We start from the raw sequence: 72,089 nt of genomic DNA, 5'->3' as shown, positions 1-72,089 counted from the left end.
GATCCTAAAAAAGCACCAAGGACCTTCTGAGAGGTAGGCAAATAAAGACTATATCAGTTTTCACTGTGACAGTAATATGGGTAATGAAACAAAAAATCTAAAGCAATTTTACTGTATGAATCTGATCCAAGTCAACTAAGTTAACAGAAGTAAGGGTTTCACTGCTGATTTCAATATGTTTTGGAACACACCTGGTGCATATTTCAAAGGGTCAAATTATGATGATATTATTTAAGAAGCAGCTCCATCAGTCCACAGAAATACTTACACTGTTTTCATTTAACTCAAATATAATTTGCCCAGCCCTGTGCAGAAGTAAAAATTTTCTATTCAAAAGCTGCTTAAGAAGACTAACTACTGAGAATACAAGGGTCATGTTCTAAGCAATATACAGCTTCTTCAAAGCGCAGTAGACAATAGAACTGTTTAATAAGAATAAATTTAGTTGTTCATATCTTTTTATTATTTTGGAAAAACCAAGTGATGTGATTGCATGTAGTCTTAAACAAAGGACATTGCTTTCTATGGCTTAAAACATGGAAAAACAGTGGGTGTAAGAGAAAGAGTTAAAGTAGTTGATATTCAGAAAAAAGAACCTTGTCAGTGTTAATGGGTTGCTATGACATTTATTTAGTGCAGAAATAAGACAAAGAAGTATTTGCTTTTCTCAGTAGCCCAGCTATCAAGTAGGACACGAGGTGAGAACAGCTGTGATGCTGATAGTGAGACGCAGTCCTGATTTTTTCTACTTTCTTCACACTGAATAGTTGGCTTTAGCTTAATAGAACTACTTGCATAGAAGTCACTGTCAGCAAGGGCAAGAGAATCACACCTTACACTGAACTGAATATTAGTATGCTATTAATGACTTCTCCAGTAAAATGGTCATCCTTCTCACACCATCACATGTTCACTTCCACATCCACAGTAACACAGAATTTCACAAGTGATGACCTCAGCAAAATGCTTAATTTTACTGATTTAGAGGTTTTGGAGAATTTTCCTGCACTGCACCATGTTCTTAGTAGTTGAGTGCTCCACTGGAAATGTCGCAGACTCTAAATTCACTTGTTTTTCACCCAGTAGCACAGGGTTGGCAGGAATAGGAGTACCCAGGGTAATTCCCTGGGGTTTGGCAAGAATTGATATGAAAATGGAAGTAATCAAGAAACCATTAAGTATTAGGAAGAACGGGAAATATGTTTATGAATCAAAAGAATGAGAGAGTACCATAAGGAGAGAGAAGAGCTTGTGTGCATTGGGACCCAAACCATCTCTCAGTGGTTGAGTTACAGATACGGTCCTGCTGATAACTGCCCTATCAGCTTTTGCTGTCACAAGGATGTTCAGCTTCATTAGCTAAAGTGTGTACCAGTGTGGAGGACAAAAGAGCAAATCTGACACTGTGGCATTTGATCTTGCTCCTTTTAATAAAGAAAAATGCAGTGAGGAAATCACACTATTGGTCTGAAAACAAGCAGAGTTTTGTTCAACCTTCCCAAAGCCAGACAAGGTAGTAGTAGTTTCTTTCCCATTCCATGGACCTAGGCTCCAGAATAAGAAACTGGAATTGAAAATGGTCTTAATAATACAAAAGTCCTCCTTAATCAACTTCTGATCCAGGTATGTTTGTAGACATCTGGAGAAAATGTATGATGTATATGTTCCATCAAGAAACCAAACAGAAAAAAAATTATACAAAAAATCATTTAAAATATCTGTGAAAAATAACCTTGTGTTACACATAGAAGCTGGAGTAAATAAGTAAATAAATTTTCAGGATATCCAGCAAAAATAAAATTTATATGAATGAGAAATCTCTTTACATAATGGTGAATTTATTAAAAATTACATTTATAGATGGAACAAGGAAATCTTTAATGGGAATAAGAATGGATTTTTTAAGTTCTTCTAGGAAATTGTCAGAGTCCAATACTCTCTGACCAGGTTCTTTTAGATGTTCCACATGTGGAATGTATCATATTTAATATCAAATTTACTTATTTGAAGATAGTTGATGTTACACGGGATTTCTGATTTAGCAGAGTGATACAAAATACACTGCATAACACAATAGAAATGTAAGTTAAACTTAGCAAAGTAAAACAATTTCAATAATAATTTTCAATATTCAAACAATTTTCAAAGTTGAATCACAATAGCAATGTGATCCCCATTATCGGTCTCTATAATATGCTCACTGTCAGAATGCTGGGCATCCCCAATTGATGGGAAGGAGAATGTGGGTTGAAGCCAGATCAAACTTGTTGCTGTCTTTTAAATTCTTTTGACAGTTGTCTAGTTTTATACTCTACGTTGAGCTGAGCCACATATTCATCACCCCCATGCTGGTCTGGCTAACTCACGGAAACATCCAAACTCTTTTAGTGAACTGGGGAGAAACATTTATACCACCAGTTGATCCACTCAGCTGTTGATAGTTGCTCATCTAAAACAAAGGCTACCCTCTGGTCCCCTTTGTGATGAGATAAAATCAGATTCTTTGCAACAGCTGGTGGTCAGTCACACCCTGCATAATTTTCTGACCTTCATGGGCATATCGCCCTTGCTCATCTCCTCCGAGCTTTCTTACATTTTAAGGGTTTATTGGTCAGTCAGAAATATAATGCAAAAAACTTCACAAAGAGAATGAATACACTGTCTCACACAATAACAGATGTAGTCAATGGAATCTAGAATCTGACAAATCGTTAAGACCCAACACAATATTCAGCATGAAAATAATAAAGAATAAATTGCAAAATATTTCTTTCAGATTTTCTAAGCTAAATTGCGAATATTATTAATCTTTAACATGGTTTTAGGAAATTAATCAGCCTACAATTTTCAGCTGCAAGTGGCTTAACCTTCTTCAAGTGAGCAGAATAGAAATATCTTAAAGGGAGCAGTCTGCTTTCTGCTATGTCAAAAAGGGACAGGAAATTTTCTCTTCTGAAGTTTCACATTGGAGGTAGGTGATGGCTATGTAGCAGTTCTCATAGCTTAGTTACCCTACTCATTAGAATTTTTTTTTCCTCTTTTCACTGTATGGCATCAAGCAAACATGCCAGGAGACCATTTTAAACATGAGGCTGTAGCTTCAGATATAGTGAACGAGATGCTTACCTGCCTCTGTGCAGAAAGGAATGTAATATTCATAGAGGGTGCTGAAAAATCCAGTAGTTAGTATGGCTCTCATGTCAGCTGGTTAAGGCATTCACTTGGGTCTGGAAAGGTCTAGGTTGCTCCATGAGCTACTTATACATGTTATCCAATGTCTGTCTCATGTAAAATGCATAGTCTTTGGAACACAGAACAGAATCCAGGTCTCTTTTCTCAAGTGAGATTTTGAACCTGTAGGTTACTGAGTCATCGTTATGCTTGCTCTCTTTCTGATCCTATAAATTTTTAATTCTTTTCTGCGCAGTGAAACAGCTTCAAAAAGAAGAGGGAAGAGTATTCTTAACCTCTACACCCTACAGCCCAGGTATCAAGTTGAGAGGCTTGGGTGTGAGGCTGAACCTTCTTCTTCCTGATTATTATATCACAGTCAGTATGTGTAAGTGAGAACATATTTTAGGGAAGTATATGTGACTTTTTTTTTCTTCCAGGTGTGTTCCAGAAAGGGAACAGCTGATGCATTTTGTGAGCAGTCTGTTCCCATAGATGTATGGACATTCACAGTATATCTAACAACTATGGAAACTTAACTGGAGAAATGACTAATTTTTCCATTCTCATTATACTTAGCTATTATGAGTTCCAAGAGTTTTTAAACTTTATCAAGATCAGGGTATGTGTGTATGCACAAAAACAGAATATGAAATTACAAGGGAATGTCACTGTCAAAAAGTGAGGTGTATATTGAGTTTAACATTATGACTGGGTAGCATTTTGCCTGACTAACAAACTGAATTATATCTACAGTTTACTTGAGTCCCTTATGCTTTGTACATCTCAGGTGAAAGTCTTAACATCCTGAGTGATTAGCTTAGAGTTTATCTTTCTCTGCTTTTTTAAGAGAAAAATTGGCTTAGCTATTTTTTCAGCCAATAGATTTTTTGGTTTTTGAATAGCCATACTCCTAATCAATAGCGGCTAAAATTTTACATGACACCACTTTCAGAACTAAGTGCAAAGCACAAAATTTTATTAATGTCATTTTACCAAATTACATACATATATGCGTCTGTATAAATTAGATACTGTATGAGCATATCCACTGTCATACAGAAATGTACAATTAAAAATATAAAAATATCCCTTTAAACTAATCAGAGTATTTTACATTCATATTAGGAAATAAAATATGTTTTAGTTAAATAGTTGAAAACAAATACTCAAATTTTAAAGTCATGAAGTTCCATAGAATTACCTGGGCACATGGATCTCCTAACATTATAATTACAATTGTATTCTCCATATTCTGAAATCTAATTAAGTTAAAACTACGTTTAATAATTTTCCTTCCTCATGAACTATTCCTATGTTTGTCTTATGACAATGTTTTTTATTTTGGCTTCTTAACAAGGCATTTGTTTAATTGCATGGGCAAAGAAGAAAATAAAGACAGAACCCACTGAAGAGAAAGATGTGTCTGCTTTAGGACTCCTTCATTGCTTACTACCCAGCTTACATGATGCCTCTTCTTCTTGTCATTCATTACGTCACAGAGCAGAGGAAATTGAATGTCTCAGACTGAAGACTCTCACTCCTGCATTACTGATTACAACAGTGCAGTGGATCCAGTAGAATATTTGGTAAGTAAGTGGAACAGCTTTTACGTAATACTGGTGTGCTACAAAAGTTCGCATTCAGAGTAGAGTAGTTGAAAAAATAAGGCCATTTTTTACAGGTCAATCTGAAACCCAAGAATTGATCAGTGGACCTCTTATACACTACCTATAAAATCATTGAATAATTCAGGTTGGAAGGGACCTCAGGATGTCAGTAGTCCAACCTCCTGCTCAAAGCAAGGTCCACTACATGTTCAGATCAGCTTCCTCAGAGATTTGTCCAGATGGGTTTTAAAAATCTTCAAGGATGGGAGTGGCACAACCTCTCTGGGAAACCTGCTCTGCTGCTAGAAAAAATGTTTTTTACTTATATACAGCCTGACACCAGATCAAAATGTACAATTGCTGGACTTTTCAGCAACAGCCAAACAAACAAATGCACAAAAGATTATCTTACCTGTAAGACTATAGGATAGGATCATAGAATAATTCAGGTAGGGAGGGACCTCAGGAGGTCTCTAGTCCAACCTCCTGCTCAAAACAGAGTCAGCTACAGGATCAGACCAGGTTGCTCAGGGCTTTGTCTAGTTGGGCCATTTTCTGAATTAGTAGGCATTTGTTTTCTGTAAATATCAGAAAATCCTAAAGAAAACCCACAACACTCTCTGAACTACCCCTTGTGAATATTATCTTGAGAATTTATCCCTATGATACTGTACCTTTTATGCTAAGCAGCTCAGGTCATGACTAAGTTGAAAAGGCCGAATGTGTTATTCAGTTAACCATCATCTTTCACCTGCTCATTTGAATATCTGCTTGCAGCTTATGTCCCTAATGTCCCTAATGTCATTTATTTATTTGTTTTCATTTATTCTTCTATCCGATTTGTTAAAAGGCAGTCCTAAGTATTAAATATAAAAGTAATGGTGATATAGTAGACAATGACCTTATGGAGGTGTACAGATTTGCAGAAGCAGCAGCAGTGTTCTTGGCACTTCTTGATGCTTATTGCTTCATGTGATTACTGAAGAGATCAGACTGTAGTAGATGAGATGATGTTCTGATGGAGAATTTGAAAAATTCTTTGATGCCTGTTTTAACATATCTTGGGTATGGGTATATCTCTAATTCATCTTCTCTTCCACAGAAAGGAATAAGCAATGACTCTGTAACCCACTCTGTCCTTGGGATTTTAAAGACTGGATGTTCTGAGGTCTTTTCAAATATTTATGTCCCATATGGAAGCACAGAATACCGCTGCCATGCCAACCAGCCAGCTAACATTTATTTTCAACAGACAGAATGCGTATCTTCCCTGCTGATTTTGCCCAAAGCCTTTTTCATTCTTTTGACTTTCTACCTGTATAAGTTGATAATTAGAAAACAAGATAGCAATTATTAACTTTTTTAACAATAAAAACCTCTTATTAAAATAAAATGTCATCTTTTTCTCTTCTGTCTTAATATTTAAAATTTCAGATATTCTACCATTTTGTAATTATTCCTGTAAGGTGCAGTGTACAAGCTGTTTACATGAGATGAATGGAAGCATGAAAAGTACACGCTCCATTACACTCAGTGTATTGCTTCTTAATTTACATCTTGCTTTGGGCAATGCAGGGGATTATTCTGGCAATTTCTGTATGTCTGTTTCAAATTCTGTAGATTTATCTCCCAAGTCTGCTTTTACTTCTGATTTGAAAAGCATTTAGTAGGCAGAAATTGCACCATACATTTGTCAGATAAATTTCCTACTTATCTTATTTTGCTTATGGCAACATAGTGGTTTAAGGGAGGAGAGAAGCATAATGACCATGACTTACTCTAATGGGACAGGAAAATGTAGGGCTTGAAGACAATTAATATAATTACATTTTTATGAGCAATCATATAGATATATTGTTAAAATACTTCTCTTAAGCAGCATACTCAAAATGAGAATAAGAGTTAGTAACATCAGCCTGAATAGATCTTCTGTATACTTCCCAGAGTATTCCTTCTGCCTAATCTAAACCCAGTACCCTTGGAAATCATTAGTTAAATGAGCCTTAATTGTATTAGGCAAATACTTTCTTATACAAAGTATGTTTTCTCAGCATGACCCACTGATACGTGTGAAAAGCAGTTTTGACAAGAAATAGCAGTCTTACACAGAAAATTGGGGCATTCTTAAGATTCATTTTTTCCATTTTAACCAAAGTATGTAGTATACTTCTAGCATTCATATAAGCAGTTTCTGACATGAGGAATTCTGCTAAGATGCTGGATACTCTTTCCTTAACGCATGGAAAGATCTGGTTGGAACGGAAAGGCCCACCACTCCATGCCAGGCATAACAATTCAATAGCTCCTTGTGCCGGTTTTGGGTGGGATTGAGTTAAATTTCTTCATAGTAGTTTCTGTTGTGGGTATGTTTTGGATTCGTGATGAAAACAGTGTCCATAACATACTGATGTTTTAATTATTGCTGAGCAATGCTTAAATACCATCAAGGCCTTTTCTGCTTCTCACACTGCCTCACCAGTGAGTAGGCTGGGGGTGCACAAGAAGTTGGGAAGGGACACTGCTGGGACAGCTGACCCTAACTGACCAAAGGGATATCCCATACCATATGACTTCATGTTCAGTGATAAAAGCTGAAGGGAAGAGGGAGGAAGGGGGGACATTTGGAGTTACAGCATTTGTCTTCCCAAGTCGCCGCTGTGCACAATGAAGCCCTTCTCTCCTGGAGATGGCTAAATGTCTGCCTGCCAATGGGAAGCAGTGAATTAATTCCTTATTTTGCTTTTGTTTTGCTTTACCTATTAAAATGTTTTTATATCAACCTGTGAGTATTCTCACTTTTACCCTTCCAATTCTCTTCCCCATCCTGCCAGAGAGGAGTGAGCGAGCAGCTGTGTGGGGCTCATTAGCTGCTGGCTGGGGTTAAATCATGACAGTCTTCTGTGACTATGAAAACACAAAGATGAAAGTAAATATTAGAAAGCCACAACTACATTTTGAAGACCAGTCTGTCAATCTGACTATGATTCAAGCAGATTTCGCTTTCAGAATAGTTTACGTAAACAAACACAACAGCCACATTTATCTTCAAGTTAAAAAGTGGTATTTTGGTACTGATCTATTTGAGCTGACTTAAGATTTCCAAATAAGATGACTAAGTTAGGAGCTCAACTAAACCTGAATTAGTTTCTGGAAAAGCCTGTCATGGCCCGTCAACCACAGAGTAAGACAATGAAAAGTGTCTAAATTGCACAGTTAATTGTATAATGTCAGATGGGATGAAACTGGCCTTTTTTAAAAACCCACAGCATTAATGAAGCTGAAATAGATGTAGCCAATAAAATATGATCAAATATTTTAAAAATACAATATTTTTAAAATTTAAAAAAGGTTTGTTAGCATTGATTTACAGTATTTCTACATATGCAGCTCAGAATGTTTAACCTATTTTACATTTTGAAAACTCAAATATAATATTTATCTGTTTTGTCTTCGAGTTTCCCAAGTGTCTATCCCCATGAGGAGCAAATAAGAATTGTTTATGATAGTACAAAGAAAAAGCTTAGAAGAACAATAACACTGTACTCAGAGTAGAGACATTTAGGCTTAAAATTCAAGGAACTGTCTGTGCTGGAACTTTAAAACTAATTTGGACAAACCTTAAAATATTTAGTATTGAATAATAATTCAAAGTTGGATGCACAGGTCATTTGAACCATATATTTTTGCTATTCTCTCACTCTGTGTCTTCTGTGACATCTTAGCTGCTACATGAAGATATGTGCATGTTCTCTCCCCAGCTGAGGAAGCAATCTGCTCAGCCTATTGCATTGTGCTGTAGGGTGAAACTGCCCAATATGTGGCTCTTCAGCTACATGTGTATACTCCCGCACTGGCAAAAATCCTGTGATCAGAGCTGGGACTATAGTTGACCTCTTGACTGTACTTGACAGGGGTCAGGAGGCAAGTATGAGAGACTGGCAATGCCAGCATCCACAGGAGTTTCTGAATTGAGGTGCCTGCCTGATCTGCTTCTTAAACAAAACAGGGGTTAGAGAGAAACTTTCATACTTCTTTGAAAGTAAAACTATTTTGAGAGTTTGTTTACACTTCAACTGTACAAAGCATGGGGAATGTATTTAGTGGCCTTCAAGGTTTCAGGATCTGGTTTGGAGTCTCAGGAAAGCTGGTCACCATTGCCCTAGATAAAATAGCTACTGACAGTTTTTAATACCTCATATTTCTAACACCACGATTATTACACAGTTTATATAATTTACATTCTCATAGCAAATATTAACAGCTGGAAAGTAACGACCTTATTTGACCTCAGGCTCCATCCTATTGTCAAATTGTTGACCTTAATTCAGAAATGAATGATCTGGCATAGGTATAAATGAAAGGAAAATTACCAAAATGGTGATATGCCAAAAAAAGAGAGATTTAAACAATTAAGAGTATTTAGCTTAAATAAAAGATAAAAAGGAAATAAAAAAAAAATTACTTGCATTATAAACCATTGTCAAATGTGAATGCTATCCCAAATTTAAGTAAAAAATATTATTTTTATGTACATATCTAGATAGAATGTGTAACATAATATGTACATATCTGGATTCTTTACCATTGTCGTGGTTTAACCCCAGCCACCAACTAAGCACCACGCAGCCGTTCTCTCACTCCCCACCAGTGGGATGGGGGAGAGAATCAGAAGGGTAAAAGGGAGAAAACTCGTAGGTTGAGATAAGAACAGTTTAATAACTGAAGTAAAATAAATTAGAACAATTAAATAGGCAAAGCAAAAACCGCGCACGCAAACAAAGCAAAACAAGGAATTCATTCACTACTTCCCTTCGGCAGGCAGGTGTTCAGCCATCCCCGGGAAAGCAGGGCTCCATCACGTGTAACGCTTACTTAGGAAGACAAACGCCATCATACCCAATGTCGCCCCCTTCCTTCTTCTTCCCCTTCCCTTCTTCCCCCAGCTCATATACTGAGCATGACGTCATATAGTATGGAATAACCCTTTAGCCAGTCTGGGTCAGCACCCCCCCGGCTGTGCCCCCTCCCAGCTTCTTGTGCACCCGGCAGAGCAGGGGAAGCTGAAAAGTCCTTGACCAGTGTGAGGCCACTTATCACCTATTTAGCAACAGCTTAGCACTACTTAGCAAGAACCAAAGCATCAGTGTATCATCGACATTGTTCTCATCCTAAACCCAAAACACAGCCCCATACCGGCTACCACGAAGAAAATTAACTCTATCCCAGCTGAAACCAGGACAACCATATAGAGGCAGACATGAACAGAGTTTACCAGGATTCTAGGAAGGTTTAAGTTTATGTAAATATGAAGATATTTTGCAGCTAGAGCTGTAAAAATAAATATAAGTAAGCACATTTTAAATAACTATTTGCCAGTAACAATTTTTAATGCAATGTTTTACGAATTTGTTTCAAATGTGTTAACTACTTCCACCATAACTCACAACACTATCAGAGGAAACATAACGGGTGGTCTTTTATGCAGTAGATTACTGATCAGAGTTCTTGTAGTCATTTAGAGAGGTTTTGAAAACCCTTTACAACTAATTTAATATCAAATCATAGTCAAATTGACTTAGGCATTCTGTCCTCATAACATCTTTCAGTTATTCAGACTGTCTTACTCTCTCATACCTATCAGAATACCTATATAAACTAGAACTGTTATAACGAGAACCTAAAAAAATAGTTTCTGAAGTGCATCAGCCGTTACAACGTTACAGGTAAGGACTGATTCAAATGCATATGCCAAATCAGAATAAAAGGGGCAATATGAGGCCGAGTTTCTAACCTTATAGATGAATGCTTCGGCTACCATGCATTCTGATGTAAATCTTTCCAGCACTGGCTTTAAGGCTACATATAAAAGACAGTGAGTCCATTTTTAAATGCAAAAACCAGAGAACCAAATGCTGCAATCTTTCAAAATGAAAGTTGTCTGCATCAGTGTGCCTTCATGTTATACTACTGTGAAATAACTGAGATAGCTTGGACATGACATCAGTAAAGCCACATAAGTTATGTATACTTGCATGTGTAGAGATAACCTGATTATTCAAATTAATAATGAGGTCAAATTTTATGACAAAACAACAGAAATATGAGAACATTAGGAATTGTCTTGTGTTATATATAGCTGGACATTCAAACCTGTACAGCATAATTGGAATCCCACTCTACTGTGCACTGGTGTGGCCTCATGTTGAGTACCGTTTGCAGTTTTGGGCACTACAGTACAAAAAGGATACAAAGCTACTAGAGAGTGTCCAGAGGAGAGCTACAAGAATGGCAAAGAGTTTAGAGGGGAAGCTGCACGAGGAGAAGCTGAAGTCACTTGGTCTGTTCAGCCTGGAGAAGAGGAGATGGAAGGGAGACCTCATCGCAGTCTACAGGACCAATGACAGGACCCAGCGGAACGGCAGGAAGATATGCCAGGGGAGGTTTAGGCTGGACATTGGGAAACGTTTCTTCACCCAAAGGGTAGTGGAGCACTGGAACAGGCTCCCCCAGGAGGTAGTCATGGTGTCAAGCCTGACAACATTCAAGAAACAATTGGACAACACCCTCAGATATATGGTATGATTTTTGGGGTTGTCCTATGCAGGGACAGGAGTTGGACTCAATGGTCCTTGTGGGTCCCTTCCAACTCAGGATATTCTATGATTCTATGATTCTATGATTCTATGAAAGACACATATATCCATGTATATGTATATAAATATCAAAAATACATTGCTTAAAACAACTTTTTTATTACATTGTTTTGGTACATCTTTGATAATGTTATGCATTTGAATTGATTAGCTTAAAAGACTTTGATTTAAATTTTCTAAAATTATTTGATTTCTTGGTATAAGAAAATAAAACTATGAGGTGCCATTTTAAACAGTGTTCTGCTTTTTCCTAGAACATTTAAAGTTTTAAGTTACAATATGTTCAAACCACTCATAAAAAAACATTGTTACTGAAATTGAAAATGACTGGGTCTATTTCTAAGCAACTAAGGCTTCTCATTCCTTTTTCTTCCAATAGTATTTCTCAAGGCAATTGTTATTTTGAGGAAGATGTAAACTCAGTTCTCAAGAAAATGTAAGTTGGAGATGGGATTATTCTTTGATTTAACTATTTTTGGATTACTCATCAACTTAAAGAGTATTTTTAATTTAAACTTTAATATATCAGCTATTAATTTTCTTTCAATATTAATTTTTATTTGAAGGCAGAGAAATTGAACATTAGTCTTGTATTTTGGCTTAGAAGCTAACTGTCCGATTTGCTAAGTGTTAACTCTGTGGCATAAAAATAACACTCAAAATTGCTCCTCAATTATAATTTAATTCTGAAAGGGCTATTTTGTGTTTGAATGTATTTCTAATGCTAATGTAATGCTTACAGCAGAATATAAAAATTCTGCAAAAAATTCATAATTTAAGCAGTAGTTTTTGAAATTTTACAGTAAGATAACAAGCAAAGAAGTTTATGAAATACAGTCTTGAAATTGTGCTTTTAGTGACTGGCACACCTAACCTGATCTCATGCCAGTGTTAACTGGAATCGTACCAATAGCACACGTGGGTGATTCAATTTCGAAAGAGGAGGACAGGCATCCATTTCATTTCCAGAACTTCATTGTGGGTATACAGCAGTACTGAACATTGAAAATGTGTCTTATTGAGGGAGCATAATATACCTAGCCCTTCTGGAGGACCACACAACAGAAGTAGAAAGAAAAAGAACCCAGTAGTAAAATTTGTAGAATCATAGAATCATAGAATGGTTTGGGTTGGAAGAGACCTTTAAAGATCATGGAGTCCAATCCCCCTGCCATGGGCAGGGGCATGTTTCACTAGATCAGGTTGCTCAAAGGCCTGTCCGACCTGACCTTGAACACTTCCAATGATGGGGCACCCACAACTTCTTTGGGAAACCTATTCCAGTGTCTCACCAACCTCACTGTAAAAAAAATTTCTTCCTTATATCTAATCTAAATCTACCCTCTTTCAGTTTTAAACTGTTGTCCCTTGTCCTGTCATTACAGGCCTTGGTAAAAAGTCTCTCTCCATCTTTCTTATAAGCCCCCTTTAAGTACTGAAAGGCCACAATAAGGTCTCCCTTCTCCAGTATTCTCTTCTGCAGGCTGAACAACCTCAACTCTCTCAACTTTTCTTCATAGGAGAGTTGTTCCAGCACTCAGATAATGTTTGTGGCCCTCCTCTGGACCCACTTTAGCAGATCCATGTCTTTCTTGTATTGGAGACCTCAGAACTGGATGTGGTGCTCCAGGTGGGGACTCACGAGAGTAGAGTAGAAGGGGAGAATCACCTCCCTTGACCTGCTGGCCACACTTTATGCAGCACAGGATACCATTGACTTTCTGGACTGCAAGCACTCGTTGCTGGTTCATGTCAAATTTTTCATCCACCAGTATCCCCAAGTTGATCTCCACACGCAAAAAGTTTGAAGAATTTGCAGCCCAACTGTAGTTTCCAGTGCTCAAAGAGTAACATAAAATTTCTGATCAAAGTTTAGGAGTACTCCTAACTTCTTTACTGACAATAAGTTTGTGCAGTAGCATCAGTAAAAAGGTATTTCCTAGCATTTCCAGCTTGCTAGAAGATTCCAACATATGATGAGATGGCCTTGATTATTCACATATTCATCAATTTCTTGGCTAGGTTACAGAAATGGGATATACATGGGCAAGAAGCCTGGAGTGTTTAGGAAACTCCAATACAGAAGTACAGACCACCAAAAACATCTCAAAGCTGTTTTGTACTTTCTATACCAGTTACCATAAAGTTATGTTCATGACACATTGTGGCGTGGTTCCAAGATATCTAAAAGACCTCCAGAAGTTCCAAGTTAAAGATTGACAGCTTGGCTCTTCTAACACAATGGACATCTTTACAACAAGCACGCAACCAACATCTTTTAAGAGCCAGATTTTTCTTAGGAACTACTCCTAGTCTATGGAATAAATTCTAGAGCCTGGAGGCTATCACTGACTATTAGTTGAACACCACAGCTATCACATTTTGAAATGTTTTATGGACTATGAATAGTATTCTCCCCAGGGCAATGCTTAACTATTTGTACTGGTAGGCAGATTTTCTATAAATCTGTTGAAATTCCCTTATCTGTTATTTTAGCCCATTAATTCTTCTCACATCACTGTCTGCATCTTTATAGATATGTCTTCATATTAGAAGTCTCTTGTGCTACCTCTTTTTTCTCTTCTCTAGTCTCTTTCCTCCCACCCCCTTCCCTCACTTTCAACCTTTTCTTGTTGATCATATACTTCTGATCATTCTTGTCCTTTGCTTGTCTTTTTACAATTTGTTCACATCCTTCTTAAGCTGTAATGTCTAAAGCCAAACACTGTAACCCTCTCTCTGTGGCCCTTGCTGTAATTTCTCCCCCAAAGGGTTTAGCTGCACTTGTACCGGGATCCAGCTTGGTAAATCCCAGTTATGTAACCTTGATTCAGACTGCTGAGACAGAGCTGTGAGAGCATCTGTACAGAGATAAGTAAGGTCAAAATTAGAGAGGGTGATAGGAGTGCTGATCTGTGATTGTTATTAGATCAACGATTCAAGAGAGAAAACATTGACATGAAAAGAAAAAATCTTTAAAAAAATAACGCAGAGAGGGTAGCTGGAGACTGGTCTGGTCAGGGACAGTCAGGAATAGCCAGACTGAGGTCAAGCCATCAGGGCTGTCACCGTTGATGGAGCTGAAGGAAAGTGACAGATCCACATCTCTGATGATGGCTCCTGGGAGCCGTGACCACCAACACTTTCCTCCTCATCGACACCTGCCCTGCTGGTGAAGGCTCTCCAGGTGCTGTACGAGAGTGTGGGCACACCAGGACTTAATCTCATAGTTTGCTAAAATCTATCTCTTTTTTATGTGCATTGGCCACTAAATAACTGGTTTAGACATGAGTTACCCATATTCTTCTTGCAGTCTCTTTGTGCCCAGCCAATGATGCCTGAACAAACTGATCTAAAATGGCTGTAACAACAGTGTCAACAAATAGAGATCTTACAGGTCTTGACTAGAGATGGCTAATTACAAAACACTCTGTCTTTCACACAGCTGCCTCTGTCTTTGTCTACATAACACTAAATGTTTTAAAACAAAGATAAACTAAACTACAGAAAAATATTCCCAATATAATGCACCCACTTTGTTTTTGAGACATGGACCTTAGATAAAGGTAAAATGACAGCATGATACATGTTAATCCTACTGTTCAATGGTCTCTGTGTAATATAATGAATGTATAATACATGAATAAAATACAATAGAATAGGATTATTTCAAAACAAGAGATAGATTTGGTTTTATGAGAAAGTGAATACTAAGAATGGACACAAACCATACCTCATGGGTTTTGAAACTAATAGCTAACTTCAGATCCTTACCTTCAATTAGTATTAACACAGGCTGCTTTTTAAGTCTCAGAATTAAATTCTACTCATTTTTCATTTTTCTTTCTATAATGATATGTCAAGGAAGCTCCTAATCACTAAGGAAGCACCTCTTTTCTGTAATGGCAGTTTCTTTTGCTCCTATTAGCAGTGATGGAAGATTTTGGCCATTTTGATAAAGGGCATTTATAACAGCTACTGTCAGCTTTTGTAACCTCACTGTCTTGAGAACAATAGACATTTTGAGAAGAGTATTCTTGGGGGAATTAGTTGTATTTTAGTCACTTGCTGCTAAAGAAAAAAGAATGCTTGTAAAGATACTTGTAAAGGTCAAGGAAGAAATACTGACTCAAAAATCTTTGTTGTTATATACAGATTAATTTAGTATTTTTTACTATATAGGAATTTTAGGTGTCTATAGATGTTAATTGCATTTGAGAGAAAAATAATAACATGTTTCAAATAAGTTATTTTTTCTAGGAATGTATTTTTATAATTTTATTTAAAAATAACTGGTTTGCTTATGAAACTTCTAGCAATTCTTCCAAAGAGTTCTTCTAAAGACCAAAGGCAGGATTCACAATATTTTGTGGTTTTTTACTCATTATGTCAACATTTAGGGACCTCTTATCAGTCTTTAAGGCATCAACATTCCTTGAATGCCTTGTTACAGCTGTTAAAATCATGCTGAGATATATGTGTCTGCTTAACATAAACAGTAGATTTGTATAAGTTTCTTTTGGGATGATCCATGAGCTGCTGTAGCATAACTCCAGACCCATTTTGAACCCCTTTGTTGTTTAAGACTTCTTTGGGGAAAACACCAACTAGCAGATTACTATTCTGATGCTTTGGTGGTGTTTGGGCAAGTTTGTCTTTACTCTTAAACAGAGATCTGACAAATGCATGTTTTTCCTTTATTATTTTTATGGTATCGTAATAAATAACCCATATTCTACATTGTTGAGTTTATTATTCAAATCCAACAGCAACACCTTGCTTTGAAAAAATTAAAAACCTATCATTTATTTTGTTTTCTCTCTTCTCCTGTACCTAGTGACAGCTTAGACAATTGCTATATTAGTCTTGTATGTTTTCATTCCCTTTTTGAATAAAATTGCAAAAATAATCATGAAAGGATCCTTTTACTGTCAACTTTTACTAGGGCAAAATTACCATCTTAAAAAACTACAGAGAAGATTAAATGACACTGTCATGGAAAGCATTTATGGGCACAAAAACTATTTGCAAGTAACCCACAAAACATGTCACTTTAGTGAGTTGGCTCTGAATAGTATTACAGTGAACATAATGATTCAAATAGAGATAGTTTCTGGTACTGGCTATTAAATTGATGCCAGATATTTGGCATCAATGTATGAAATATGAATTTGCTCTAAATCTCATACTTTCAGGTATATCCTGAAATAAGCAAAATAGTATGCTCTCAATTGTTTTATTCATCAGAGGGTGAGTTCACTTCAGGTACTCAAGACATCTTAGAACTGTATGGACTTCTTTTTGACCTGAACATTTGGTATAGAACTCTTCCTAGATCTAGTTTCCAGCTTGCTCACATGTTCAGAACTCTATGAATCTGGTATCTTGCACTACAGCAGCAACTCCTCAAACCCCTGATTTCTTGAGTCCCATCCAAAGTCTTCCTCTTAGGAAAGACTAACCTTTTTAAGTATCTATTAGTCTATTAGCAACATGATTCCTTCTTCCATGGGGCATATAGATACTTCAGTGTAAGGAATGAAATAGCACAGAATTTTCACCTTTCTTTTAAGCAAGAGCGACTCTTATTTAAGCCAAAAGTTCCCTGATAGAACTGAAGTCTCCCAGAGACTAAAGTTACTGTAACAATAACTGCTGCCATAATTTTTTTTCTGTCAGACAACTACAGCTACATTTTTCACACTTACCTGCAAAAATGCTTACAGTTTATTTATCCCCAGGCTCTTATCTTTGAAAATGGTCCATTCAAAATAGTCAGTGGATGCAACACTAGCTTTGATTAAGTCCTTTATTTGAACAGAAATGTTCATCCCAACAGTAGGGAATTCAGGGCTATATTGGTGGTGGTGGTCTGTAATTCTGGACACTTCCCCATATGTTTTCTGATATTTTCCTTCACTTCAATAATACACTGTGTTATTTTTCCTTTGACACTAGATAACTATTAGAACTCTTGTAAATTCAGCTCCGTATACTATAATTTCCACATGGGGAAAAAATATTAAAAAAAAAAAAAAGTAGGATTTTTCCAAATGTCTGTGATCATTCTTTTTACAGATAGTTTAACAGTTGAAGCAAACTGTGCTGATTTTGTAGTATCTGTCTACATACAACTTCTGAATTCTTGTTGATGTTGGTGATGATAGGAGCCCTCACCTAGGATCCCTCATCTAGATGATGACTGGAACTCTGATGATATTCTGGAAAATGTCAAAGTGTATAGAACCTATCATTTGCTAAAGAACTTTGTTGAGACCTAATATTTGTTCCTTAATTCTAAATGTACATAAAGTTAGAAAACAAAGATAGAATCACTCAGTCCTAGAAGAAGGATTTTGTTTGTCAGCTCTTCATGAATACACCTTAAATTTGGAAGGCTATGAAACCAAGCATTGATAGGAAATATATTGATTTAAAATGAAGAGTGAAAGTAAAATGGCATATGTTTATGGAAAGCAGGACCAGTTTATCCATAAGATTTATTGTAGAAAGTGAAACCAGGCTGGCTGTAAGTCAACCTCGAGCAGAGATAGAAAGCTTTAGGAAGCAAGCTCAGAGAGCTGGATGTCCCAAAGGAATACGACTTCAGGAGAGAGCATGTTTCACACTGATGATAAAAATGAAGACAAAATAACTCAGGGTTTATTACTTTATGATTGTGAGTTTTTTCTGTTTTCTAAGTAAAAACTAGCTTATTTTAGACTCATGCTAAGCCTGTATGTATTATGTATCACAACTGTTATGTACCTTTGAGGAGCTAAATTATAAACACAGAGTACCCTTACAGACATGTTTCAAGACAAGACTGTGCACAGTGTTTGAGAAGTCTTTATTGTAGAAGTATGGGCACACAGGTTTCAAGGTCTCAGTTCTTCACTGTGTGTCCAGGGGCTATAGTAAAGTAACCAAGGAAGGAAATACAATCTAAAAGACATTTAAAAGCATACAAGTCCAATGACTTGTACCCTGCACTGAGAATAAAAAGTGGGTGTAATAGCTGTTTTCTTAAACCAATGTGATCTTGACTTTCAGATTAAAACCCATTGATTCAAAAGTTGCAATCAGTACACTGTGAATGTAATTTGTGAAGGAAAGGCAACTGGATAATATATCAATCCAGTGAGATCAAAAATATATACAATTTATACCATAGACTACCATGTCTTCTCTTTGACCAATGAAATTCGCATTCTACAGCTTTGACATGTGGATATGTATTATTTTTTACTGTTTGGTACCATTTTTCTTTTATTCTTCCATATAGATTTATCTCTCTGGAGTTCTCAAAAGCAAGAAGCGATGAAGATACATAGTTGTGTATTACACTGTGTAAGAGTCTTCAGAAGTGTTAGGCTGTGAATTATATGATTTATTACACATGGCTGGAAATCAATTATTTCTAAGAGTTACATGGGAGGGAAAATCATGTATGCACACACGCACATACACATGTATATGTATGTACATACGTATATAACATTGAGTGTAATGTGTTCAGCAGACTTTTCAAATAGTTGAAAGGCCTGAAGAAAATAATTCATTTGCATATCTTCTTACAATAGTAATAAAAATAATAGGAAAACTAGGATACTGTCAGTTGCTTCTAGTTTGAAGCTACTTACTTTGTGCTGGCTGCATCTGATCCCCATTGGTTTGTTTTGGCAGCAGGCTATCCAGCAGATGTAGGTGCCTCTTGGTTAGTTTTCTTTGGCTTAATCTTGAGGGTATGACAAGGCACACAGTTCTGTACAGGCTACTACTCTAGCCTTGCACTACTCAGAGACTCCCTTACATGACCTGATCTCAGAGCTGACCTTGCTTTGAGCTGAAGGTTTGACTATCAGACTTCTTGAGGTCCCTTGCAACTCAAATTGTATGATTCTATGATGATACACGATTGTCATCTTAAAATTTGCTTTTTGCTATTACAGTTATGTCAAGAAGACTTGATGGGTTACTGAATCTGCCACATCGTGAGTACATACCAAGGATGCAGATACCCTTGAACAAACATGGCCATTTCATATTATCATGTTTTATGTAAAGTTTCTTGGTTTTTTCCTCATTTTTCCAATGGGGAATTTTGTTTAAAATGGATGTTATGATTTAGCCCATTTAGTTATGATTTAGGACAGATTTAACATTTCAGCATACATTCCTTTGCGTTATGCTAAGTGTTGTGCTTTTTACCATGACTGTCAGAATTTATCATCACCTGAGGAGTGTAATAGAAAAATTCAGGAATCTATGTTGAGATTAACCTCTTAACCAAAGTCTATAGGGAAAGTTATGAAAAATGCAGTATGAAAATATCTCTTTTCCTTTGCAAGGTCATTTCTTTTTCCAGACTGTCCCTAGGATAAAATTTAGAATTACAGAAGTGTTATTTTTAAACATTGTTTTTCAGTATGGTAAGATTTTGTCCTTAAGGTACAAAAGTAGATTTTGGTGCCATATGGCAGTAAGGGTTGCTATGGGAATTATTCATTGTTACTGAACTGTAGGGTGATTACTCAAAGCAAATTCCAGTGAACAGCTTTAATTCATGTGCTGCTTTTTCTTTGAGATTTAATCAGACTTCTTTTAATATGTGTGCTATAACCACAAAAACAGAAAAGTACTTTGGAGATAAAAAAATATATCTATTCACTGAGTAGTTCTGATTGCTTTCTGTTCACTTACCTTTTATTTGTGCAATCTGAGTTCAGAATTAAAATAACAAAGGCAGGGAATGTATCCAAATTTATCTACAGTATGGAGTTGATAAATGACAACACTACAGCTTCCATGAGCTTTGACAACTAGGAGAAATGTGATCCAGACTAGCACCCAAAAGACATGAAGATACTGTAGGCTCAGAATTGCCCTAGAGGAAAGTTCTCTTTTTAGGACAGTGTATAATTCTACTCAGTACTTATGGAGGCAGTGTTGTTTGAAGCAGTTCACTGTAAATACAGATTTGACTTATTTTTCTTTCCAAATAGGTAAATCATTTACTCTTTTTGAAAAATTATCTCCTCTCAGGTGTGAAATGTCTTTTGTGTATGACAGTCAGCTTGGGGGGGGAAGTTTTAAAAAAGTTGTTTCTTTTTCAGTCAAAATTTGCCCATTATTTTCAGTGAAAAATTATGTATAGCATTGATATGCATCATGCACCTAACACAGATATTGGCGAGAAAGTGATGCATGCAAACAAAATGAGAATAAACACTCTTGGGTGCATCTATACTGTCAAGTTGACTCACTTAACTCCAGGACCATAGGTCTCTAATCATCACCTCTGCACACTTGTTCTTTTGGTCCAGTTCTGAGTGGCCAACTTGTTGCCTTGTTGAGGTTACCCAGACACATAGCAACCTCAGCAGCTTGCATGCTCAAGTACTAGAGGTGTACCTGTCCTGGTTTCAACTGGGATGGAGTTAATTTTCTTCTTGGTAGCCAGTATGGGGCTGTGTTTTGGGTTTAGGATGAGGACAACGTCGATGATACACTGATGTTTTGGTTCTTGCTAAGTAGTGCTAAGTAGTTGCTAAGCGGCGCTCACACTGGTCAAGGACTTTTCAGCTTCCCCTGCTCTGCCGGGTGCACAAGAAGCTGGGAGGGGACACAGCCGGGGGGGTCCTGACCCAGACTGGCCAAGAAGTTATTCCATACCACATGACGTCATGCTCAGTATATAAGCAGGGGGACTTGGCCAGGGGCGGGGGAGGGGTGATGGTGGGGGCAATGATTGCTGCTTGGGTGACGTGCTGGGCATCGGTTGGCAGGTGGTGAGCAATTGTACAGGTTATCGCTTGCTTTGTGTTACTATTGTACTATTACTACTTGTTTTTATTATTATTGTTATTATTACTATTACTACTATTCTATTTTTATTTTAGTTTAGTTATTAAACTGTTCTTATCTCAGCCCACGAGTTTTCCCCTTTTGCCCTTCCGATTCTCTCCCCCATCCCACTGGTGGGGGAGTGAGCAAGCGGCTGCACGGTGCTTAGTTGCTAGCTGGGGTTAAACCACAACAGTACCTCTTGGCTGGAGGAGTAGGATTCACTCTCTAGCATATATATCGAAGACATATTTCTCTCTTGCAACACTGAAAAATAAAATAGACCTGCACTGGACATAAGAACTAGACTATATAGTCTTTCTTTGACTATATGACATGAAATACCTATTCACAATCATACCTTCAGCTGTTAATTTACAGATATACTGACTCTCTAAAATTCCAAAATCGAACAGAGTCTGCATATACTCCATGCATTGCACACCCATATAGTTGACATGTACTGACATGTATTTGTGGGGAAGAACGAATTTTCAAATCAGTGTCAGAAAGAATCCTAAGTTTCACAATGGGTTTCATGGTTATGAATGCCTAGCAGAAGGAAGAGACTTTGTCATTCAGATTAAACAATCTTTCATTATGTGCACTTTTTCTAAGTCTGGAAATGTACATGAAAAAAATATCTGCACACACACACACGAATATATGTAATATAATGAGAATACCAGCAATAGTCAGGTAGTTGAGTAAACATTTCTGAGCCATGAGAAAATGTATGATCTTGTGGCTTCAGTGCAGGTTTGAACTTCCTTCTCTGACAGTGAGACCTTAAGGGTTTTAAACATAGTTGTCTCAGGCAAGACCCAGAAACCTACTAAATAATAACTAAAAGAAGACTTCAGTACAGATTAGACATTTATATCAAAAGGTTATCAAAATATTCTAATTCACTAAGCTCTAATTTAAGTAACATCAAAATTTGGATGTGAGTGCTTATATTTCCCTGGTACAGAAATATAAACACCTACTCATCTGTGAAACTACCCCTTTGTGGAGACCAGGGTGGATAGTTTTCACCTTAGCACCACTGCAGTCCGGATGTGAAGACAAAAAGTATCTAAACTTCACTCAAATCTGAATGGACTAAGGCAGAACTGAGATAAATGGGTAAATGCAAAACACAGCAGTAACAGTCACTTTCTGTACAAGATACAGTCAGTAATGGTATTGCCAGCTTTTGTCCATTAAACTTATGGTTAGAAAATTCAAACAGAAAATTAAAAAGTACGTTCAATTTTTTTTTCATTGTGAATAAATTCTACCCTCTTCAAATTCATATGAGCATTCCACTTTTACCACTCTTTTTCTGGTCGAAATACACATGTTCCTTCATTTATAATTCTGTTCATTGGAAGAAGAAAACTTGAGCTTGTTCTTATCCTTCAGACAACTTTTGGGTAAGTAAGTTTCTGATATAAAAAACTCTGACTCAAACCTTTTTTGTGTGTGATTTGCATCTACCCATGGTATTCGATACTGCTATAGCTGTCTCTGGCTGCCATGCATCCTTGTTCCAAGATGTTTGTGTAAATTATTATGTTTCTTGGTGCTGCAGACATTATTATCCCTCATCTCCCTTCTGAGGAAATAGGGAGGAAATAGTGAGCTATTTCCTCAGTTATTTCATCTGCAGACACGTCAGTAGTGGATGGCTTTTATTTCATTGGGCAACAGCATAAAAGTCACAGTCCTTGCAAGTCCTAAATGAGAAGTATTTGGTTATACATGAAACCCGAGCTGGAGGAAGACAGAATGACAGATTTGTCTCTGTTACAGTGTATACTTTTTTGTTTTGTCTGTTGGGTATTGCCCCAGTATATTCTTTCTGAAACTCTGCCATAATACTTTTTTTTTCTTTTTTTTTCTACCCACAAAACTCCTGTGTTTTCTACCTTCAGAAAAAAAAGGTTATATGAATCGCATTGGTTTAGTTATCATCATGGAAACTGTGGACACCTTCTCTTGGGTTATTATTCCATTATCCTTCTAAATGTAGTGTGCTAAAATGGTGTAAATGAGTTAGGGATACAAACCTTGTATTCCCACACGTATTTAAAGGGCTCTGCTGAATGCCATTTCTCCTCCGTGCATAAGCGATTTTAAAATTTGATCAAGCAGATTGTTCTAGCTTTAGAACTGACACTGATAGCATAAAGAGGAAGGAAGAGAAATGATTATGGAAGTTTATAATCAATAAATAATGAATAGTAATTATTTATTGGACAGTAAATCAATGAAAGAAGCTTGTGCCCATTTTTATGTTGTCACAAACACAACAGATAACTAGGCATAATCAATACAAAGCTAATTTCTAGACACACTAAGAAATGATTGATTTTATGAATATTTATATGCTCAATGCATCAAAATGGCATCAACTCTTTCTGAGCAAGTTAAAACTTTGTAAATTGCTCATGCCTATTCTTATTTCAGTCATAGTCCCTGCATGATAAAAACAGATACAAACATTTTTATTACAAATTCTACAGTCTTCTATTTTTTTATCAATTACTAGGCAATTAAAAGAAAATATAATATATTATTAATAAAGGCTCAGTTTCCATTTAAACCTAGGGCCTAGGGTTTTCCTTTTGTCCCCATATCTTTTGTGAAGAGAAGTTCCTATCAATACAAAAGTTTGACTCATTCCTTTAATCAGGTATTCAGCAATACTTTTGGTAGACTTTTATTAATCAGTAGGTAACTGTGTGGATGTCAGTAAAAGGAAGTCACAAGATGTTCATGTAAAGAGCAATGAGGAAGTGCGCTAAATGATCTTTTAAAGTAGTCAGCAATGATACTGTAAATTAGTTTGCCTTTTTTTCCCTATCACATTAAGTGGGACATGAAAGTCAAACAGAACTTTTTATTTTTAAAAAATGCAGAGAGAAGACATATTTTCTCCCATTTCCTTTTTTTTTTTTTTTTTTAATTTAGAGATTTATAGAGAGTGTTACACAGCAAGAAATGCAATTTACATAGCAATGTATGATTGAGAATTACTATACTGTTCTGATCCTGCTGTTTTATATTGATATTACTGTGTATATTTCTCTAGACTGCTAACAGTGTGTATTTTAGATATTTTCTGGATTCGATCAAGTCAATACACTTTCCAGCTCTGATATGGACAGGGTGATGTGGTATGGTGTTCCTGTATTATTACATATCATCTGATGACTGGACACAGAATTCACTCTCATCTCTGGAAGTACAAAGTATGAGAACAATGCAATGGTACTAATTGATGACTTTTGTCTAAGAAAGTTCAATGTGTAATTTCACTTTTTTTTTACTGGTCGATATTCACTGCTGAATAGAAGAAGTGTGTGTGTGTTGATTATACACTTAATTCTGCAAGCTAAAAGAATTCATATACCTGATCCATAAAAGAAGAGAAAGGTCAGGGAGATGGATTGCCAGACTATGCTTTGCCTTAATATGACTGAGAAAATAGAGTGCACTATTTCAAACTGGTTAGAGACATAATATGATTTGTATATCATGCCTATATCACTCTTTCAAATTATTTGAATGTGTTAGGCAGTAGGTCATACCTAAATTGTAATGACTCACTTTGCATTAACATCTATCTAGCTTGCTAGCTAGGAGTCATCACCATTACATTTCAAGGGCTCTCAAATAGAGTGATTAAGAGGAGAACATTATTATGTGTAAGCAGTGATGTAGCTTTGCAATAAAAAAGTAGAATGAGAATTATCCATAACACATTTTCCACTTGCCACAAGTAAAAGCTCCAATCCGTCACCGACTCTGCAGATGTACGCTCGTGACAAGGCAGAATCTTACTAACAGCAGCAAGAATTTGCCTGACAGCAGTTTCTTCAGAAATTGGTGTCAAAGGGAATACTCCTCTTCATAAAAGTGATATATCTAAATTCTATTCATATTTTGTTTTCAGATGTTAATTTACCTCAATATAATTCTATAGTGAAGTCTGAAGCTCGAACTGCTTCACCCTCTAATGCATACTAAAAATACACCTTCCTTTTACATGTGCCAGATGGGCAGCACACTACTGGGGTGTGATCTCATTAGGATAGTATGAAACAAATAGAATATTTTGTATCTTCAAAGTGGATGTGATTTGCTGCTCCTATCCCACCTTATTGAGTCAGACCTGCAAAGAGAGAATGTAGTTTCCATCTAATAACAAAGCCATTCTAGGAATTTCTTACCCTTTCACTCTGTATCACAAGTTTAAATTGTAACCTGGATCTTCATAACTATTTGTATTAAAACAATAATGACAATGAATTAAAAATACAACCTTTTTTTTTTTTTTTTTTTTTCCCAGAGAGAAGTGTATGGTCCTTCATTTTAGTATTTTAGTTGCAATGTTGTCCCCCAGGGAGCTGCACCCCACAATGGAGGTAGTAGTGAACAGAAACATCAGGAAAGCAAGCAGGGAGCAAGGACAGAGGGAATTTCTTATAACCTGTTTTTTCATTAGAGAAGGTATTAATGTTGTTACGCTGTAAATCTCCAAGGCATTTTAAACCCAGCTTGGTCTTATTCACTGGTGGTCACAACAAAACAAGGTGCAAGGCAGTGGACTCAGACCTAGGATTTACAGGGTTTTTCTGTTAGCTCATACACCAGTATGAACACTCTTGCCTGCCCTTCACCCCCCAAAACAACCAACACAGAGTGATATTTTTAAAGAATGAAGAAAAACAAGCAGGTTTAGGTTAATGAGAATTCATTTTAAACTTGCAAAAAAGAATTAATATTTCCCTTTTCTCTGTATAAGGTACAAAAAATGTCAAATAATAGCCTAAGGAAATTTTATGGATTGCCTTTGAGTTTCCACCTGACTGATACCTAATTACTCATATGAGAAAGTAAAGCAGCACATTCCAACTGCACAACGGCCTTCTAAAAGAACAAGTCATTTACACACAGGATATTACTATTCTGTATAATGACAATGCTACTGAATTTTACTGCTCAACTCCACAGCTCCTCATGACATCACAGAAAACCTTAAAAAGGGAGATTGAATTTAATAAGATTGCTATTGTCTTGACAGTTTCTGAAGGCTTAAGAGATATTCCTTATAAATTTCAGGAAATATATTTCTTAAGGCGTGTAAGAGACTGAAGTGTTAAGAACAATTGTCTCAAAGCTTGCTTGTGTGTGTTTATCTGATAAGACCAGACAGTAGACCACTCTTTTGTCTGACCAGACCCGAGGGCAGACCACTCTGGCTTATCAAGTAAACTTTTGCAAACTTGCTGAAGCAGCAGGCCATTCTTTGGCTTATCAGGTAGCACCATCTGGCAAGGAAACCTGTGCAAACTTGCTGAAGCAGCAGGCCATTCTTTGGCTTATCAGGTACCACCAAGAATAGGACACCAACTGGTATCCGGGTCAGGCCACTTGCCCCACCAGCAATATATTAGATGTGCATGTGTTGGGTATGTGATGTTGCCCTGGGTAACCAAACGGAAATGAGAGGGCAAACTCCCTCTCCAACACCAGATAAAAGACGGCACAACGAAACCTGAGTGTGGCCATCCACCACCGAAAAACTGAAGACAGGACCAACGGGACGTTGCTGGATCCATGGTGGTGACTATCCTTTGCTTATCTCTCTGAATGCTTGCTTCATTTCCTCCTAATATTTCCTGCCTTTCCTATCGCTTTACTCTTTTATATTTACCCAATAAAACGTCTGATTGGCGGCATATGACCTCGTTTGTGTCTTAATTTCGCCCTTGGGATCATTACAAACCTTTCCCGAGCCTGACAATCAGACCGGGACTTAACAAGGCACCATACAGTGAAAGTTTTAAGACATTTCCAGACCCTGCCAAAAGTGGAAAAATTGTTAGCGTCTTTCTTTTTTTAAGCTTATTGAGGGAATTTCTTTGATAAGCTAACTATGCCTGTACACTTAAAAGAGAATTTTTGTAATATACAATAGTGGAGCAGTACAGGGCGCTTTCTGTCAATGCCTACTTGATATAACTTCGGTGTATCATATTTTTCTTTGCATAAAATGGGAAAATGAACACTTGCTGCTTTTTTCATAAGAGTAATGACTATAAGTATAAATACAAGATACTTGGAAAGTATTTTATGCAGTTAATATTTTCAGGGTTCAGATATTCAGATGACCAAAAAAGAACATATTATACTTGTGAGGCCAAGAATGTTACTGTTAATCTGATTAGTTTTCACAGTCAGGTAGTCCTAATCATCTATATAATATTAAAAAACTTTCAGTAATATAATGATTGAAATTTTTGTCTGATAAAATTCATTCATACTTATTTCCCTTTTTTCTGGTGTCATGCTCCCTGTTCCAACGTCCTTTCTGGTCCCCAGCTTGACAACTGCATCCTTCCTCAAGCACAATGAAGTTAAGGGAGCTTATGGCAAGTTTTAAGCTGTTTTCTTCATCAGGAGGAGTAAAATATTGATTTTTTCAAGAAGACAGACACTGGTAGAAAGACATATGGGGTAGGGGGAATAGATACAGAGAAATATTGAACAGTGTCAGAGTTAATCCTTTCCAGTAGTCAGTCATAACAAGATATACAATCACAGAAATAGAATAGTTTGGGTTGGAAGGGACCATTAAAGGTCATCTAGTTCAACACCCCTACAATTGGCAGGGACATCTTCAACGAGATCAGGTTACTCAGAGCGCTGTCCAACCTGACCTTGAATGTTGCCAGGGATAGGATATCTACCACCTCTCTGGGCAACCCATTCCAGTGTTTCACCACCCACATTGTAAAAAATTTCTTCCTTATATCTAGTCTGAAAATACCCTCTTTTAGTTTAAAACCATTACCCCTTGTCCTATTGCTACAGGCCCTACTAAAAAGTATGTCCCCATCTTTCTTAGAAGCCCCCTTTAAGTATTGAAAGGCCACAATAAGGTCTCCCCGCAGCCTTCTCTTCTCCAGGCTGAACAACCCCAACTCTCTCAGCCTTTCCTCATAGGAGACATGTTCCATCCCTCTGATCATTTTTGTGGCCCTCCTCTGGACCTACTCCAACAGGTCCATGTCCTTCCTGTGCTGAGGACTCGAGAGCTGGATGCAGTCCTCCAGGTAGGGTCTCATCAGAGCAGAGTAGAGGGGCAGAATCACCTCCCTCGACCTGCTGGCCATGCTTCTTTTGGTGCAGCCCAGGATACGGTTGGCTTTCTGGGCTGCGAGAGCACATTGCCAGCTCATGTCCAGCTTTTCATCCACCAGTACCCCCAAGTCTTTCTCCTCAGGACTGCTCTCAATCCCTTCATTCCCCAGCCTGTATTGATACTGGGGATTGCCCTGACCCAGGTGCAGGACCTTGCACGTGGCCTTGTTGAACCTCATGAGGTTTGCATGGGCCCACTTCTCAAGCTTGTCCAGGTCCCTCTGGATGGCATCCCATCCCTCAGGCGTGTCAACTGCACTGCTCAGCTTGATGTCACCTGCAAATTTGCTGAGGGTGCACTCAATCCCGCTGTTAATGTCATTGATGAAGATATCAAACTGTACCGGTCCCAATACGGACCCCTGAGGGATACCACTTGTCACTGATCTCCATCTGGACATTGAGCTGTTGACCGCTACCCTCTGCATGCAACCATCCAGCCAATTAGCTATCCACTGAACAGTCAGCTCATCAAATCCATATCCTTCCAATTTAGAGAGAAGGATATTGTGAGGGACTGTGTCAAAGGCCTTACAGAAGTCCAGACAGATGACATCCGTAGCTCTTCCCTTGTCCACTGATGTAGTCACTCCATCATAGAAGGCCACTAAGGTTCGTTAGGCAAGACTTGCCCTTGGTGAAGCCATGCTGGCTGTGTCAAATCACCTTCTTGTCCTCCATGTGCCTTAGCATAGCTTCTAGGAGGATCTGTTCCATGATCTTCCGAAGCACAGAGGTGAGGCTGACAGGTCAGTAGTTTCCAGGGTCCTCCTTTCTACGTTTTTTAATAACGGGTGCAATACTTCCCTTTTCCAGTCACCGGGGACTTCACTTGACTGCCATGACTTTTCAAGTATCATGGAGAGTGCCTTGGCAACTGTATCAGCCAATTTCCTCAGGACTCTGAGATGCATCTCATCAAGTCCCATAGACTTATGTATGTCCAGGTTCTTCAGGTGGCCACGAACCTGATCTTCTCTTACAATGGGAGGGACTTTACTCCCCCAGTCCCTGTCTTGTGGTCCATCCACTCAAGAGGTGTGGGAAAAGAGGTTGCCAGTGAAGACTGAGGCAAAGAAGTTGTTGAATACCGCAGCTTTCTCCTTGTCCATTGTTAGCAGTTTGCCAGTTGTATTCATCAGGCGGTTACACTTTCTTTGACCTTCCTTTTCTGGCTGACATACCTATAGAAGCCCTTCTCATTATTCTTTGTGTCCCTTGCCAAGTTCAGCTCCAGCTGTGCCTTGGCCTTCCTGACCTCATCCCTACACAATCAGGCAGTGTTCCTATATTCTTCCCAGGATAACTGTCCTGGCTTCCACTGCCTGTGCATTTCCTTCTTGCCCTTTAGTTTGACCAGCAGGTCTCGACTCAGCCATGCTGGTCTCTTGCTTGCTTTCCTGATTTCTTACACTTGGGGACTGAGAGCTCCTGTGCTCTATGGAAAGCATCCTGAAAGGTCTGCCAGCTCTGTTCTGCTCCTTTGTCCCTGAGGGCAGTTTCCCAGGGGGTCCTATTAGCTAACTCCTTGAAGAGCAAAGCTGGAAGCTTGCTTTCCTACAATACAGCATCCTGAGTTTACTGTTCACCTGACCCATATACCTCAGGACTGCAAACTCTACCAGTGTGCGATCACAGCAGCACAGGCTGCCTCCAGTCTTGACCCCACTGATTAGCTCACTTGCATTGGTGACCAGTAGGTCTAGTATCTCATCCCGTCTGTTAGGGCTGTCTATTACCTGGCTTAAGAAGTTACCTTCAATGCACTCCAGGAGGCTCCCGGATTGCCTACAGCTCACCATGCTACGTTTCCAGCAGATGTTGAGGTGGCTGAACCATAGTTGTCCCTGTCTCTTACTTGTTGATTAGCACTTTCACAATTTCCACTCCTCCTTGAATGCAGCAGCAGCAGCACTTAGTTTATGTGTACCTGACTCTTATTTCTAAAACAGTAACGAAAGAAACCAGTCATAGAATCATAGAATCATAGAATCATTAGGATTGGTTGGAAAAGACCCTTAAGATCATCGAGTCCAACCATTAACCTAGCACTGCCAAGTCCACGACTAAACCATGTCCTCAAGCAACACGTCTACCTTTCTTTCAAATACCTCCAGGGATGGAGACTCAACCACTTCCCTGGGCAGCCTCTTCCAGCGCCTGACTACCCTTTTGGTGAAGAAGTTTTTCCTAATATCCAAACTAAACTTCCCCTGGTGCAGCTTGAGGCCATTTCTTCTCGCCCTATCACTTATTACTAGGGAGAAGAGACTGACTCCCACCTCGCTACAACCTACCTTCAGGTAGTTGTACAGAGCAATAAGGTCTCCCCTCAGCCTCCTCTTCTCCAGACTAAACAAACCCAGCTCCCTCAGCCGCTCCTCAGAAGACTTGTGCTCTATCTTCACCAACTTTGTTGCCCTTCTTTGGACATGCTCCAGCACCTCAATGTCCTTCTTGTAGTGAGGAGTCCAAAACTGAACATAGTACTCGAGGTGCGGCCTCACCAGTGCCGAGTACAGGGACACTGTCACCTCCCTGGTCCTGCTGGCCACACTATTCCTGATATAAGCCAGGATGCTATTGGCCCTCTTGGCCACCTGAGCACACTGCTGGCTCATAATCAGCTGGCTGCTGACCAGCACTCCCAGGTCCTTCTTTCACCAGGCATCTCTCCAGCCACTCCTCCCCAAGCCTGTAGTGTGGCATGGGGTTGTTGTGACTCAAGTGCAGGACCCGGCACTTAGCCTTGTTGAATCTCATACAGTTGGCCCCGGCACATCGATCCAGCCTGTCCAGGTCCCTCTGTAGGGCCTTCCTACCCTCCACCAGATTGACACTTCCACCCAACTTGGTGTCATCTGCAAACTTTCTGAGGGTGCACTCAATCCCCTCCTCCAGATCATCAATGAAGATGTTGAACAGGACCGGCCCCAACACTGAGCCCTGGGGAACACCACTCGTGACCGGCCGCCAACTGGATTTGACTCCCTTCACCACCACTCTCTGGGCTCAGCCGTCCAGCCAGTTTTTAACCCAGCGCAGAGTGCACTTATCCAAGTCGTGAGCAGCCAGCTTCTCCACGAGAATGCTGTGGGAGATAGTGTCAAAGTCCTTACTAAAGTCCAAGCAGACAACATGCACAGCCTTCCCCTCATCCAGTAAGCGGGTCACCTTGTCATAGAAGGAGACCAGGTTAGTCAAGCGGGACCTGCCTTTCATAAACTCACTCAAGATGATTTGCTCCATGACCTTCCCTGGCACTGAGGTCAGGTTGACAGGCCTGTAGTTCCCCGGATCCTCCTTCCAACCCCTCTTGTAGAGGGGCGTCACATTTGCTAGCTTCCAGTCATCTGGGATCTTCCCGTTTGACCAGGACTGCTGATAAATAATGGAGAGTGACTTGGCAAGCTCCTCTGCCAGCTTCCTCAGTATCCTTGGGTGGATCCCATCTGGCCCCATGGACTTCTGAGCACTCAGGTGGAGGAGCAGGGTGGTGACTGCCACGTCTTTGACAACTGGGGCTTCATTCTGTTTCCTATCTCCATCTCCCAGCTCACGGGCCTGAAAACCCTGAGGATGACCAGTCTGACTATTAAAGACTGAGGCAAAGAAGGCTTTAAGCACCTCAGCCTTCTCCTCATCCTTCATGGCAATGTTTCTCTCCACATCCAAGAAAGGAGGGAGATTCTCCCTGGCCCTCCTTTTGTCACTGATATATTTGTAGAAACATTTTTTGTTATATTTAATGGCCGTGGCCAGTTTAAGCTCTAGCTGGACCTTCACCTTTCTAATCGTCTCCCTGAATAATAACCTCACAGCATCCTTGTAGTCCTCCTGAGTCACCTGCCCCTTCTTCCAAAGGTGGTAAGCTCTCCTTTTTTTCTTGAGTTCCAGCCAAAGCTCTCTGTTCAACCAGGCTGGTCTTCTCCCCCACCTGCTCATCTTATGGCACATGGGGACAGCCTGCTCCTTCGCCCTTCAGGACTGCCTCCCAAGGGACTCTGTTAACCAGACTCCTAAACAATCCAAAGTCTGCCCTTCTAAAGTTCAGGGTAGCGGTTTTGCTGACCCCTTTCCTTACTTCTCCAAGAATTGAAAGTCTATCATCTCATGGTCACTGAGCCTAAGACAGTCTCCGACCACCACATCACCCACCAGGCCTTCTCTATTTGTAAACAGCAGGCCCAGCGGGGCACCTCTCCTGCTTGGCTCGTTTACCAGCTGTGTCAGGAAGTTATCAATTGCTTACATATCAGCAGATGTACCTTGCATGGCTTAGTTGGTGCAATTGCAAATAGATATCTATTGCTTCATCTTTGGTTTCCTGTTGTTTTGCTCTTTCCTTTTATGAACTTATAATTTTTGAGGAAACATAATTGTATAAGTTGGAGGAAATAAAAATTACAGTATAACTTTTTTTCAACATTACATTTATACATTTTCGTGGCAGAAAAGGGTAACATTTGTCTGTCAACTGGGGCAACAGAAGGATTGCATTTTCCATTTACATGGAACAAGCATCTGTTTTGGTTGTATTTCTGGAGATTTGTTCTAGGCAGTGTGTGGGAGATCTAAAGGAGAAGGGACTAAATTATTTGAAATGTCTAATTTAAAATATTTCTATAAAGAAGCTTAGTCATCCTTTAGAAGTGCATTATGAATATTACTTAATTTGCTTTTAAATTTTATTGTTATTTCTGTCTCTTAATTTGGCAGTTGTTATAGACCTCATATTTGAGAAGCTTTCTTTCTCATAGAATTTCTCCTCCTGCTGTTTGGTGACATTAAGGGGTCATAATTCTTTGTTTATGACCATCCAATCTGTTACTTGGAGTGTCTGTAATGTCAAAAATAAATATTATGTGCATGACTTGTCATTACCAACAAGTAGCAAACAGATGATAGGGCATGGGCAACAATATTGAACATCAAGGTTGAATAATTCCCAATTCTGTAAAAGTAGAAAAAGCAGAAGTAAATTTAGTAGGTTCATATTTTAAAAACACCATGTCTCTTCCCAGAAAAAAAGAATGATTGTTTTATTTCTTTCTTATCTTAAAATTGCATGGAATAGCATAAAAAAAGGGAACCTCAGTAAATAAGAATGTACCTTTTGTCTTGGTTTGAAAGATAAACTAAAATATTACAGACGTGAAAGACTTAATTTTTTTATGACCAAAGTCTTGCAGACTATTTGGAAATACTAGCAAACTGTTCCATAGAAAGCCTATCTATTGAATTTTCACAGAGATGTGAAGATTTGGCTTGTAAGAAAGATGTTGCAAGATCAGTATTCATCTTAGTAAAAGAGCACTAGGTGTGGAAACGGAAGCAGCTATAAGATAAAACAAAGGTAAAGTATTGTAGTTTATCCTCCCTTTCTTGTATCCTCATTGTTCTTTCTTTAAAGGTTTAACATCAGTTGATAGTATATTAAATGAGGTCATTTCTCAGGTGGCAGGTTCAGTAAAATCCCAATTGACAAAACATGAGGAAAGCAGAACAAAGTTAAAAAAGGATACAATTACAATTACTTCTACAAAAAAAAAAAAAATACTGTTGAGTCTGTGTCTCATTACTGTTCACTTAACACCTAGCCATTTTAGAATAGTTTACAGTCACACAGCATTTCCTTTTGATACCAGTTCAAGACTGATGCTGAAGTCAACAGTACTTGTTACCATTTTCTGTTAAAAAATTCCCTTCACTCTGTCTAAGATCTGCTGGCAATGTCAAGTCGGTCCTCAGTGCTGTAGCATACTGCAGCCCACCACGCTGCAGGCTCTGAGAAGTGAAAGAGCATTTGGTCACATGTGATTTTTGCACAGAATTTTGTATCTCCAGGTATCTTCATGCCATGCAGCACTGATCCAGCAATTATAAACACCAGCAGACTTTTCAGTTTTAGCAGTAACTTAACTAGAATGCACAGTTTCATTAATACTAGAAAACATCAAATCATTGATCACCTATATACACAGCAATTATTTCCTCCAGCAATGAAATTCATTTATTCCTGAGGTAATCAGTTTCTTAAGAATCACTTAGAAAAATCTAAGTGTATTCTTTGAAATAATTTATTCCAAGAAATATTTCTCAATGAGGTTGAAGTTATACAACAGGTAGAGAAAAACACACAAAAATAAATATAAAACTATAATTACCAGTGAACAATGCCAGAGCTTGAGTGACTGTGAGGTTGTTTCCTAGTCAATATTTATCACTGGATGCTGATTGTCATTGTAACTGTAGGCATTTCAATGTGCTCATACCGATTATGAGATGATTTAGAAAAGAATGAAAGGGGCCAGAGACTCACTTCTGAAGTAGCATACATAAAATATTTTTGGTATAATGGCAGCTAAAGTGAGCAATATTGCAAATGCAGATACCTGATATATAAAGAAAAAAAGTCCATGCAATTAAAAAAGTTGGCATTTGCTTCTCAGTCTTGCAAGGATATATGACTAATCTGGCAAAACAGGAGTCACTACCAAGTATTTCTGGGGAACAGGTTGCTTCTGAAATGATTTGACATCTCTGAAATGATTTTTCTTAGCCTGAGATTTTGATACTTTAGTTCTCCACAATTTCCTGATATGGACTTGCCCTGTTCAATGGTTATAAATCTATGCTCTTTAGAGATGTGAGTGGAGATTATACTGTCAATGTGAAGTTATATGGAAATTATAGTGTCAGCACAACATATTTCATGGTTTATCTTTCAAATGTACCTGTTTGAGAAAAACTGATTTTTGCTTTTACTTTTCCTACAATGTACAAATTTTGGGTCAAAACTTCTTTTTTCTATTGCTATATATATGATTATTCCTGTCCATATAACTTTATGTTATTTTATACCCAGACAAAAAAATTATTTTTAAAACTTTCATAGCTAAGTGTTCTGTTTGCGCTATTTGCAAAAACTTAGTATTTAAACAGGAGGAAAGCTATGTTTTTTCCTAATTTTTGGTGAAATATTCTACCATTTTCAGTTCTGTTCAGAATTCTGAGTCTTGATGTATGGTTGCATTTGTGGTAATAATTAAAATGGGAGTTTAATGCTTATAGGTGGAATTGCAGTTGCACAATTATTAACAAATAGTAACTGACATATCATCCAGAAGTCAAAGTGTAACATTGACCCTCGGCATATGTATCAGACCTCACATTAAATCAGAATCAGAATCCACACTCAAATGTGGATCAGAATCCACATTCAAATGTGGATTTTAAACACTGATAATGCCAGACATCATCTGACTGGAACCATGTCTTTTCTTTCTTTATTGTATCAATGGATTTTTCACCATTTGATTTTTTTTTTTTTTTATAAGCTGCTTTAAGGTTAAACACCATATTCCAAAGGAATGTTTCAGGAAGACCTAGGAAATTTAAGGTTATTCTTAAAAATAGAACTGCATTCTTAGATATTTTCACAGCAGAATTTCACAAATCATTTCTTTCATTACTGTACTATGTGACTGTGAAAAATATAAAACAAAGTACTTAACAACTAAACACCAACAAAACATATCCAAAATAATTAGATGAAATATAGAATTCCACAAAAAATATTTGCTTGGCTCAAAGAAACAGGTGACTTACAGGATAATGTCAGTTATCAAATAACTGTGACTTCAGTGTGGCATTCTGTATCTGCAGTCTGTTTTTGATTTCTGGAATTACCCAAGATTTTTATCATGGTAATAGGTAATATTTAAAAGTATCAACAGAAAGCAACATCTGCCCTTCATTCTGATAGGTTGTTGTGATAGTTTAACCTTGGCTGGCTGACAGATGTCTACCAAGCTGCTCTCTCACTCCCCCTCTGTAGGTACGCAGCTAAGCACCACACAACTGCTTGCTCACTGCCTCCCAGTGGGATGGGTGAGAGAATCAGGACAGGACAGGGGAAGAAAATAACATGGAAAAGCTTGTGGGTTGAGACAGAGACAAGGATATCACTCAGCAATTACCATCATGGGCAAAACAGACTCAAACTGGGGAACATTAATTTAATTTATTGCCAAATGAAAATAAAGCAGGATAGTAAGAAACAGGCAAAACTAAAACCACCTTCTCCCCGCACCTCCTTTCATCCCAGGCTCAATTTCACTCATCCATTCCTGACTCTTCTACCTCCTCCCTGGACGGGGAATGGGGGTTGTGGTCTGTCCATAACAGTTTGTCTCTACCACTCCTTCCTCCTCACACTTTTCCCCTGTTTTACCATGATCTTCTCCACAGGCTGCAGGAGAATTTTTGCTCCAGCACCTGGAGCACCTCCTCCCCCTCCTTCTTCACTGACCTTGATATCTGCATGGCAGTTCCTCTCACATTTTTCTCACACCTCTCTCACAGCTGCTATACAGCATTTTTACCCTTTCATAAATATGTTATCACAGAGATGCCACCAGCATCACTGATGGGCTCAGCTTTGGGCAGCAGTGGGTCCATTTTGGAGCCAGCTGAAACTGACTGTGTTGAACATGGGGGCAGCTCCTGATCTTTTTTCACAGAGGCCACACCTGAAGCCTCCCCTTACCTTGCCACATAAACCCAATACAGTCATTTTGACAGTATTTGACAATTTAATAATCCAGAAATTTGAGAAACTCAAAATCTGAATTTGAATTGTTTTGGTATTATAAATGACAAAGCTCTGAGATACTGAATTTCCGTGCTCAAAGTGCAGTCTTTCAAAATGGAAAAACTAACTGCTAAGAGGCAAGTAGTAATTGACTGTGAGACTAAGAATTTGAAGGATAATTACGAGAAAATGACTGAAGGGAGCTAGTAGAAGAGTTAGAAAGACATGAATTTTTAGATCCAATATGCTTGAGAAATTCCATGTAGATAAGCTCCTTATCTGCTCTATAAAGAATATAGAAACTTTGTTTGTCTTTGCATAACACTTCACCAGCAGTACCATGATAATTGAAGCAAAGGATTCAAATGTGTATAATTCAGAATGCTATGTAATTATCTTTCAATTATTTACATTGTTATTGTAAATTTTGTTGAATTTGTACCTTATAACAATAAATAAAAGGAAGCGAAGAGGTAGGAATGGCAGGGGAGGGGAGGACCCAAAAGCCTGCATGCTCTGTGTCAGAGATTTCCCAACAGGTTGTCTCAGTGGAATATTCAGTGAATATTCATTAAACAGATTTTCCATTACCCACTTTTGATATTGAAGCATGTTTTTAGTGAGCTTGTAAATTAGAACAGGAATTATTCTCATTTTCTACTGAAAAATATTGTTGACAAATGGACTTAATACTTTTGATATCCAGCATTTTCGATGCCAAAGTTCTAGTACTGTTTATGTTAAATCTCCTGTTCTGACTGTGTTTTGGAGCAGGTGGAACTTGGCATTTGGCTCCCTCCTGTATGTAAATATTCCTATGAGAACTGTCCACATATGAAAGAGTTTCCAACAATCATGATTAATACCTCACAAGGATACTTTGTTGTTACTAAAATAACTGGAGAATAATGCTATATTATTTCATTGCTTGTTTTGAATTATCTTTAACCTTCAAGAGGCAAGAATTCCCTTTTGACAATATGCTTTAATCTGGTGCCTGATATTTCATAATGAAAAGGCTGCACATCAGAACATTAAAGTTTTACATAACACCTTTGCATCTGTGCAACAGAGAGAACACTATGTTTTTAGAGACTTGATATTGCTAGTAAAATCTTTTCATATCAGAAATCAACCAGAAAGAAGAAAAAAAAGACCTCTTCCTTTAATGTTTTATGAATTTCCTTCATGACTGATTGATAGTCAATTTTTCTGCTATTTAAAAAACTAGTAATAAGAAGCTGAGAGAGTTGTGTGAATAGAGACTAATCAGACCACTGGTGGATATGTAATCATTAAAGCTTTTTTCCATAATGACACAGATACTCTGTTTCACCAGAAAGTATCCTGCATCTAATATGCTCCCCCAAATAGAAGTGTTTCATTAAAAGACAGCTAGATGTGAAACTAAAAGTAAACAATTCACATATTAAACCGACATTTTTTATGTTTAGATTGCTTTCAAAGTACCCTTCACAGTTTAGCAGATTTGATTACCTACGACTGATGATACTGGTAAACAGTTTTGGAGACAAAGTGGAAAATTATAACCTTAATCTGTATTTTGGGATGCCTGCTACCAGTGTTAAAGGTAATTACTCTGCCTTAATTCCCAGATTGTGTCATGTAATTCAGTTTAAACAGCTGCTGAGGTTCCTATGAGGTGATATGGTTCAAATAAAGGACCAGACTTATCCCTAATATAATTCAGCCTACGAAGATAGAACGCTCATAAAATATGTCAAACGCTAAATCAAACTAATTCTGTAACAAGTGTCCGATGGACATAAATTTTCCCATACATTGAAAAAATGCTCATTATAATATATACAACTACTATTATACTTACTACATCTATAACAAATCATTCATTAACAAAGCACATCTGAACTGTATGTAGTGTAAGTCTACTGTTGTTGCCTGTGAGCTGTTGTTCATCTATCGTAATAATTATGAGGATCTGCAAGTGGAACTGAACACTGTCGAGGACGATGGTTCATCTAGGTTGGAGGTTTTGCCAAGATTAAGTCGGCATACACCCTGCGTCAAAACCGCTTCCATAAGGAAAAAAAAAGATGGGTCATTGTCATAGGAGACTCTCTCCTGAGGGGAACAGAAGGCCCAGCATGCAGACTGGACCCACTTCTTAGGGAAGTCTGCTGCCTCCCTGGGGCCTGGGTTATAGATGTAAAGAAAGAGCTTCCTACCCTGGTATGACCCTCAGATTATTATCCATTACTGATTTTTCAGGTAGGCAGCGATGAACTCACAACAAGTCCAAGGGCCATCAAGAGAGACTTCAGGGCCTTGGGACAACTGGTTAAGGGATCAGGAATGCAAGTAGTGTTCTCCTCTATCCTTGCAGTCACAGGAAATGATGAGGGAAGACGCAGAAAGAGCCAACAGATCAGTATCTGGCTCCAAGCCTGGTGTCACCGACAGAATTTTGGGATTTTTGATCATAGGTCAGTATACATGACACCAGGCCTACTGGCAACAGATGGCATACACCTGTCTCAAAGCGGGAAAAGGATCTTTGCACAGGAGTTTACAGGGCTCACTGAAAAAGCTTTAAACTAGTTTTAAAGGGGGAAAGGGATAAAACCAGGCTCGCTAGACATAAGCCTGGGGGCAGCACACCAATATTTCATAGAATCATAGAATACCATGTTGGAAGGAACCTCAAGGATCATCTGGTCCAACGTTTCTAGGCAAGATTTGAGGGACAGCATGCTAGCGAGGTTCTTCAGTCTGCCGTGTCACTGGAGGTAGGGGATAGAGAACCATGTGGCAGCACAGATGCAAGGGATATGGATGTGTTAGAAACCATGGAAGCTCCTGAGAACAGCCACATAGGAATTAGGGCTTTTGCCCCAAAAACGGTGGTGGGATCAATAGCCCAACTGAAGGGTATCTACTTCAATGCATGCAGTATGGGCATCAAACAGGAGGAGCTGGAAGCCATTGTGCAGCAGGAAAACTATGATATAGTTGCAATCATGGAAATATGGTGGGATGTCTCACACAACTGGAGTTCTGCAACGGATTGCTATAAACTCTTCAGAAGAGATAGGCAAGGAAGGAGAGGTGGTGGGGTAGCCTTGTATGTTAGGGACTGTTTTGATTGCCTAGAACTTAACGATGGTGATGAAAGTGTCAAGTGTTTATGGGTAAGAATCAGGGGGAAGGCAAACAAGGCAGATATCATGGTGGGAGTCTGTTATAGACCACCCAACCAGGATGAGGAAACAGATGAAGTATTCTATAAGCAACTGGTCACTAGCCCTTGTTCTTGTGGGGGACTTCAACTTACCAGATGCCTGCTGGAAACACAACACAGCAGAGAGGACACAGTCTCGGAGGTTCCTGGAGTGTGTGGAAGATAACTTCCTGACACAGCTGGTGAGGGAGCCACCCAGGGAAGGCACCACGCAGGACCTCTTGTTTGTGAACAGAGAAGGCCTGGTGGGTGATGTGACAGTTGGAAGCCGCCTTGGGCATAGCAGTCATGAAATGACAGCAGAGTTTTTGATTCTTGGCAGTAAGGAGGCGGGGGTCAGCAGAACTGCTGCCTTGGACTTTCGGAGGGCAGACTTTGGCTGGTTCAGGAGCCTGGTTGACAGAGTCCCTTGGGAGGCAGTCCTGAAGGGCAAAGGAGTCCAGGAAGGCAGGACATTCTTCAAGAAGGAAATCTCAAAGGCACAGGAGCAGGCCATACCCATGTGCTGAAAGACAAGTCAGTGTGGGAGAAGACTGGTCTGGCTGAACAGTGAGTTTTGGCTGGAACTCAGGAAAAAAAGGAGAGTTTACAAACTTTGGAAGAAGGGGCAGGTGACTCAGGAGGACTACAAGGATGTTGTGAGTTTATGCAGGGAGAAGATTAGAAAGGCGAGGGCCCAGCTGGAATTTAATCTGGCTATTGCCATAAAAGATAATAAAAAAGTTTATATAAATACATTAGCAACAAAAGGAGGGCTAAGAAGAATCCCCATTCTTTATTGGACGCGGGATGAGGAAAAGGCTGAGGTATTTATTGCCTTCTTTGCCTCAGTCTTTAATAGTCAGACCAGTTGTTCTCCAGGTACCCAGCCCCCTGGGCTGGAAGACAGAGATGGGGAGCTGAATGAAGCCCCTATAATCCAAGGGGAAATGGTTAGTGACCTGCTATACTACTTAGACATATGCAAGTCTATGGGGACAGTTGGGATCCACCCAAGGGTACTGAGGCAGCTGGCGGAGGTGCTCACCAAGCCACTTTCCATCATCTATCAGCAGTCCTGGCTAACCGGGGAGATCCCAGTTCACTGGAGGTTAACAAACATGACACCCATCTACAGGTAGGGCCGGAAGGAGGATGGCTGGATGGATGGTCGGGCCCAAAGAGTTGTGGTAAATGGAGTTAAATCCAGTTGGCAGCCCGTCACAAGTGGTGTTCCCCAGATCTCAGTATTGGGTCCAGTTCTGTTTAATATCTTTATCAACGATCTGGACAAAGGGATCGAGTGCACCCTCAGTAAGTTTGCAGATGACACCAAGCTGGGCAGGAGTGTTGATCTGATGGATGGTAGAAAGGCTCTACAGAGGCATCTGAACAGGCTGGATTGATGGGCTGAGGCCAATTGTATGAGGTTCAACAAGGCTAAGTGCCGGGTCTTGCACTTGGGTCACAACAACCCCATGCAACACTTGGGCAAGAGTGCCTGGAGAGCTGCCCAGCAGAAAAGGGCCTGGGAATGTTGGTCAACAGCCACCTGAACATGAGCCAACAGTGTGCCCAGGTGGCCAAGAAGACCAATAGCATCCTTGCTTGTATCAGAAACAGTGTGGCCAGCAGGACTAAGGAAGTGATTGTCCCCCTGTACTCAGCACTGGTGAGGCCGCACCTTGAACACTGTGTTCAGTTTTGGGCCCTTGTCCTGATTTCAGCTGGGATAGAGTTAATTTTCTTCTTAGTAGCTGGTATAGTGATGTGTTTTGGATTTAGGATGAGAATAATGTTGATAATACACTGGTGTTTTAGTTGTTCCTAAGTAGCGTTTATGCTATTCAAGGACTTTTCAGCTTCCCATGCTCCACCGGGTGCACAAGAAGCTGGAAGGGAGCACAGCCAGGACAGCTGACCCAGACTGGCCAAAGGGCTGTTCCATACCACATAATGCCATGTTCAGCATATAAAGCCGGGGAACTAAGAAAGAAGGGGGGGACATTCTGACAGATGTCATTTAACTTCCCAAGTAACCGTTACATAGGATGGAGCCCTGCTTTCCTGGAGATGGCTGAACACCTGCCTGCCGATGGAAAGTATTGAATGAATTCCTTGTTTTGCTTTGCTTGTGTGCGTATCTTTTGCTTTACGTATTAAACTGTCTTTATGTCAGCCCATGAGTTTTATCACTTTTACTCTTCTGATTCTCTCCCTCATCCCACCAGGGGGGAATGAGAGAGCAGCTGTGTGGTGCTTAGTTGCTCTCTGGGGTTAAACCATGACAGCCCCTGACTACAAGAAGGACATTGAGGTGCTGGAGCGTGTCCAAAGAAGAGTAACAAAGCTGGTGAAGAGTCTGGACACAAGTCTTAAGAGGAGTGGCTGAGGGAGCTGGAGTTGTTTAGTCTGGAGAAGAGGAGGCTGAGGGGAGACCTTATCTCTTTCTACAACTACCTGAAAGGAGGTTGTAATGAGGTGGGGGTCAGTCTCTTCTCCCTAGTAACAAGCGATAGGACGAGAAGAAATGGCCTCAAGTTGCACCAGGGGAGGTTTAGATACCATATTAGGAAAAATTTCTTCACTGAAAGGGTTATCAAGCATCAGAACAGGCTGGCCAGAGAAGTGGTTGAGTCTGCATCCCTGGAAGTTATTTCAAAGACATGTAGATGTGATGCTTAGGGACATGGTTTAGTGGTGGACTTGGCAGTGCTAGGTTATCATTTGGACTTGATGATCTTAAAGGTCTTTTCCAGCCTAAATAATTCTATAATTCTATGATTTTATGATCACATTGTAACCTGTGATAGTTTTAAGAAGACACCATTTGTTGCCATTAATTTATTTTGCCTTCTGTTCTGGGAAAATCAAAAAATATTCTATTGTTCTAAATTTATTTTGGAATATTTTTAATAGCTCCATAGCATTCCAGCCATCACAGACCACTAGTTTGATTTTAACAGTGACAGATTAATGCTACTTGGGTCACTGTTATTGATGATTGGCAGAAATCAACAGGTCTAGAAAGTTCTTTATTTGAAATGGCATTAATAATGACATGAATCAGTAAGTTTGCTTCAATTAGACAGTAAGGACCATTGTCAGGTAGAGTTTTCTAGTGTATGCGTTGGGAGGAAGGACAAGGGAAATTAAATGATTCCTGACCAAGAAACTTACAGAGTTCATTGCAGGGCTCAATGAAATTTGTGTCTGTTTCTTAATGATTCTCAGTAGCCCAAGTGGTGGTATTCATGAGAAACTGCCCTGGATACTTTTGTTTGATAAGCTATTCTTATAGATGGTTTCCTTGCTACAGATATTTTGAAGTGTGTTATTTGACAAGGGTGAAACATTTTTCCAGGGGATAGATTTCTAAAATAAGTCTTCTTATTCCTGTCAAGGAGATAAAAACTATTTTAATATCCATTTCTATAATGATCTCTTACTTCAGTTATATTTCCATCATCTGCAATTTCAATTATTATTGTTACTACGCTATGTTATAGTATATAGTACTATTGTTTATAAGTTTGTACTTTACCAATACTTTTCACTTTTGGCTTCATATCAATCATAACTGAGTATTGACAAAATACAGAATAAGTAAAACTACTTTTTGTTTGGTATGATCTCTGAGGTATCTACAGTAAAGGTTCTTCAGACTATTGGACAGTGTCCAGAGGGGATCTATGACAATCCACCCTATTTTAACATTTAATTGTCATGCTCACCTTATTTATCTTCTCTGGAGATTTTTTCCTTATTTCTTTGTCAGCTGTTTTTTCTATGGACAAACCTTTTTGTGACTAGGATCATGAGATAGCACAATTACGATTTTCTATATTGCATGACTCTTTCTAGAAGTCCTAAATTAGTTCTTAATTTGGTAATTTATTATTTCTGTTCTCACTATTCTTGTTAACCAGTGAACCAAAGACATCTTGGTAAGAATGAATAGATTCCACGTCATCAATTCCTCCTGCATAACACAATGCTTTTTTGACATTATGCATCATAGTCTTGACGTTATAATTTTGAACTCCCCAAATTTCTCTCTGCATTCAACAACTTTCAGTAACTTTCAAAACATGTTATTCTTACACAAAGAGGCTGATACTCCATAACCACAGTGAAAATTTCACTTAAATAATTTATTCAGGTTTTTTCAGCTATTTAAGCAAACCTTCTTTACTTATGTTATGTATACTGACCCATTCTTCAATGCAGGTATTTTATCTTATGTTTCCAAATTGCTTCATGTACTTTTTTTTTTTTTAATATAATATTTCCCAAGGATCTATCTTTATGAACTAATTTAAAGTTTTGGTATTACTTATTATCTTATTATGGTATTTTTTATTACTTCTAAATTATTTATGATATTTAAAAAGACAAGCACATACACAGCAGGTTCAGCTTCCTTTCCTTATTTCACATATGATAACATCTGATCAACTAAGGTAAATTGCTTTGCTTTTTTAACTGTATTTTTTAGATAAAAAATACCATAATTATTTCATTAAAACCATATTTTGAATACTGGTTAAGTCTACTGGGCTTTAAAGAGAATGAGACTACTGCTACTAGAGTCTATGGAGTTAAGTATCTGAGAGAAATTTGATTATGAGTTTTCAAATATGCTTTATTCAGGTTCTCTGAAACAAAGCAATATAATTAATTTTAAATACTTTCAGTTTACCTAAATCTTTTTAACAGTATTCCTCTACAGGTAATTCACTTCTGTGCAATTTTCTATTAAATTTTTAATTATATTAGCAGATATTTTTGCCAGCTTCTGATGTGCCAGATGAAGACATAATTTTTCCAAACAAAGTATCTGAACTCACACAGGCTTAACAAGCTGTTTCTCTAGCAGACAATTGGTTGTAAAGGTTTCCAAATGGCCACTTAAATGAGATATTGATGTTAGTAGTGTACCTTAATTATCTCTCTTCTTCTAGTTTTAATTAAAATTCTATAGTTCTGTAATACATGTTCTTTGTTTTCACAATGCTTGTGCATTCCAAATCTGAAAATCACTGAATTGGTGGGGGTGTAACAGCTCAAAGAAAGGGCTTTTATAACTCTGCTTAACTATATAGTAATAGAAAGATAGATATTATCTACGATTAATATTTTAAGAGTATTTTTAAAGGCTAACGTGAAGTTCAGGAACATGGCTCTAGGAATCCACCCTGAGTATCTGACAAGACTAAGAAATTAGATGGAGACAGGGGAAAATACAAAAATTAAAGGAAAGTGATGTAACTATAAGAACATTTCAGATCTACTTTTGTTTTCCCTGGCCTAGAAAATCAGCTAACATACATTCTTTATCTCCACTGGCCATAATGCATTTAGAGAATATGAAGATGGAAAATTGCATAATGCAGGAGTCTTTAGATGCTCACGAGTAGATATTGAAAGTTCAGACATGACTAAGGTAACATGGCTTTAAAACTTATGAGGTGGCGGTTAAGACATAGAAGCTGTGTTTGCTCTTAGGTCCCAAGAGAGTGAGATAAAATTTCTTATCATAAGTTTCCATAGAAGACATGGCTTTGTGATAAACCCACTCCTCTACATGAGGCCTGAATGCCTGTCCTTGCCAATAATGATTCTTACAAATTTTACCTGAAGTCTGTTATAAAAATAATATATTGTCTCTCTTATAAGAGGTCCTACTGTGGGAGCAGGATCTAGAACCTAGATATGTTTTCAATCTTCCATTGAAGAACGCTAAATTACAGAATTAAACTTTCTTCATCTCCTTCGGGTCTTGTAAATCTTATGGATTTGGGCTGAGCAATAAGTCAACTTGAAAAGCTGTATTGTGTCGTTTCTCAGTCTTTCTTCTGTCGAGGCAGTTTTATACACACCTGCGGGAGGAACAGTGGGTTCAAACCTCCATATGATGAGGGCTGCCCAGGGCTAGGGGCTTCAGCTACTAGGCTTCTATGAAGAGGGGCATCATCCAACTATCTCTGTTGTAGTGATCAGGAATGACAGTGCCAGGATTGAAGCAGACCGAATAAATTAGGCATAATATGAGCATAGTAAATAAGTGGGTCTTTTCTGGAACATGACACCAGTCTTCTGTTCTCTGAATTGTGACAGAATCTAGTAGCACTGAGTATCTCAGATTTCTACAAATTCACAAGAACATATGTTTAAAAATTGATGAGTTGAGGTCAAAATGGAAATGCTAAATAATTACATGTTTCTTGAGAATAACCATTCTGAATCATTCCCTGAAAGTTACCCACCTGCTTACACTGGGATTTAGGTGGGCTGAATGTAACCCTGAACATTTCATTAATGCATGCTTTATGTTTAGAAGTGGACTTTCTGATTTGTATCTGATGACATATTGGAGAGAAAGGTTTGTTTTGGTTTGGTTTGGTTTGGTTTTGTTTGTTTTGTTTTTTTTCGGTTTTGTTTTTTTCAACTCAAAGATGCAATAGCACAGCAATGCAATTTATACTCAGTCTATTTTATTTACTACAGTAATAAGCCTATTACTGTGTATATACATTACAAGGATTAGTCACTACCTAGTCAGTGTATAAAGCAGCACAACATTATGAAAACTCACTTTCCATAATTTGTTACTATTCTTTCCTCAAATTGCTAATTAAAGATTGGTCTCTATTCTACCCTGCTGCTGATCATGATATTCATTGCAAAATTTGTATTTTTATTGCATTTACGCTCAGTTATAGAGATACTACTTTTATTAAAGCTTCTGCTTAATAAGTTCTTGTTGCAAAATTTTTATCTTGTTTCTAGAAAACTTTGTTCATAGTTCAAAAAAGTCTAAACCTTTTTGCACTAAAAAAATCATCCACTTGATAATAGGTCCTACTGATTCAGTGCTGCATAGTGGCAGCATTCAGCTTGCAGCTAAACAACACTCTGCTTTGGTGAGGAGCCTGTACCCAATAAAGGAGTTGAACTTGCTAGTATCAGATGAAGTTATTATGAGCAAAAGAGAGTGAAGAGCTCTTTGAACAAAAAATAATGTTACTACAAAAATAAACGGATATTAACAAACCTTACAAACCTTTATGCTGAAAATTAATGAAGGTTCTAATCACCTAAGTAACAGGATTGTGGAACGACCTTCAAATAGGTATAAAAAGGCAAAAAAAGCAGCTAAGTTTAGCATGGTATTTTCTAGAGGCAAGGAGATTTCAAATTTTGGAGCCCTTCTGGCACTTTATATCTGTGTTTCAGGGTGCTTAAAACACATTTTTCTGTTTAACATTTACTTCTACTATATAGTTTTGCAGAACCAAATTATATTTAGGGATATTATAGTTGTTTAGTTCTGGAGACAATAATTACATTTCCATTGTTTAACGAAATGTCTTTTCTATATACCATAAAAGACAAATAATAATTGAAAAATACAGAATAAACTTTAAAAATTTATGTATACATCTTCTAAAATAAATTGTAAGTTCAATAAATGTGTGCTAAATATTAGTACTGTACTTCTAAAATAGTCCCTTTTCCTTCCAAATAATATAGTAAATGAATATCGTGAAGTCTTTTCTATGAGATCCTATTAAGTAGGATCTTAGACATTATCTTTTATTTTTTTTTTAAATGGAAGATAATACTTGCATAATTCTCAAAAGTAAGCAATAGTTTCTATTGAAAAGGCCTGGATTCCTTCAGGATGTTTTGCTGAAGAAATTATCATTACTGAACATAAATATTCATTTCTCATTGTAAAAAAAATGTTTTACAACAGAATTATCTTCTCAAATAAGGTTTAACTGACTTTATTTTCGACACTATACTACAAAATTCGACAGCATAATTTGTCACTTAAATGTCTATCTTTATATTCAGTGTAAAAAAGCAGGCACTTTTTCAGTAAGATTCATCCTGTCTTAAAGTAAACACCTATACACGTCATACCTTAAAAGCGTCCATTTCTCTCCATTGACCATGAAATGGTCCCAGTGTGATCAGCTCTATGTCTAAACTGAAGGCATATAGAATGTGTCTGTCTTATCAAAGTATTAATTAAATTAATACGCCCATGTGGGATAGATGTCTTAGCTATCATTATACTCTACAGGAATTTAACCAATGCAGTCATTAATACTCAGGGTGAGAATCATCTCAACCAGAGTAGGTTTCTATTTCATGAGACTAACTGTTCTTTGGACTATAATTTCTGTACTGTCCAGAACTTCATTGACTACTAGGAGCCAAGGACAGTTAGCTTAAATACGAACACCAAAATTGTAAAAGACAAGAATGATGTGAGTTAAATCCCACAAGTAAATTTTGATGATCCTTTCCCTTTTTGTCTAGCTAAAATTGTCAGCTTGTAAGGTAATCCTTAATCCTCAAATCCATTCAAAACACTGAGTTTCCTGATTTTCCTGCTTTGATTCAGTGATGGCTTTTTTAGCATTCACTTACTCCCTCTTTCCCATCATACCAAATGTGACCACTTTCTTTCAAATATGTAGTCTATTTACATTCTACCCACCATCTTTCACTTAGTGTGACCAGGTTAGCTACTAAATCTGATCAGCAAATGGTACCATACTATACACTCCACTTGTTTTTATACAAATTGTTCTCTCCTTCCACATTGCCTTGCATGCTTGAGATGCTAAAAACTTCCAATAAAAATTAGTAACGTAATATCAGTTCCTTCCCCTTAAAATGTCTCTTTAAAACTCCTTAGTGAATTTAAGCAGATCACCCCAAAACTAAGAAGTTAGAAACAATTTGGTTGATGATGCGCTGACACTGGACTCTGTCACAAGTCACTGTTTCTTTGTACTCCTTTATCTGCTTTTATCTGTTGTTTATTGCTGTAAACTGCAAAAGAGACAGGGCAGCCACCATACCTCTACTGAATATTTATGTGGCAATAAGAAAAAGAATTAAGCACCTGTGCACAAACACAAATAATAATCATCATAGTCATCAATAATAAATAAATGAAAAACTAATTCCAGTGACACAGGATCTTGTTTGTAGACTGCAGAAGGTGAAACATAAAAATTTAGTTGTTGGGTCTGAGGCTGAAATCAATTGGAGCTGAAGGGCCTTAGCCTCTTTGCTTTCAACACCTCTACATCCTGAAGACTAAATTAGTAATTCTTTAAAGGATTTTTATATTGTCTTCTATAAATTTTCTTCTGCTTTGATGCCTGCTTGTAACTACATTTGCCAGAATGTTAGTTTTAAGTAATGTCATTTCCCAGAACAAATAATATGAAGACATTTTCTATTACCTTTGAAATAAGGCTTCACAGACATTGGTATTCAATTTAGGTTTGTAATCCAAAATCAATTGTGGCACAATCAACATTTCTAACAACAAAGCCTTTGTCTGGCAATGGATTTGGGCTTTAAACAAAGCAGGTGGATTCGTTAGAATAACAATTTTTTACGTGAACAACAATGGCAGTATTAAATCAATATTAAATCAAGGTGGTGTACTTTTAGAAGCATTTCAAAGCTTTACAAATAATTCTCTGCTACAGAGTCTTCAGCAACTTACTCTTACAAAGACATAGTGTCATAGAAGCAATGCCTAACCATACCTCTGAGTTTCATGTATGTAGATAGATTTCCCTTCTCTTAGAAATGGAGGTTAAGTGTTGTCCAAATCAATACTGATTCAATTGTACTATTCAAAGATTTCCTCACTGTTATGAATTTAGGGTATTTTTGAAAAAGAAAGAAAGAAGGAAAGAGAGAGAAAGAAAGAAAGAACGAAAGAACGAAAGAACGAAAGAAAGAATGAAAGAAAGAACGAAAGAAAGAAAGAAAAAGAAAAAGAAAAAGAAAAAAGAAAAAGAAAAAGAAAAAGAAAAGAAAGAAAAAGAAAAAGAAAAAGAAAAAGAAAAAGAAAAAGAAAAAGAAAAAGAAAAAGAAAAAGAAAAAGAAAAAGAAAAAGAAAAAGAAAAAGAAAAAGAAAAAGAAAAAGAAAAAGAAAAAGAAAGTTGTGTAGTTTCAGTCTGAGTAGCTCTCTAACATGGAATATAGTAACTATAATAATAGTAAAATTCTTACCTAAAAACTAAGTCAGGCCTGAAATTTTTCTCTAGGAAATATTTTATGATAGAAAATAGGTATGAACTTAAATGTAGGAAATGCACACGTTATGAATGCTTCTATTTTTAAAAGTAAAATATCAGAAAAAAACAATCTGATTCTATTTAAAATGCATCTTGAGTGCCGTTACACGGCACGTGTGGGATAATCGGGGGATCAGGCTCAGCCAGCATGGGTTTATGAAAGGGAGGTCCTGCCTCCCTAACCTGGTCTCCCTCTAAGACAAGGTGACCCGCTTAGTGGATGAGGGGAAGGCTGTGCATGTTGTCTTCTTGGACTTTAGTAAGGCCTTTGACACTATCTCCCACAGCATTCTCCTGGAGAAGCTGGCTGCTCACGACTTGGATAAGTGCACTCTGCGCTGGGTTAAAAACTGGCTGGACAGCTGAGCCCAGAGAGTGGTGGTGAAGGGAGTCAAATCCAGTTGGTGGCCAGTCATGAGTGGTGTTCCCCAGGGCTCAGTGTTGGGGCCGGTCCTGTTCAATATCTTCATGGATGATCTGGAGGAGGGGATTGAGTGCACCCTCAGAAAGTTTGCAGATGACACCAAGTTGGGTGGAAGTGTCAATCTGGTGGAGGGTAGGAAGGCCCTACAGAGGGACCTGAACAGGCTGGATCAATGGGCCAGGACCAACTGCATGAGATTCAACAAAGCTGAGTGCTGGGTCCTGCACTTGAGTCACAACAATCCCATGCAACGCTACAGACTGAGGGAGGAGTGGCTGGAGAGCTGCCTGGCTGTAAAGGACCTGGGGGTGTTGGTTGACAGCGCCTGAACATGAGCCAGCAGTGTGCTCAGGTGGCCAGGAGGGCCAATGGCATCCTGGCTTATATTAGGAATAGTGTGGCCAGCAGGACCAGGGAGGTGATGGTGCCCCTGTACTTGGCACTGGTGAGGCCGCACCTTGAGTACTATGTTCAGTTTTGGACCTCTCACTACAAGAAGGACATTGAGGTGCTGGAGCGTGTCCAGAGGAGGGCAACAAAGTTGGTGAAGGGTCTAGAGCACAAGTCTTCTGAGGAGCGGCTGAGGGAGCTGGGTTTGTTTACCCGGGAGAAGAGGAAGCTGGGGGGAGACCGTATCGCTCTCTACAACTGCCTGAAAGGAGGCTGTAGCGAGGTGGGGGTCGGTCTCTTCTCCCTAGTAACAAGCGATAGGATGAGAAGAAATGGCCTGAAGCTGCACCAGGGGAAGTTTAGTTTCGATATTAGGAAAAATTTCTTCACCAAAAGAGGGTAGTCAGGCACTGGAAGAGGCTGCCCAGGGAAGTGGTTGAGTCTCCATCCCTGGAGGTATTTGAAAGAAAGGTAGACGTGGTGCTTGAGGACATGGTTTAATGGTGGACTTGGCAGTGCTAGGTTAATGGTTGGACTCGATGATCTTAAGGGTCTTCTCTAACTTAAATCATTCTATGATTCTATGATTCTATGAAAAATGATATGATTTTGTCCCCAAACTAAAATATCTGAACATTCTTTTGCCATGTTTCAGGAAAGCTGAAATTTCAAGTTGATTTTTACCAATTATCTCCTGTGGCCTGAACATTTTGCTATGTAGAAGCACCCCTATTATGAATTTCAGGCATACCATGTCCCCGCAGCAAGACAGAAGATGATGTATATTCTCGATACTGTAGTCCATCCAGAAGGCTCGACCAGTACAGGATGAAAATACAGGTCTTCAAACCACAATTTTAATTAGATGTGATAACAGCTTTTGGTAATTTTAAATATTACATTCCTTTACTTCAATAATTAATATTTTTCTATAACAACAGTTAAAAAGGTTTTTATACTGTATGAATTAAAATAATTCAATACTAGCAAGTTTTGTCTGGTGAACTAATGTCCTGGTTTCAGCTGAGGTAGAATTAATTTCCTTCCTGGTAGCTGGTATAGTGCTGTGTTTTGGATTTAGGATGAGAATAATGTTGATAACACACTGGTGTTTTAGTTGCTGCTAAGTAGTGCTTATGCTAGTCAAGGACTTTTCAGCTTTCCATGCTCTGCCCAGTGCACAAGAAGCTGGGAGGGGAAACAGCCAGGACAGCTGACCCAGACTGGCCAAAGGGCTATTCTATACCATGTAATGTCATGCTCAGTATATAAACTGGGGGAGTTGGCTGGGGGGCAGTGATTGCTGCTCAGGGACAGGCTGGCCATCAGTTGGCGGGTGGTGAGCAATTGTATCGTGTATCACTTGCCTTGTATATTATTATTATTACATTATTATTATCATTATTATTACTATTACTACTATTACTACTATTCTATTTCATTTTACTTCAATTATTAAATTGTTCTTATCTCAACCCATGAGTTTTCTTACTTTTACCCTTGCAATTCTTTCCCCCATCCCACCAGGCAGCTGGGAGTGAGCGAGTGGCTGTGTGGTGCTCAGTTGCTGGCTGGGGTTAAACAAGGACAACTAGTAAGTCTAAAATATGGAGAAAAAATAAAATATGATAGCTATAAAAATGCTTATAATCCTGCAGCAAGTAGATCTAATAAGGTAGCTTAGAAATATGTCTACATATGTTTAGTTCCTTTTTGGTCATTTGCCTAAATCAGAAATGTGTAATACTTTCCTAAAATATATTTCATATATGCCACACTGTTATATCATGTATCAGGGGAAGTTTAAACAGGAAAAATGCTTTATGAGAGAGAGATAGATTTGCCTGCTTTACAGTTGGTTCATGTCAAGCATTCTGCCATTCAATGTATTACACTACACATCTCTTCCCAGTGCTGCAGTGGATTATGTTTCACTTGTGGAGATAAGAGTGGTTAGTGGGATTCTACAGAGAGTGATTACTGATTCATGTTGTTCTTTTGTGGTTAATATTCTTTGAACAAATTCAGTAAATATCTGGTAACCATCTGTCTGCCAACAGTCATACTACAAAGATATGGGAAATGGAAAACTGTTACTTCATCTATGGCATTCTGATTTTGGTGTTTTGCTTTCTTCTCTTTGCCCCTTCCTCTCCTTCCCTCTCTTATTTTCTTCATGTATATGTGGCTATTTCCATAGCAGAAGACTTAGTTAGATATGGTAATCTTTATACAAGTAATGTGCTGAACTCTGACAGGTACAAAAGGATACAGTGTGAGCTGCTTTGATGCCAAAAAGCTTTGGCACATCTTGAGGACAGCAACAACCCCGTTTCCTTTCCTGTCAAGCGAGCCCAGATGGGCAGAACATACACATTTTTCTACAACTTTTCTCATTGATGACTAAATCTTTGGCCACGTAAATATACATGGTAGCGATAGGAATATAAAGAAATATAGCAAGATTCAAATGCATAAAACATGATGCCAAGAACTCACAATTCTGCTTGTGATCACATGAACTAGCTCACAGTTCCAGGAAAGTTTAAGGCATGTAAAGATGCCTTTTTGCATCAGTCATGCACTTACATTGACATCTAGTTGAAACTGGACCAGAAATATTTCTGTCCTGAAAAGAAATAACAGCATCAGGCAATTAGACTAACTCTAAATGAAAATGAGAAATTTCACCGAAAACAAGATTTTTTTTAAAAGAAGGTTTGATTAAGTAATGTCAAAATGTTTATCAATATGATTAAATTTTTTTATAACAGATGACTGTATATAAACTCTACATTCATAATACCTAATAAAGTTAGAATTAAACTAAATTCTACAAAGCAATTAAATCAGAAGTCAAAGGTAAAAACAAAGAATATTCTTTATTTACATTTTAAGATGACTGAAATTAAGTTAGAAAACTAACACAATTCAACATGTGCTTGTCAGAGATTTTGTTTTAAATGAAAGTATGCTTACTGAAGAAAAATTGTTCTATTTTTTTCTACCACTTTTGTATGTAGTGTGTTGGTTATTTTGGTGAATGCACCAGGACATGGGAAACCTCTAAAGCTTCTGAAGAATAGGACAATTTCAATATGCGAAAATCTAGTGTCAGAGAATAACTCCATGAGGAAATTGTTCTGAATGTGCTCCTGCCCTGGGGAAAGACAGTTGTTGTATGCAACAGCAACATCAGAAGCAAGAAGGAAGAAAAAGAAAGTAGAAGATGACATTAGCCCACAGGGTTACCTGAAGCAGACAGATGCAAGAACAGCACTCAAGAGACTGCTTGTTTGCTCTGAGTGAATCATTTACAGACATTGAAGACATTTGTAGCTTCTAAAGTAGAATATTTTGATTTTCTTGTAAAACAGGGGCAGAGGGAAGACAAAGTGAACTTTCTAATGTTAGTATATGAAAGCAGAGTATCTGGCAGTTGTGTAGGCCAGTTTTAACAATGAAAGATGTCAAAATTCTGGTTCATCAGTTTGCAGTTTCTTGGTATAAAGACTAATTTCTGGCATTAGTCAAAGACAGGAAAAAACCCAGAATGGACTTACTGTTAACTCCAGCAAAAATCTATTACCTGTTTTCAGGAGTTTGAAGGCCATTAATGATTAGATCTTCCTCTAACATTTCTCATTAAAAGCAATGGAAAACAGAGATGGTGTGGATAGTTACTGAGTTTCAGTGGATGGTGGATTATCAGAATCATTGAGTTATTTTCTCAAGTTGGATCTTTTTATTTCTTAACATGTAGCTATGAAACCAGAGACAAGAAACTGGTCAAAGCTCAAGGTCCATCTCATAAAGAGAGCTTCCTGAATAGTTCAGCTTTCTGTTTTCCTTATATTTATTTCCTTATATTTCCTGATATTTATTTTTTAAAATGGACACTTTTTTAGCCTTGAAAAGTGTATGTCAAACCATTGTTTTTGCTTCAGTATTTGTAATCAAGCTCCTCCCCAGCTACTCAGTATATTGGTTAGGTGGGCCTTTCTTTTTTGTTGATAAGAATTACCAAAACTTGATAAAACCAACTACTCGTTTCTATAAACTAACCATTAAAAGTTATTGATCTTACTAATATTTGGCTTTGCTAATAAAACATCACATTTATAGCACTATTTTCTATTACATTTAGTGAAGCTTTAAGATTTTGCTGCCAATAACATTTTTATGTAACCCCATTTATTACTGTATCAATGAACATTTTTTGTCTTGTAGCAGAGATGTCTGGATCCACTTGATTAGCTCTTTTAGTAAATGAAGTCTGAGAGGAAAAGATCTCTCAGGTTATATAAAATTTCTGCTTATTAAATTAGTATTTTTGTTTGTTTTCCTCTGTTTTACTCTAGTACAGGTGTTTATGAAAGCAGCTGGCGTATCAATGATAACATTAGTCACTAGAGTAAGAAAAGATAATTATGGAAATTGTATTCCAGCACCCCCTCTCACCTGCTTCGAAAAGGACTGTCTGGTCTGAAAACATGGCCATAATACGTAAAGCAGTATTTATATTTCTATTGTCTGTGCATATTCACTTTGTATTCTTTGAAGGAACATGATTACACACTTCCCCTTCACTTTACAAAGCATTTAAAATGTTTCATTTTGCATGTGCTTATTAAGTGGAATGTCATCAAGGAATGAGATTCTATCCTCTCATTTGCTCTGTGATTAAAACAGGAAATATAATTCTACAAGCGTGCTATTGCTGTTATTATGTCAAATAGTGTTTTCTTTGGCTACTTGCTAAAGTTTAACATATGAGATATAGCCCCCTTCACTTGGCACAAATCATTAGACCAGTCACATGATTTCATGGTAGGCAGAATTAATATTGCAGTAAATCTGAATTTTGCATGCTTAGAATTGGATATGTCCTTTATGTAGCATCTCCATATATTTTTGTAACAAAGTTTTAAAAAAATTAGAAATGTAGAAGAATAATTAATATTCTGTCTTATGTTTCATCTTGATTCCCTGAATGTGGCTCTTCAGGTTAGCTGGTGCTCCATTTTTAGTCTATGAGGACATTTCTATTCACAAGTGGACTTTTGTCTTATCTTTAAATCAGAGACCCCATGTTATAATGTCTTGATTCTAAAGACATGCATATTACGTATATTTATAGTACCAAATGAAGATATATGTTTACTGTATTGTTAGGAATTAATCTGATTTGGTTGTTTTTTTGTTTGTTTTTTTTTTAATTTATGAAATATTGGTCCTTCATAAGGGTTGCAAGAATTTTTATCATACATCACTAAAAAAAGGTAACCATTTTGTACACACTTCTTGTTCAAAATGATAGTTTTCTATTTTTTTATTATTTTTGTTTGCAATGCTTGTTTTTAATACAAAATTCTACACCATCTTAGGTCAGGCTTTCTCTTATTCACAAGGTTTGCTAGGGAGTCAGTTGTAGTTTCTTTCAGCCTTAAACATTCTCTTCTGGGCTACAATTGCACTTTTCAAGGGTTTGCCAGGCTGCACCATTGCTCCAGCCCCAATCCCTTCCCTCACTTCCCCACTCCAGCATGTCCTCTGCACTCAAAGCTGCAAACAGAATGTTACTTGAAAACAGCTGTATTAATGCTGCTAAATGTACGACTAAATCTTACAAAAGGCAGGAAATATTTTGAAGTCCAGGGGATCTTTGACCCTGAGTAGTCTTCTGACACCTAGTGGGGAGCATGAGAGAATAAATATATGCAAGAGGCACAGCTCATTTATTACATAGGTCATAAAAATGCATAGATTTAATGATTAGTGGAGTAACGATTTATTTGGACTACTGAGGCACATTCACACAATCAGGAAGGAAAGTCAATTATAACTATAATTATAATAGAACAGGGTTATAATAGATTCAATTATAATGGTACAGGATTTAGCTTTAAAACTGTGTGATGATAAGTGTTCAGACCCTGGGAAAGAAACTGGGCCATTTACTCTCCTGGAATTGACTTTATATATTCACATAAAAAGCTGACTCTCATTTTGACTGATATATTACAACACAGTAAGAATATCCCATTTCTTGTCGAGACAACATATTTGATCTCAGGTATGATTCAACTGCCTAAAAAATACCTATTGTCATTTACCCTGTCCCTCAGTCTCTGATTTATCCTGATAGTTATGACACGAGGTTGAAGAGACATGTGTGTCCTTCTGGACTAGTAACTCAGAGCCAGAAAGGATACCCCAGGGCATCTCAACTACCCCAACCTGCCTATGAAATCAGACTGAACTGTGCTGATAGAGCTCTCCTTTGCCTGTGAACATTTCAGTGTGGATGCTTAACTTATTTTAATGTTTGTTAGTATCAAATGTCCAGGTAAACTCCTGATGTTGTTAAATTACTGAGAATTTTGCAGTTTTAATGTCTGATGTAAAATCCACTGTTCTTCTGAATAGTTTATTCAGAAATGTTAGCTGTTTGTGATAGATTGCACAAAGTTACCATGGTACAGCAATATGAATAAAAAAGAAACAACTCTAACCTCATGTGTAAAATGAGGAACTCTGTGCTAACCTTTATCACTCAGAAATGAGAACTTGAAGAATGATAGATAATTCATGAAGATGTCAACCCACTGCTTAGCAGCAATCAAAAAAGCAAAGCAAATAGTGACATAGTAGCAGAAACAAATGAATCAGTAAGAGAACAAAACAAAACCCATTATTATTCCACTATAGAAATCCATAGTTTTCCCACCTCTAAATATGTTGTACCGTAGCATTTTCTGCACCTCAGGAAGGATACAGTTGAAATGTAAAAGTTTCAGAAAAGTGAACAAGTATGATCAAAGGCATATAATGGATTTAGATTAAGGAATGGCTAAGTAACCTAGGGCTGTTTGGTCTAGAAAAGGGATGAGTGATAGGAAATAACAACCAAAAAAAAAATCAGGAGTGCTGTGGGGAGATGATAGAGATAATTGTTTTCTGTTTTTTCCAATATAAACACTATGAGACAACAAAAAAGTGAGCGAGAGAAGTTAAAAAAGGAAGTTCTTCATATCACTTGAAATTAAACTGTGACACTCCTTGCCTCTGAATAATGGGGTTTAATTGCTTAGACAGGCTAAAGGGAGATTACCGGAGTCCATGCAAATCCACCTACAGCTATGAAATGCATATCTATGACCTCTGGTGCAGGATGTCCTTGAGGTCTTGAGCTTTAATTGGCTAGATGCCGGCAGAGGATGCTGGGCAGTACCATATATGCATCTTCAGTTCTTAAACTCTCTTAAATGTCTCTTTGTGGTGATCATTTTTAGAAGTTTTATTCCCCATTAAGGGTTTTGGACCAAATGAGCCCTAGTCTATTAATGACAAAACCGTTACTCTCTTTTCCCCCAAAAGGAGCAGGGTTAGAGAGACGAGAAAATACAGACAAGACCTAATAATTGCAGGGACAGTGAAGGGGGAAAAAAAAAAAGAAAAGAAAAAATGTCCAAAGGATGAGAAATAGGTGTCAGGGCCCACAATACACTATTAGATCTTACTGGCCCTGACCAGTGTCACCCAGGGCATCCCCAGGCTGCATCTGGCCCTGGTTCCCCTCCCTAGGGCTGATCCTGATCCCACCTGTGGGCTGACCTCCTGGCCTGGCCCGACCTTGGCCTGTCCTGCCCCCAGAGAGGTGCCCAATGGCCAGGGCTGATGCCCCCCCAGCTGCCCTGCTCCTGACTGGGGCAGTGGGAGAGGTATGGCTACCAGACCCTGCCCTGATGGCCTCCTGGGGACCTCCCACTGCTCCCAGGCCCTGACCCCAGGGAGCTGCCAGGCAGGGTACAAGACTGAGGGGAGAAGTGCAGCCAGAACCTCAGCAAGAGTGCTGGAGGGCTGAGAAGAGGTACTGAAGCCTGGCCTCCTGACTGCAAATATGCTCTAGGGTCTTTCTTTCATTGCAGTGGACAAGGGAAGAGCTACGGATGTCATCTGTCTGGACTTCTGTAAGGCCTTTGACACAGTCCCTCACAATATCCTTCTCTCTAAATTGGAAGGATATGGATTTGATGAGCTGACTGTTCAGTGGATAGCTAATTGGCTGGATGGTTGCATGCAGAGGGTAGCGGTCAACAGCTCAATGTCCAGATGGAGATCAGTGACAAGTGGTATCCCTCAGGGGTCCGTATTGGGACCGGTACAGTTTGATATCTTCATCAATGACATTAACAGCGGGATTGAGTGCACCCTCAGCAAATTTGCAGGTGACATCAAGCTGAGCAGTGCAGTTGACACGCCTGAGGGATGGGATGCCATCCAGAGGGACCTGGACAAGCTTGAGAAGTGGGCCCATGCAAACCTCATGAGGTTCAACAAGGCCACGTGCAAGGTCCTGCACCTGGGTCAGGGCAATCCCCAGTATCAATACAGGCTGGGGAATGAAGGGATTGAGAGCAGTCCTGAGGAGAAAGACTTGGGGGTACTGGTGGATGAAAAGCTGGACATGAGCTGGCAATGTGCTCTCGCAGCCCAGAAAGCCAACCGTATCCTGGGCTGCACCAAAAGAAGCATGGCCAGCAGGTCGAGGGAGGTGATTCTGCCCCTCTACTCTGCTCTGATGAGACCCTACCTGGAGGACTGCATCCAGCTCTCGAGTCCTCAGCACAGGAAGGACATGGACCTGTTGGAGTAGGTCCAGAGGAGGGCCACAAAAATGATCAGAGGGATGGAACATGTCTCCTATGAGGAAAGGCTGAGAGAGTTGGGGTTGTTCAGCCTGGAGAAGAGAAGGCTGCGGGGAGACCTTATTGTGGCCTTTCAATACTTAAAGGGGGCTTCTAAGAAAGATGGGGACATACTTTTTAGTAGGGCCTGTAGCAATAGGACAAGGGGTAATGGTTTTAAACTAAAAGAGGGTATTTTCAGACTAGATATAAGGAAGAAATTTTTTACAATGTGGGTGGTGAAACACTGGAATGGGTTGCCCAGAGAGGTGGTAGATATCCTATCCCTGGCAACATTCAAGGTCAGGTTGGACAGCGCTCTGAGTAACCTGATCTCGTTGAAGATGTCCCTGCCAATTGTAGGGGTGTTGAACTAGATGACCTTTAATGGTCCCTTCCATCCGAAAGCATTCTATGATTCTATGATTCCATGAAATCCCCCTCTGAACCAGGGGTGCCTGTGAACCATGTTGCAAACAGGGCTGCACTCACCCCTCCTGTATTATCTGGCAGGATCAGAAACTGAGTGGGGGCACAAACTGGCCCAGCAGGCTCTGCATCCTCCTCCGGTGATGACACAGAAGGTCAAGGAAGCACAGTGGATGAGGAGCAAGCGTGTAGTGGCATTTCTGAGGAAGGCATTTCTGGGCCAGAGGGAGGACACGCTGCCTACAGGAGTGGTGTATCGAGAGGTCACAAACAGCAAACTGAGTGCTGCAGAGCCTGGGCTGAGGGATTAGTAGGGAGCACCCACCCACATGCTCAACATAGAAGATGACTGTGGGATGCAAGGCAGCCTTCCTACCCAGGAAAGGTGGGGAACACCTTGGGATGGCCATGCTGTACAGTAAGCAAGGTAAGTGAGATCAAGTCTCCAGTCTCCATGGTGCCCTTGAGGGCCATCCTCCTGCACGTGGGTGAGGTCTCCACAGAGGAAGTTAGGGGCTGTGCAGCAGAGACTCCGCTAGTAGATATTCAGCTATGGCCACTGTAAATAGCTTGCAGGTCTTGAGGAAGCCTTTGCAAAAGTTGGCCCGTTCAGAGTCATTGTCAGAAGAGCTTCTCGAGTTAATGATAAAGAGCTGCCAGTTGTCCTGAAGTCTTAGACTTCTGGAGGCTGGACTTCCTCCACAGAACAAGAGTCTCCAAGAGCCCCATAGCAAAAAGTGTAGGCGTGGTGGCATGTTCCATCTTCAAGTAAAAGCTCTTGCTGTGTGAGATGGTGAAAGGTTACAGTCTGGGTATTTTTGGGTGGTGGCATGAGTGTAGGTATCAGTGGTGTCAGGGCACTGTAAAATGTGGCAGTGTAGGTGGTAGAGCAGTAATGATTGCAGCAGTGATATTTTAGTGTTGTAGTGCAATGATGAACCTCTTCTCCCTTGCCCTAGCACAGAGGGAAGGGGTGAGGGAGAGGAGAGGTTGTGCAAGAAGAGAAGTGTGGGAAAGGGAGATCCTAGGCAGCCAGGGTGGAGCACTGGGAGGAGGCAGGAAACAGGAAAAAACAGCCCCCTGCTCTTCCTCCTCCTCACCTCCTCCTGGTTACTACTGATGCAGAGCAGTGCTAAGGTGGATGGACCTTAGCATGACCCAGCAGTGATCCTGTTTTTTTTTTATATTTCATTGGCTTGCTTTGCCTTTGTGTTCTTTCTTACAAGCCTTGGTGAAAATGGACTTAATTTCAAATTAATATGGAAAAATCAAAGATCATACACTTGCCAAGATTTTTTTGTGGATTTATATTCTGTATACTTTAGGACAAAGCAAAATGTAATTACTTCTTCCCAACATCCACCTGTTTTATTCCTGATTTCTGCTCCTTTCCTCTTTTCCCCTCTCTCATGAAAGGCAAAAGATAAATACTCAGTTCTGCTTTTCAGGGTATTGCCAGTTTTTATTGCCAGTTTTTCACTGATATATTCCATATTCAATGACAAAATATTCAATGACAAAATATTCAATGACAAAACAAGTAGAGTTGTATTTCCAGTTAGATTTTGATATGGTTTCTTTCAAGAAATTATTTGCTTTGGAGTCCTTTTTAGGTAGCTGCTAGTGGAATTTGGAGTGGTTTTCAATTTATTTTCCTGTAAACATTACTTTAGGAGTAAAAAAGTAAAATTATATTTTAGAATTGTTAACTACTTGTTCCCAAGAAAATAAGATTTCATTTGTAGATCAGTTTGTCTATAAGAATAGCTACTTTACTGCTTGCATTTGAGAAGTCTTGCCATTTAGACATAGAAAACACTCTAGAGCAAATCTTGTCATTTTTCTCAGCTGGCATAAAAATGAATAGAAATTTTCAGTTTGAAAACTTCTAGTAAACAATACTTTCGGTATGAATGTATTATGTGTCTAAAATTGAACACTTGTCTTCTGGGTTTTCTTGTGTTTTTGAAAATGATTAACATAAAAGGAAGGATTTTAACCTAAAGAAGTTGCAATGTCATGGTAGTAACCATTTCTAAAAGCTCTCAACAGTTACATTGCTTTTAGTTTTCCTCATGTAGATGGGGAAAATAAATATACTGCAAGTACAAATGAAGTCATCATAGCATGTCATGCCAATGACTTTGGAGGAGCTATTAAAATCTCAGCAAGACTAGTGCAATGATTATATTGAAGCTTTTATTATCTCTACCATCATTATTGTTATAGAGCTTTTTTATACACTGTACAATCTTTTTATTTGAATTATTTCTGTTAAAAATACCAAATAAGTAGGGAAAGCATAAACACCTCCCCCCAAAAAAAAACCCCTTCATCATGTGTTTTTGAAGTTGCACATCAAACTAAGTGATATCTTATTTGTAACAAATTAATTCCTTAGAGATCAAATGACATTTGTATTTTTAATACTAGACAAAATACTTTTTATACTGTTTATGGCTATGTCTTACTGGCTATGTAAATCATAATTTCTGTCAAGAAGAGCTAGCAATCCAAATAAATATGACAGAAAAAACATGGAAGAAAAAATACAATCAGCAAGGATATTTTGCAGTTATGCATATGCACAGATGATGTTGATGTCAGATAGAAAAACAGTGCTTAAGGAATATTAAAAGAAAAAAACAAGCATACAAATTTTGTAGCATGACATTCAGAATCCTTTTATAGACAAAAGGAAAGACATCATATATTTGGAGTCCAGAATTTATTGTTAGACCAATTAGTGTTTTAACAGTTGAACAGTCCAAACTGTCTAATTAAAAAGAGAAGTCTAATTAATATTATGGTTAAAATTGTTAAACAGAAAATCCTTCAAACCTGCTACCATCTACCCCTTCTCTTTTGTTTAATGCTTACACTGCTAGTATGCCTCTGAGTCCCAAAGTCAATACTTCCTTAGGAAGGAAGGAGGGAGTGGTTATGATGACCTATATCCTAAGGTCTTCACTTTGGGCGTGTGATATTCCTGGGAGGTGATTTTTTCTTCCTAGACCTTGGGTCTGTTTTTCTTATCACAGCCCATTTCTTTCTCCTGAGCTGTGAGCTGCAGCCTGGCAGTGGCCTCCAGAGGCGTGTCACCCTCTGTCACCCCCCAGAGCTGAAGGAAAATCAGGGAAGGCAGCAGTCACTGGGCCCCAGTGCAAGAGTTAAACCAGCCAAACCCAGCTCAGGTCAAAGTGAGGCTGAGCTTCTGCACTGCTGGGTCTGCACAGAGCCTTTACTGTTTTCACAGTAATAGTGAAAGTCATATTTAGCAGGCTACAGTAAGTGCATTACTGTAGTGCAATACTGTGTGCATTACTATGGAAAGACTGGATCATGGAAAGATGTTTTTAATCATGACAGGTATTAAAAACTTGCAAACACTAATGCAAAATTATAAGTTTGTAGACTTGCTAGTAATAATGGCTAACAATTTTGAAAGGAAAATGAATGCTAATAATAAGTCTTTCAGAAAAAAAAAATTCTGAGACAAAGAAAGAAAAGCTCTTAAAAACCCACTTCTTTTGGGCCTTTGAAACAAAATTTGAGCAAGTACTACCATAATATTAAATACAAAATACTCAAATGCCTGTGAGTATACATGAACATGTGTCCTTGTAGGTGTGCGTGTGAATATTCGCAAACAATAAGACACAAATCTTCATTAACAAAGAGATAGATTATACAACATAAAAGGATCTTTTAATCTCTGTCTTTTGTGATTTTCTTCTTGTCTGCATTTTAATGAACTCTCATTTATCAGCCTGGCATTAATTTAGAAGTTGTTAAATAATTACAGTGCAATTGATGAAGTAAACAGAACATACAATTAGAAAAAGGATTATTGCATGGTCATGAAAGGTCCTTTTAATATGTATGGCTGTATAACAAGAAGCATAATTTCATTTCTATCTTTAAAAGTTTCCATCTTTTCTATCCATCTTTCTTGCTGTCCTCTTACTTATGATAAGTTTGGCTCAAATCACTCAACTGAACACGTGTAGCGCAATTTAAGAGTCTATAGAATATCTTGCTTGATTTCCAGCTGCCACCAGAAGACCACAATCTTCCGTAAGACCTGGTCATCTGCCAGTCATATGTAAATGTCTTGCATACGTTAAGGTATCTCAAATGATACTAAACATTTACATTCAGATGACTGAATAAAACACTTTATGTCATGTTAGAAACTGCATGTCTAACATAATGTAACTTTCATACTAATAAAGAATTTTTTTATTATATGGGGGCTTTTCTCATACACAGATAAGTAATATGAATCTCCTTCTCTAAAGGAGCTTCTGTTTCTCCACTGGCAAGACAGAGACAAACAGATTGGATGAGATACATAGCTTTTAGATAATTAAATTGAATCTCCTAGAATTCTGTATTAGATTTTGTTAAGTAGTTGAAACAGCAGGTGAACACAAAGATGCAACACTGTGCTAAAACTAAGATGTATGTTGTCCTTTTTTGTCTGATGCTTGTGCAAAATTTGCATGAGGAAAGATGTATTCAAGCACTAGATTTATTCTTCTATTCCGTGTCTCAGGAATGGTGGGGGTATAAACCTACCAAGCCACAGTAATAGTAAAATCAATGGTCTTTTGAAATTTCAGATTGTGACTGGATAGGCCTGACTTGGAAGAACATAGGCTCATATGGACAAAATAAATTCTGAAATTTCATGGATTTTGCTAGTTGCGCAGATGAGCCTCTGCAAAGAAGAAAGAAGGGAAAAAAATGCCACTATTACTTCCTGAGATTAAAATTAGGAAGGAAAAGAAAAAATTCCATGCAGAAATAAGGGTAAAGTAGCACAGATGTCTATTATACACCTGCAGACTCTTCCAAAGGCTCTGGTTATTCAGACACAGGAGTGAGAGGGACTTACTGATGATTACATTTTAAATACACTGGGAGATTATAACTTATTTACAAAATAATACTTTCTAAAAATATCTTTTGAGGGGAAAGCATTATTAAACTGAGAAATATTAAGGAACTGACAAAATAAGGGAGCTTTAAGTCTTCCTTCTTCTGTAAATTGCAAATATTGAGTTCCCAAAGGAGACACAATGAAAGAGAATTGTAAACCAGGCCAATCTTATTAATCCATGAAAATCATCCCCTCTTTGGTTTTAGTATTCAAAGAAGCAATTGAAAAAAGGTTTGGTTAAAAGTGGATTCCACAGAGTCCAAATGTAATTTAGAGGCTTGCAGATAAAATGGATATATCATTTTGATTCCTTCAGTAAGTGACTGTTGATTTCTTATGAAATGTCTGTGGTATTTCATAAAATTTCACTCTATTTTTTTTGCTGCATATAACAAGGCTATATATTCACTGCTCATGTACCAACAGCCATTTTAGGTATCAGTGTCCAGCTAAAATGATTAATTTTTTCAACTAGTGACTATATATAAGTATTTTCCCCAATGTCAGTTTTCAGCTACTGAATGTTTAGAACAGTATACTACTGGTTTTATTACAATGGTTCCAATTTTTTTTTTTCTCTTGGCATATTGAAATATTAGATTAAAACCTGATAAATAATTGTGTCTCTTCTATTGCAACCTGAACATAAAGTTAAATAATTTATTTTGTAATATTTTGCTTAAAAAATACACCATATCACATCAAATATCTGTCTTTAGAATTGTTTATATCAAGTGTTAACGGGGAAATGATTTCTTAATTTTTTAAGCTTTATATGAAGGCCATATGCTCTTAACAGACATGGGATGATACCATCGCAAAATGTAACTTGTTGATTTTCAATGAAGAAACTTGGGCTGATCCTCTTTCCAGTCCTTTAAAGGTTGGTAAAATGGGACACACAATGGGAATAGCAGAAGACCACTTGATTATGATATTTTCTTGGTGCAGATTCAGTTTTTTTCTGGATACCGAGACAGGCTTATATGATCTAGAATCAGCCCAAAAGCTGTATAGCCAGGGTACAGAAACATGTAGCCTAAGCTAGCAAATCTCAGAGGTAAGCTTAGGTATGTCACTGTATTCGGTGTAGGTCACCAGGTTTTGGTGAGCTGCAGGGGTGGCCTCTGTGAAGAGAGGCCAGGGCCTGCCCCCATGCCAGGCAGCTTGTTACAATCAGCTCTGCAATAGGGCACAGCACAGCCTGTCTGCCAAGCTGGTGGCGCCTCTGTGAAAACTATTTCAGAAAGGGCAAAAAAATGCCAGAAAGAGAGAGGTGGAGGTAATGAAAAGAGTGAGAAAGAGCAGAGGGAACACCAAGGTCAGAGGAGGAGGAGAAGGAGGTAGTCCATGGCACAGCAGCCTTTGGAGTCCCCCACACCAGAGCAGATGAGTATTCCTGAAGGCCTGCAGAGAGCCCTTGCTGGAGCAGAGGAAAAATGTGATAAGGAAGGAGAGGCAGAGAGAAACTGCCATGTACTGACCATAACCCACCACACACCCAGAGGAGTCTGGAGTGAAGAAGTGAAGTTGAGCCTGAAAAAGGGCGGGACAAAGGGTGTGTTTTATTATTTGCCTTTCTGTTTTCCACTACCTGAATCAGTAATTAAATATTTATATTAATTGCCATTAAATGAAGTTAGTTCCCCCCAAGTCAAGTCTGTTTTATGCACGACAGTAACTAATAAGTGATCTCCCTGTATTTATCTCAACCCACAAGCTTTCTCTTTCTGGTTCTTCTTCTTTTCTCCCCTCATTCCTCTGAAGAGGAGACTGAGCAGGCAGCTGGGTGAGAGTTTGGTCCTTACCCAAGGCTAACCCACTACAGCTCTTTACAGGAGCTGGCTCTGCAATAGGAAAGGGGCAAGGCAGGGTTGGGTTTATATGAATCTATTTGTTAGTTACAGCTTCTTTGAGCAAGAGTTCATCAATACTGGTATGGTACTTTAAGCAAAAGTTTCAAATATATGTAATTTATATATGTTGTGTAATTATGTTTCAAATGGTCACATTATTTTTTTGTACCCTCATCTCACTGTGAAATAGCTTATAATATATGAGAAAAAAATCTGAAATTATCTTTTAGTAAAAGTTAGTAGGAAAAGGAGAGGCAGGAAAAATGACTGGTGGGACACACTTTTACCTGTGTATTGGGTGCTGGCCTGGGAAGAACTATTGCGTTCATTATTCTTTCTTGTAAATTAAATGCATACATTTTCAGAGCACAAGGTGTGAAACAAAATAATGTCTTTTCCTTACTGCCTCATTTGGTTATAGAGTCAAGGTCTAGTTATTTTCTACCTTTACGGCCATGTGGCTTGCATTTCCAGCTACCCAAAAGCTCTGTTTTGACAAGAAAGATCTTCTGAAATTCCTTCCAGTCAGCTATGTAGATGATCATCCTTCACCTGAGAGTTATAATTTCATATTGTTGCATGTTTAAGAAACACTATGAATCTTCCCTTTCCTAAGTAACTCACTAATCCTTAGCCTATTACAATGAAAGTAAGCATGCCTACCAGCTGAATTTTTTAATCAACTCCATGGTTTTGGTCTGGATCAGGGTCCTTGAGTGGAATTTGGTAATGATGCATAAAAACTGTACTATAACAGGATTGAGGTCAAACTATAGTTTCTAAATGGTACTTTTTTGTAGACAAAATGGCTAACTTCAGGAACTAGGGAGACTATTAGGCAAATCAGACCTGCAAATTTTAAGGTTTCTAGGTCCCTCCATAGAAGGCTTTCTAGATTGCTGTCCTGCACACAAGCACTTAAATTCTGTCTATATCTCAATTTAGAAAGTTTGGATCTTGGTTTATGACACTCTTTTGGAAGTCTCTGACTAGAATCTTGTCTTCCTCTAGCTGCTGAATAGCATCCTCAGAAGGCAGGATTTATAAGCATTTTCCTTTAGTTTGTGGGAACCAATATATAATATTTCAATCCACTATTCTCCCTGTCACCAAAACCATCACCCGTTCAAGAGAATCCCAAAACCTTCAAAAGAAGGTTACCTTTTTGTCTGAAAGAATGGAAAAAAAATAGGGTCTTAAGAAAGAGCCATGGTTTCTTTTTTTCATGGCATGACCAGAATAGTCTATCCATTTCCAGAGCTTCAGTTCACTTCCAGTGGATTTTAACACATCAGTGAGGACGTAGCAATTCCTGTAGATTAAACGAAATAATTAATCTCTGGATCTACAAAAGTATAGCTTTTTTTAGACTTTTTCTTATGTACATAAGATGAGTCTTGATGCACAGCCTTGTCCCAGGGGGAAACCTCTAGATGCTGTGACAGTATTAACTGCAATCAACAACAAATATCAACAATTTTAATAACAATGACATTATTACCAATCATACTGTTATTTCCTTGGCATGCAAAAGGTTCACACAATTAACAGAGAATCACATTCTTAAATCACATTCCATTAGATGCATTAAGATGTACATCATACACATATATCAGATTTTTACTTTTAATAGCTATTTATAGTAATGGTTTTCGAAACGGGTTAGAAAAATTAATTCGGCCTCATTGATTTTAAAAAAGGTGGAAGGATTATATTATTTGTTCAGATGATTTTTATTCTGTAACGGAACTTTAGCTGAAACTAGAATTGCATCTGAATATGTGATTTCTTTTGATTTGTACTCTTACTTTCACATGAAAATCCCTTTCAAGTATTCTAACACTCCTCTTGCTAATCCTTAGTAAATTAGTATGGAGTTGGTTACTATCCTTTATCTCCAAGCTGAATTAGCAAAATTAACATTTACAGCAACCATCAAATTTGATTATAAATAAGCATAATTTACAGATAGCAATTTCAAATCAAACTGTCTTTGTCTTTTTAGTCTTTACTAATTGTCACTTTATAAAATCAATATTTGTAAAATAAATAGTTCTGCTCAATTTAACTTCATTAATTATGCACTGTATAATTATGCCTTTCTCCATTGAAAGAAGCAACAGAGGTAGAACACAGGAATCACAAGTCTCTCTATGTCAAAAAAGGAGCCAATAATGAAGCTACCTAATAGCAATGATTACTTTACCATTCACAGATTTTTTTTATGATTTCTATTTAAATAAATGCATTACTTCATTTGACCAACAGCAATTTCCTTCATGAAGACATTAGCGTTCTGAATCTATATTTAAAAACATGTTCCAGCAACCAATCTCATTTGAAGTTGTTGGCTTTTACCTTTCTGCTCACCATTGATATGCATTTAAATAATGTCTACATTAATAAAAAAAATCATCTTATGAAAAAATATTCTGTTAATCATTTACAGATATAAAGACATAAAATTGTGAGTAGCTTTATGAAGATGTTATTCAGATGAAGCGCAGTAAAAGCCCCTGATGGATACTTTAGTGATGTCTTCTTTTGAAATGTGTGTAAATTACAAGGATTATATAATTTAAGTGAAAATCTGGTTACTTGTTCTAGGTCTTGAGATATATATTATTTTCGCAGATGCACTTTGTAGTGGGAAATTCATAACATGCCAAGGAAAGACATACCACATTCTATAGTCTTACATACCAATATATGAATGTTTACTCTTCCTCTAGATACAAGAAAGAACATGATGAAATTCTAGCATCTCCAAAAGATTTAGATAAATATTCAGCAGGTGATAAATACAATGTTTTTTTCTTTCCTGATTTGCCAAAACTTGTGACAAGTTTCTGAAAAAAAAAGAAAAAAAAAGTGCCTTATATTTGTATGCAGAAAACTATTTCCATTTTTTCCATTGCAACAGAAATAGTTGTTCTCATCAGAATTATATACCTGTCTGCTATGCATGGAGAAGAGGTGAGGAGAGATGCCAGTTCACAAAGGGATAGATGTCAGAATACAGGTATTCAACAGATTTGTGTTTTTTCTCTATCCAGCCAAACTATATCTCCAAAAAATCTCTCCAAAGAGATAAAGGACATAGAAAAGGATAGGTGGAAGTGTCAACGGGCAAGAAAGAAAAAGCCAAAGTCCCTTCAATAGAGATATCTATAGGCAGCACCTGACTCTAGAATATATAGATCAGTTGTTGCGTTCTGGGATCATCTCTATCCAGAGAACATAGGGAAAAGAACTAATTGACCTGTTGTTGCACTGGATTCTGTTTATATGGCAAGGTTTTAGGGGGCAAGGGCTGCAGGGTTGGCCTCTGTGAGAAGAGCCCAGGGGCTGGCTCATGCATCTGAATATGCGAATTCTTTTGATTCGTATCCTTACTTATACTTGCTTAGAGGAGCAATAAAATAATTTTCCCAGTCGAGTCTGTCTTCCTGTGATGGTAATTTGTAAGTGATTTCCCTGTCTTTATCTCGACCCACTAGATTTTTTATCTTATTTTCTCACCTTCTGTTGAGAAGGAGGCATGAGAGAGCAGCTGGGTGAGCATCTGCCAGCCAAAATCAACCCACCACATGTACTTTGAAGTAAAATGTCTGCAGTATAGTCACAATCTTGTTCCTACCACATTAAGTTACTACATGGTCTTATATAGCATATAGTCCACATATACCATGCATAACTATATGGTTATCTTTGCATTTTTCCAATGTCCCCACAAATAATGAGGATTACTAAGAACCTAAAATGAGCCTAATGAGGTACAGGTCAATCCAGAATCATCTTAGCAGAACAAAAAGAGTACCTCAAGCTAGAGTAGTTTTGTTTCTTATCACTTTCTCCAACCAAGACATGCATGCTCGTACAGTTGTATTTGTATGAAATTAAGAGGTAAGATACAGATCTAGAATACAAAGAGAAAATTGTCATGAATTATGTTTTACCCCAAAGTTTTGAGAGCTGTGTTCTAGGTTCCTGCAAGGGAAAGCAAACTCTGAAGAAAAAATACAAAGGAAATTTCAGGAATTTTTTTTTCTCTGTTACTATGAACAATGATCAAGAGAGTCAGGAAAAGGATAAAAAATAAAATAAAATATTAGAGACAGGCTGAATGCAGCTGCCTCACAGAGCTGAAGTTGCCACAGCTCCATGACCTAGGTCCAACTAGTAATGAGGTTGAACATGTATTCCTGGTGCGCATGTGCACGCGCACAGACAGAATGAATGCAACACATATATAAATATATAATTTTATATACATATAGACATGGCCAGCAACATTGATCAACACAGGCATATACACACTCAGCATTCACGCAGACACAACCTGCACAAGGGCTTCATCCTTCTACTTTCTCTTGCTCTTCAGGATGAAGGTCTGTTAGTGGGAAATATATACATATATGTATGTACAATGTGGATCCCTCCAGAACTTTCAATCAGACACTCAGTGTGCCTGGTAACTGCCCCTGAATGCCAGTCTCCCCAGTTGCTGGCATCTAGTCATACAAGCCTCAGAGCCACAGCACCTCTCCAGTTGCTGGTACAGACTGTCACGCACACACAGAGAGAATTGGCTGATACTACCCTGGTCCCCCAAAGCCAGCCCCTCCCATGTTCTCTCCCTTGGAGACACTCACTCTCCCCCTGCCCCCATCTCCCAGGCCACATCACCTATTTACCAGCTTGTCCAGCTAGATCTTCACTAATGCTCCCGCACTCACATGCACACGCACGCTTGCTCCAGGTGCTGCTCCACGGACAAACGGGCCCTCTCCAGTTGCTGGCACTCAGACCTCCATACACACAGAAGCACACACAAGAGGGAGAGCCTCACACAAGAAAAAAGTTAGAAATAGAGTTTAATAACAAGACAGGACGGACTGTGCTGATAGGCATGGGGCACAGCCAAACAAATGTACCAAGCAATCTCTCTTGACATCACAG

This window comes from Nipponia nippon, unplaced genomic scaffold (genome assembly GCF_047370975.1).
Source record: "Nipponia nippon isolate SJK-2023a ecotype South Korea unplaced genomic scaffold, ASM4737097v1 scaffold_4, whole genome shotgun sequence".
Lineage (NCBI taxonomy): Eukaryota > Metazoa > Chordata > Aves > Pelecaniformes > Threskiornithidae > Nipponia > Nipponia nippon.
Note: the sequence above shows the minus strand (reverse complement) of the source record.